This window comes from Ammospiza caudacuta, chromosome 34 (genome assembly GCF_027887145.1).
Source record: "Ammospiza caudacuta isolate bAmmCau1 chromosome 34, bAmmCau1.pri, whole genome shotgun sequence".
NCBI lineage: Eukaryota > Metazoa > Chordata > Aves > Passeriformes > Passerellidae > Ammospiza > Ammospiza caudacuta.
The window spans coordinates 4,330,290-4,399,264 of NC_080626.1; the positions used below are offsets into that span (position 1 = coordinate 4,330,290).

At 50.9% G+C, this 68,975-nt stretch overlaps 3 protein-coding genes, 1 long non-coding RNA gene and 2 other non-coding genes across 9 annotated transcripts; 5 read left to right on the forward strand and 1 right to left on the reverse strand.

The window, feature by feature from the left end:
• The first annotated feature begins 1,612 nt into the window (after nt 1-1,612).
• On the forward strand, nt 1,613-18,086 carry LOC131570378 (butyrophilin-like protein 9). Its single transcript, XM_058822729.1, has 12 exons — nt 1,613-1,682; nt 2,900-3,202; nt 4,894-4,992; nt 6,265-6,291; nt 6,789-6,815; nt 9,605-9,631; nt 10,742-10,762; nt 10,873-10,899; nt 11,839-11,926; nt 12,251-12,385; nt 12,767-13,025; nt 17,982-18,086. Exons 1-12 carry the CDS (start codon nt 1,613-1,615, stop codon nt 18,084-18,086), a joined length of 1,188 nt encoding a protein of 395 aa, XP_058678712.1.
• Nucleotides 17,826-17,898, forward strand: TRNAK-UUU (transfer RNA lysine (anticodon UUU)). The gene has a single exon. It is a non-coding gene; the product is annotated as a tRNA-Lys (tRNA).
• Nucleotides 18,072-18,143, forward strand: TRNAQ-CUG (transfer RNA glutamine (anticodon CUG)). The gene has a single exon. It is a non-coding gene; the product is annotated as a tRNA-Gln (tRNA).
• A 1,047-nt stretch (nt 18,144-19,190) lies between these two features.
• On the forward strand, nt 19,191-28,223 carry SLC27A5 (solute carrier family 27 member 5). Of its 2 annotated transcripts, XM_058822745.1 has the most exons (11): nt 19,191-19,680; nt 22,590-22,799; nt 23,221-23,379; nt 23,807-23,931; nt 24,023-24,217; nt 24,918-25,008; nt 25,134-25,332; nt 25,953-26,050; nt 26,632-26,762; nt 27,276-27,472; nt 27,988-28,223. In XM_058822745.1, exons 1-10 carry the CDS (start codon nt 19,191-19,193, stop codon nt 27,450-27,452), a joined length of 1,875 nt encoding a protein of 624 aa, XP_058678728.1. In that variant the 3' UTR covers nt 27,453-27,472; nt 27,988-28,223. The 2 variants fall into 2 exon arrangements, with proteins under 2 accessions (XP_058678728.1, XP_058678727.1); XM_058822744.1 differs by lacking the exon at nt 27,988-28,223 and having other exon boundaries at nt 27,276-27,978.
• A 420-nt stretch (nt 28,224-28,643) lies between these two features.
• Nucleotides 28,644-34,653, reverse strand: THAP7 (THAP domain containing 7). Of its 2 annotated transcripts, XM_058822773.1 has the most exons (6): nt 34,612-34,653; nt 34,231-34,310; nt 32,614-32,769; nt 32,272-32,319; nt 31,169-31,300; nt 28,644-29,191 (listed from the first exon to the last, which is right to left on the reverse strand). In XM_058822773.1, exons 2-6 carry the CDS (start codon nt 34,308-34,310, stop codon nt 28,645-28,647), a joined length of 963 nt encoding a protein of 320 aa, XP_058678756.1. In that variant the 5' UTR covers nt 34,612-34,653; the 3' UTR covers nt 28,644. The 2 variants fall into 2 exon arrangements, with proteins under 2 accessions (XP_058678756.1, XP_058678757.1); XM_058822774.1 differs by lacking the exon at nt 32,272-32,319.
• A 19,477-nt stretch (nt 34,654-54,130) lies between these two features.
• On the forward strand, nt 54,131-57,671 carry LOC131570431 (uncharacterized). 2 transcript variants are annotated; one of them, XR_009275878.1, is made up of 6 exons: nt 54,131-54,348; nt 54,967-55,030; nt 55,721-55,796; nt 55,915-56,224; nt 56,565-56,682; nt 57,455-57,671. It is a non-coding gene; the product is annotated as an uncharacterized LOC131570431 (long non-coding RNA). The 2 variants fall into 2 exon arrangements; XR_009275877.1 differs by having other exon boundaries at nt 55,915-56,174.
• Nucleotides 57,672-68,975: the final 11,304 nt, after the last annotated feature.

Here is a 68,975-nt window from a genome sequence, read left to right on the forward strand (position 1 = left end):
TTAAAATAATTTTTAAAGTGTTTTAAAGGAATTTTCTGGGAATTTTAAAATAGTTTTAAGGATCAGGAGGATCAAAATCCCAATTTTTTCTCACTGAACCAACATCCAAATCCCCTCATTCCCACTTTTTCTCATCCTGGAATCCCTTATGCTGAATTCCCACAAAATCCCAGAAAATTCCTTGGAAAAAAAAACCCCTGACTCTTCTTTTCTCCAATCCCCAGAAGTTTTTTAAGGCAAATCCACCAAAATCCCCCCAAATTCCCAAATTGAACCAAATTCTCCAAATCCCCAATCCCCCAAATGCCCAAACCCCAAATCCCCAATCCTCAATCCCATAAATCCCAAATCCCCAATCCCAAATCTCAAATCCCATCAATCCTATAAATCCCAATCCCATAAATCCCCACATCCCCCAAATCCCCACATCCCCCAAATCCCCACATTCCCCAATTCCATAAATCCCCCAATGCCAAATCACCAATCTCAAATCCCATTTTTCCCACAGTCCCCCAAACCCCAAAAATCCCCCAAACCCCATAAATCCCCCCAAATCCCCCCAAACGATTCCGGTCCCTCCCGTTTCCCGCTGCCCTTTGGATCCGCGGCCGTTCCGGGGCCGAAGTTCCGGGAGCGGCTCCGAGGGAGCGGCCGCAGGTGGGGCCGGGATCCGGGGGGGATTTTGGGATCCCAGTGGATTTTCGGGAACATTTCTGCAGATCCCGGAGGACTTTTGGGATCCTGGTGGGCTTTTGGGAATATTTCCCTGGATCCTGGTGGATTTTCAGGATCCCAGTGGATTTTTGGGAACGTTTCCCTTTTCCCTTTTCCCTTTTCCACCTTTTCCTTTTCCCCTGTTCCCTCCCCACCCCATTCCCGCTGTTCCCAACCCCAATTCCAGACCCTGACCCTGGAATTTCTCCTTCCCTGCAGGATTGGGATCGGGATCAGCACCGGCATTGGGATCAGGATCGCGATTGGGATCGGGATTGAGATTGGATCAGGATTGGGATTGGGATCGGGATTGGGATCGGGATTGGGATCAGGGATTAGATTGGGATCAGGATCGGGATCGGGATTGGATTGGGATCAGAATTGGGATTAGGATCAGGACTAGGATCAGGATTAGGACCGGGGCCAGGATCAGGATCAGGGATTGGGATCAGGAATAGAATTGGGATTGGGATTGGGATTGGGATTGGGATTGGGATCGGGATTGGGATTGGGATCAGGGATTAGATTGGGATCAGGATCAGGATTGGGATTGGATTGGGATTAGGATCAGGATCGGGACTGGGACCAGGATCAGGATCAGGGATTGGGATTTGGAATAGAATTGGGATTGGGATTGGAATCGGGATCAGGAATAGGATCAGGACCGGGATTGGGATCAGGAATAGGATTAGGATCAGGATCGGGATCAAGAATAAGATCAGGAATAGGATCAGGACCAGGACTAGGATTGGGATTGGATCAGGATCAGGATCAGGACTGGGATCAGCATTGGGATCAGGAGTAGGATCGGGTTTGGGATCAGGATCCGCATTGGGATCGGGATATTGGATTGGGATCAGAACCAGGATCAGAACCAGGATCAGGTCCAGGACCAGGAATGGGATCAGGAGTCCCGCCCCCGCTGCTGCCGCTGCTCCTGGTGCTCTCCGTGCTCCGTCCCATAACCGGTGAGTTTGTGGGATCGGGAATCGGCAATTCGGGATCCAAATCCCCACAGAGCCGTGATCCCATCCCGGGAACGGGGATCCTGAACTCTGGGAATGGGAAACCCCAAAAACCCCGGGAACCCCAAAAATCCTGGGAATGGGAAACCCCAAAAATCCCGAGATATTAAACACAGAATTCGGGAATATTGAATCCAAAGAATCCCAGAATGTGAATCTCAAAGAATTCCGGGATATTGAACCCCAAAAACCCCAGGAATGGGAAATCCTAAAATCCCAGGAATGTTAAACCCAAAAATCCCAGGAATGAGAAACCCCAAAAACCCAGGAAACAGAAACCCCCAAAACTCCAGGAACCCCCAAAATTCTGGGATACTGAACCCTAAAAATCTGGGAATGGGAAACCCCAAAAACTCTGTGAATGGGAAATCCTAAAATCCCAGGAATATTAAACCCAAAAATCCCAGGAATGAGAAACCCCAAAAACCCTGGGAAACAGAAACCCCAAAAATTCCGGGAACCCCAAAAATCCCGGGAATGGGAAACCCCAGAACTCTGGGATTTGGAACCCCAGAAATCCCGGGATATTGAACCCCAAAAATTTGGGAATATTGATCCCAATCAATTTGGGAACATTGATCAGAAAGAATTCTGGTATATTGATCCCAATCAATCCCAGAATATCGATTCCAATCAATTGTTTGGGATCAATAATCAATCTGGGAATATTGATCCCAATCAATCCCAGGATTATTGATCCAAATCAATCTGGGATTATTGATTCCAATCAATCCCAGGGGTTTTGACCCCAATCATTCAATGATTATTGACCCAAATCAGTTGGGGAATATTGACCCAAATCAATTCAGGATTATTGACCCAAATCAATTCAGGATTATTGATCCAAATGAGTTTGAGAATATTGATACCAAACAATTTGGGAATATTGATGCCAATCAATTCTGGATTACTGATCCCAATCAATCTGGGGTTACTGACCCAAATAAATTCCAGGATTATTGACCCAAATCAGTCCATGATGATTGATCCCAAACTATCTGGGAATATTAACACCAACCAATTCTGAATTATCGATCGCAATCACTCTGAGATTATTGACCCAAATCAATTGGGGAATACTGACCCAAATTGGAGATTTTTGCCCCCAAATCCTCTTTCCCCCCCGGTCACCTCGGTGATTTTCCCTCCCGTCCCTGCAGGGACGCTCCGGGCGCCGCTGCTGGTGCTGGAGGGGCCGGGCCCGGCCGGGATCCGCCTGCGGTGCCTCGCGGAGCCGCCGGAGCCGAACCTGCGCCTGCTCTGGGGCTCCGGGCCCGGCCGGGACCCCCCGGCGGCTGCGGAGGATCCCGGGGACCCCCAAAATTCCCAGAACAATTCTGGAAATTCCCAAAATGCCGAGATCTCGCTGCTGCTCCGGCCGGGCTCCGGCACCGCCGGCGCCGTGTGCCGGGCCCTGGGCCCGGAACCGGGATCGGCCGCCGAGTCCGCCGTGGTCATCGCCGGTGAGGGGCCGGGAAATCGGGAATTCTGCACCCAATGGGAAAATCCAGCGGGGTTTGGGTTTTGGGGTGTTTTTTTGAGGTAATTTTGTAGGTTTTCTGGAGTGGTTTTTTGGGTTTTCTGGGATTTTCTGGTGTTTTCTGGGATTTTCTGGGGTTTTCTTGGGGTTTCCGGTGTTGTCTGGGATTTTCTGGGTTTTTCTGGAATTTTTCAGTGTTTTCTTGGATTTTCTGGGCTTCCAGGGGTTTTGGAGATTTTCTTGAGTTTCCCGGGGTTTTCTGGGCTTTTCTGGGGTTTTCTGGACTTTTCTGGGATTTTCCAGCGTTTTCTGGGGTTTTCTTGGGTTTTCCATGTTGTTTTTTTTTTTTATTTTCTGAATATTTCTGCACTTTTCTGGTGTTTTCTGGGGTTTTCCGGGGTTTTTTGTGTGTTTTCTGAGCTTTTCTGGCATATTCTGGGGTTTCCCGAGTGTTTCCAAGGTTTTCTGGGATTTTCCAGGGTTTTCTGGGGTTTTCTGAGTTTTTCTGGGTTTTTCTGGAAATTTTTCAGGGTTTCCCGGGATTTTCTGGTGTTTTCCAGCATTTTCCGGCATTTTCTGGGATTTTCCGGGGTTTTCTGGGGTTTTCTTGGGTTTTCTGCGGTTTTCCAGATTTTTGGGGGGATTTTCCAGGGATTTCCAGGTTTTTGGGAAATTTTCTGTTGTTTTTTGGGACTTTCCAGCGTTTTCTGGGATTTTCTTGGGTTTTCTGGGGATTTTGGGCATTTTCTGGAGTTTTCAGTGTTTTCGGGGGTTTTCCAGATTTTTGGGGGATTTTCCAGTGTTTCCCAGGGTTTTCTGGGATTTTCTGGGGTTTTTCTTGGGTTTTCCAGCATTTTCCGGAGGTTTCTGGGATTTTCTGGGGTTTTCTGGGGGTTTGGGAAGGTCCCAAATTGGGCGGGATGGTTTTCTGTGGGATGGGATTCCCAGTTTGGGATGGGATTCCCAGTTTATGGCTGGAATTCCCATTTTTAATGAAATTCCCTTTTTTTTTTGGCCACAATTCCCATTTTTTGCCATAATTCCAATTTTGTAATGGAACTAACATTTTTAACAGAGTTACCGATTTTTTTGGCCATAGTTCCCAATTTTTAATGGAATTCCCATTTTTCCCCATAATTCCCATTTTTTACAGAATTCCTTTTTTTGACAGAATTCCCACTTTTTGTGCAGTTCCTCGGGTTTTTTTTCCATAACTCCCATTTTCTGATGGAATTCCTGTATTTTTGGCCATAATTCCCTTTTTTTTTTACAGAATTCCTGGGGTTTTTTTGCCATAATTACATTATTTATGGAATTACCTTTTTTTTGGCCGTAATTCCCATTTTCTGATGGAATTCCTGGGGGTTTTTGCCATAATTCCCATTTTCTATGGAATTCCAGTGGTTTTTTTGCCATAATTCCCATTTTTAATAGAATTCCCATTTTATTTGCCATAATTACCATTTTTTGATGGAATTCCCGGATTTTTTTTTGCCGTAATTCCAGTTTTTTTTACAGAATTCCTGTTTTTTGCCATAATCCCCTTTTTAAAATGGAATTTTTTTGACCACAATTCCCATTTTCTTTGGCCAGAATACCCATTTTTTTTACTGAATTCCAGGGGCTTTTCTTCCATAATTCCCATTTTTCTGCAATTCCCGGGTTCCTTTCCAGACGTTTTCTTCCCGTCTCCGTCGCCGTGGCTCCCGGCCTTCGTCCTGCTCCTCATCCTCGCGCTGTGCCTGGTGCTGGCCGCCGCCTTCCGCCTGCGCCGTGAGCGGAAAAATCCCCAAAAATCAAAATTTTCCATTTTTCCTCCCTTTCCCCCCTTTTTATTCCCTTTTTTCCCCTTTTCCCACCTTTTTTATTTCCCTTTTCCCCCTTTTTTTCCCTTTCCCCCTCTTTTTCTTCCCTTTTAATTTCCTTTTTATTTCCCTTTTCTCCCCCAATTTCCCTCTTTTTTCTCCCTTTTCCCTCTATTTCCATTTTTATTTCTGTTTTTCCCCTCTTTTCTCCCTTTTTATTTCCCTTTTTCTTCCCTTTTCCCCACTTTAAATTTCCTTTATTATTTTCCCCTTTTTATTTCCCCTTTCCCCCCCAATTTCCCCCTTTTCCCTCATTTTATTTCCCTTTCATTTCTATTTTTCCCTCTTTTCCTCCTATTTCCCTTTTTATTCCATTTTCCCTCCTTTCTATTTCCCTCTTTTCCCCGTTTTCCTCCCCTTTTATTTCCTTTTTCCCCATTTCCCCCCGTTTCCCCTTTTCAATTCCCTTTTTTCCTCTTTCCCCTTTTTTATTTCCTTTCCCCCCCATTTTCCCCTCTTTTTCTTCACTTTTTTCCCTCTTTTCCCTTTTTTCTTCCCTTTCCCCCCTTTCTATTTCCCTTTTATTTCTGTTTTTCTTCCCTTTTTCTCTCTTGTTTTATTTCTCTTTTCCCTTTTCTTCTTCCCTTTCCCCCCTTTTTGTTTCCCTTTTTCTTCCTCCTCTTTTTCTGTTTTTCCCCATTTTTCCATTTTTCCCATTTCTGGCCTTTTCCCCCTCATTTTTCCCCTTTTCCTCCTTTTCCCCTTCAATTTTTCCGTTTTTCGTTTTCTTCCCCATTTCCATTTTTCTTTCCCCTTTTCCCTTTTACTCCCTTTATTTCATTAATTAAAAATTCATTATTTCCTGTTCATTAGCCATTCAGTACCCATTAATTGCTCATTAATTACCCAGTAATTTATCCATTATTTACTCATTAATTACCCAATAATAACCCATTATTGACCCATTAATTACCAATTAACCACTCCTAATTTATTCAATAATTACCAAATAATTATCCATTAATAACCAATTAACTGCCAATTAATTACCCATCATTAATTACCCATTCATCACCCATAATGTCCCCATTTATTACCCATTAATTTCTCATTGATTACCCAACATTTACCAATTAATTACCCATGATGTATCATTCAATTATCCATTAATTATCCATTAATTTCCCATTATCTGCCCATTAATTTCCCATTAATTATCTCCTAATTACCTGTTCTCCAGGAGACCGCCAGATTCTGGCTCAGGAGCGTGAGTGCATTAATGAATTGCATTTATTAATTATTAATTAATTATTCATGATTTATATTATTTTTCAATATTTAAATTAAATTTAAATTTAAATAATTTTAAATTTAGATTAATTTTAATCAAAAAGAAAGCAAAATTAAATACTATATAAAATGAAATGAAATAAATTAAACTAAATTAAATTGAGATGAAATAAAATTGAAAATTAAATTAAGTAAAATCGATGAAATTAAATGAAATTAAATGATATGAAATAAATTAAATTTTTAAAAATATAATAAAATAAATGAAATTAAATGAAATTAAATTATATTTTAAAAATAGAATGAAATATGAAATGTAATGAAATTATAAATAAAAAATAAAAATGAAATGAAATAAAATATGAAACGAAAATAAATAAAAAGAAAATAAATGAAATAAAATAAAACTTCAAAAATTAAAGACTACATAAACAAAAATTCCATTTAAAATCCCATTTGCTCTCCCGTTCCCAGGGAAATCCCAGCAGGAAATCAGCGAGGGTGAGCTCAGCTCTGGAATTCCCCAAATCCCCAAAATTCCCAAAGTTCCAGTCCCTAAATCCCCAAATCCCAGGAATTCCCGAAATTTCCTGCTCTTAAATCCCAAATATTCCCCAAATTTCCTCAAAATTTCCATTCATAAATCCTAAAAATTACCCAAATCCCCCAAAACCCTGTGCCTAAATCCCAAATTCCCCGAAATTCCCGTCTCTAAATTCCCAGATCCTCCTGGAATTCCTGAATTCGAGTCCCTAAATCCCCAAAAACCCCCCAAAATTCTCATTCCTAAATCCCAAAATTCCCCAAAATTCCCATCCCTAAATCCCAAAACTTCCTGGAATCCTCCAAAATTCCTGCTCGTAAATCCCCAAATTCCCCAAAATTCCCATTCCCAAATCCCAAAAATTCCCCAAATTCCCCAAATTCCCCTAAAATTTCTGGAATTCCCAAAAATTCCCGTCCCCAAATCCCCAAATCCCCAAATCCCCAAATTCCCGAATTTCCGAATCCCCAAATTCCCGAATTCCCGAATTCCCAAATTCCCGAATTCCCAAATTCCCGAATCCCCCGAATTCCCAAATTCCCCGAATCCCCAAATTCCCAAATTCCCAAATCCCCAAATTCCCAAATTCCCGAATCCCCGCAGAGACCGAGGAGCTCAGGATGGAGCTGGGTAAGAGCTGCACTCATTCATTAATAGCCACTGATTAATTCATTATTACAGTTAATAAACAATTAGCCGCTAATTATTAATTTATTAGCATTTTATTAATTTGTTATCAGCCCCTAATGAATGATATATTAGCTGCTAATTAGCTAATTATTAATCCTAGATTAATTATTTATTAGACTTAGGTTAATTATCTAAATAGTGAATGATTAGACATAGACTAATTGACTATTACAAATAGGCTAATTAATTATTTATTAGACGTAGATGAATTAATTATTGATTAGACATAGACTAATTATAATAACACGTAGACTAATTAATTATTACAAATAGACTAATTAATTATTTATTAGACACAGATAAATTAATTATTGATTAGACATAGACTTATTATTATTACATGTAGAATAATTATTTATTAGACGCGGATCAATTAATTATTGATCATATATAGACTAATTAATGATTTATTAAACAATGACTAATTAATAGGGACGTTAATTATTAGACTCGAATTCTTTATTAGCTTTATTCTGATTATTATTTCAATTAATATTTGTAATTATATTCTTAGATTTAATTATTATATTAATTGTAATTTTAATTATTTAGCTAAAAAGTTTGTAATAATTAATGAATAAATAATTAAATTTATATTGAATACAATAGTTAATTAGCAATAAAAAGTGAATTAATTATAATTAGATAATTGTATATTAAATACAATATAATAATTTAAAACATTCAGTAATTAATAATAATAAAGTATATAAAATATAATAAAATAAAGTAATAATAATTAATAGTTAATAATTAATAATTAATTATCTTAAGATTAGCAATAAAAATATGAAAGAATGATAATGAATTAATAATTACTAACTCATAAATGAAAATAATAAATAAAAATAAAAATTAAAAAAATAATAAATCCATTAATTATTTATGTATAGCAGCCACTATTCATTATTAGTCTGGCACTAATTAATGATTAATTGCCAATTAATAATTTCCATTTTTCTCTTATTTCCAGAGGAGGTGACGGGGAAACTCCAGAGGGGTAAAAATGCCAAAGCTGCGATTTTGGGAATTGAGATTTCTGCTAATTAGTTCCGTAATTAATTAGTTAATTAATCAATTCATTCAGCAATTAATTATTTATCAGGGGGAAAATTTGAGATTATTTTGGGAAAAAGACGCAAAAAAAAGTGAAATTTCAAATTAATTTAAAATTTGCTTAAGCCTGAATTAATTATGGATTAATTAATTAAATAATATTTTAATATTTGATAATTATCATTAATGTATAATAATTATTTCAGATTTCTAATATCAAATTATTAATAAATTATATATTAATAATTGTTATTTTCTCTTAATTAAAAATAAAAATATTCATTAATAGTTATTCATTTCTATCAATAAAATTAATTTCTAGGAATTAGTTAACAATAACAAATTATTAACTCTTAATATTAATTTATAACTATTATTTTTATTTTCTAATAATAAATTCATAATAATAAAGTATTAATTATTATCAATGTCTAATAAAGACAATTTTCTAGGAAGAAAATAATACTATTGCAATATTAATTAATAATCAACAATTTCTAATAGAATTTAAGTTTCTCATAATAAATTAATAATAATATAATATCAATTAATAGTAATTTTAAATAAAATTTATTTTCAGATATTAAAATAATGATAAAACATTCATTAGTAATTATGAATTTCTAGTAAATAATTGAATTCTCTTAAGTAAATAATAAAGAAATATTCATTATTAATTATTGATTGCTAATAATAAATTCAATTATCTAATAGTAAATTAATAATAAGAAATTATTCATTATAATCATAAATGTATAAAAATAAATTTTCTAGTAATTAATTACAATTAGTCATTAATAATGATTAGTTTTAACAATAATTTTATAATAATTCATTATTTTAAAGATTGATATTTATTAATTATTCATTTATAATAATATATTAATTTTAAGTAATTAATACTTATGAGTTATTCATTAACAAATATTAATTTCTAATAATTAATTATTTAATTAATTGATATCCCAGAATTCCCCAATTTCCTTTTCTGCCCCCGCAGAGAAACTGGAGATGGACGCAAGACTGGGTGAGGCTCTAATTAATGATTGATTAGCCAGGGACTAATTAACGATTGATTAGACATTGACTAATTAATGACTGATTAGACAGAGGCTACTTAGTGATTGATCAGGCATTGACTAATTAATAGCTGATTGGAGAGGGACTCATTAAAGATTGATTAGACAGAGTGTAATAAATGATTGATTAGATATTGGCTAATTAACGATTGATTAAACACAGACCAATTAATGATTGATTAGGCATTGTCTCATTAATGATTGTTTAGTCAGGGACTCATTAATGATTGATTAGAGGCTAAATAGTAATTGATTAGGCATTTATTAATTTATTATTAGACAGAGACTAATTAATGATTGATTATACAGAGACTAATTAATGATTGATTGGGCATTGACCAATGATCGATTAGACAGGGACTAATAATGATTATTTAGAAATAGGCCATTTAATGATTGATTAGACAGAGAATAATTAATGACTGATTAGACATTGACACAGGTGTCATACAGGTGTCACACACAGGTGTCCCTCAGGTGTCACACTCAGGTGTCACACAGGTGTCACACACAGGTGTCCCTCAGGTGTCACACTCAGGTGTCACACTCAGGTGTCACACTCAGGTGTCACACACAGGTGTTACACACAGGTGTCACTCAGGTGTCCCTCAGCTGTCACACTCAGGTGTCCCTCAGGTGTCACACACAGGTGTCACACACAGGTGTCCCTCAGGTGTCACACAGGTGTCCCTCAGGTGTCACACACAGGTGTCCCCCAGGTGTCCCTCAGGTGTCACACACAGGTGTCACACACAGGTGTCACACAGGTGTCACACACAGGTGTCACACACAGGTGTCCCTCAGGTGTCACACACAGGTGTCACACACAGGTGTCACACAGGTGTCACACAGGTGTCACACACAGGTGTCACACACAGGTGTCCCTCAGGTGTCCCTCAGGTGTCACTCAGGTGTCCCTCAGGTGTCACACAGGTGTCACACAGGTGTCACACAGGTGTCACACACAGGTGTCCCTCAGGTGTCCCTCAGGTGTCACTCAGGTGCCCCTCAGGTGTCACACAGGTGTCCCCCCTGACCTCTCGGCGCTCTCGTTCCAGAGCAGCTCCAGGCCCAGCTCGGTGAGTGGTTCCCGCCCCCCGGCCATATGCAAATGAGCTGCCCTTAATGAGCGTTAATGGCCGTCAATCAGTGATAATTACCGGTAATTAGCGCTGCTGCTCTCCCGCAGATTTCCGAAGGGCCCAGAGCCATGCAGGTGAGTGCGGCCCGAGCCTTCCTCTTCTTCATCCTCCTCTTCCTCATCGTCCCCTTCCTCATCCTCATCCTCATCCACATCTTCTTCCTCTTCCTCTTCCCCTTCCTCATCCTCATCCTCATTTTCTTCCTCTTCCTCATCCTCATCCTCATCTTCTTCCTCTTCCCCTTCCCCTTCCCCTTCCCCTTCCTCATCCTCATCCTCTCCCTCTTCCCCTTCTCCATTTCTCTTCCTCTTCCTCCATTTCCTCCTCCGCTTTCTGTTCCCGTTTCTCTTCCTCTTCCTTTTCTCCTTCCTCTTCCTCTTCCTTGTCCTCTTCCTGTCCCTGTTTCTCTTCCTCATCCTCTTCTCCTTCCTCATCCTCATTTCCATCCTCTTCCTTTTCCTCTTCTTTTGCCTTTTCTCATTTTCCCTTTCCTCTCCCAAACAACACCACACAATATTGAGTGATATCACCTGATATCAAACTAAATCAAACGGTATCAAATGATATCACATCATCAACGATATCGCATGGTATCAAACAATATAAAATTGTATCAGATTATATCCCACGATAGCCTACGATATCAAACGCTATCAAGCGCTATCAAACCCCTATCAACCCCCTATCAAACCCCATCAAACACTACTGAACCCTATCAAATGCTATCAAACCCTATCAAACACTATTGAATTCTATCAAATTCTATCAAACCCTATCAAACGCTATCAAACACTATCAAAACACTATCAAACCCTATAAAAAACCTATCAAACCCTATCAAATCCCTATCAAATGCTATCAAACCCTATCAAACCCCTTTTAAACCCTAACAAATCCTATCAAAACCCTACCAAACCTTATCAACCTCTATCAAACTCTATCAAACACTATCATAAACCTATCAAAACCCTATCAAACCTTTATCAAACGTTCCCCGCCCCCCTCTTTCCCAGTCTCGCTGACGCTGGACGAGAGCTGCACCCACCCGGCCCTGCTGATCTGGGGCCGATCCTGGATCTGCCCCAATCCTGGATCCCAAATCCCCGGCCCCGATCCCGGATCCCAAATCCCCGGCCCCGATCCCGGATCCCAAATCCTCAGCCCCAATCCCCGATCCCAAATTCCCGGCCCCAATCCCGGATCCCAAATCCCCGGCCCTGATCCCGGATCCCAAATCCCCGGTCCCGATCCCGGATCCCAAATCCCCAGCCCCGATCCCAGATCCCAAATCCTCAGCCCCGATCCCGGATCCCAAATCCCCAGCCCCGATCCCAGATCCCAAATCCCCGGCCCCGATCCCGGATCCCAAATCCCCGGCCCCAATCCCGGATCCCAAATTCCTGGCCCCGATCCCCGATCCCAGCCCCACCTGGGGGCCCTGGCTGTGGCTCGGGAGGGATTTTCCCATGGGAAGCACTACTGGGAAGTGGAGCTGGGACATAGCAGCGACTGGGAGCTGGGCGTGCTCCCAGAGGAGATCCGGGATTCCATCCGGGATTCCCTGAGGGATTCCATTCGGGATCCCATCCGGGATTCCACCCTGGATTCCATCCCAGATTCCCTGCAGGATGAGTCCCTGAGGGATGATTCCCTGCGAGATTCCGTTCGGGATCCCATCCTGGATTCTCTGCAGGATCCCCTGGGGAATTCCACCCCAAATCCCATCCCAGATCCCATCCCAAATTCCATCCCCAATTCCCTGCAGGATCCCATCCCAGATCCCATTCGGGATTCCATCCCAAATCCCACCCTGGATCCCACCCCGGATTGCCACCGGTACCACCCCGTCCCGTCCATCCCGGGGGCTGCGGCCCCATCCCTGGCCCCATCCCTGGCCCCATCCCCGGCCCCATCCCTGGCCCCATCCCCGGCCCCATCCCTGGCCCCATCCCTGGCCCCATCCCTGGCCCCATCGCTGGCGTTTTCCCGGGGCGCGTTCCGGCTGCGGGGCGGGCGGCTGCAGCGGAGCCCGGGGCGCTGCCGCGTGCTCGGGGTGCTGCTGGACCTCGAGCGGCGCCGGCTCCGGTTCTTCGACGCCGAGGAGCAGCAGCTCCTGGGATCTGTGCCGCTGGAAATCCCCGGGAATCTGTTCCCGTTCTTCAGGCCGGGATCGGGCGGGAGTGGGCTGGGGATCCGCCCCGTCAGGGCTTGAAACAGACCTGGGGAATATTTGGGTGTAAAAATTAAATTTTCAGGTGTATTTTCAAATTATTCTCATTTTAAAATTCCAATTATCCCCTAGAAAAAAAAACCCACTTTGAAATGTTTGCATTTAAAAATTAAATTCCCTGTTAAATAAGCAAAAAATTCTCATTTTATTTCAAATATTCACTGACACTAACCCTAACCATAACACTAACTCTAACCCTAATCCTTACCCAAACCCAAATTAGAATTTAAAGATCATAATAATTCCTATTTTAATATTACACTTATCCCCTAACCATGACAGTGACGATGACCCAAAACCAAAACGTGACCCTAACCCTAACATTTTTATATTCAAATTATTATAATTTTAAAATTCCAATTATCCCCTAACACCAACCCTAACCTCAAACCTAAGCAGAACACATTGGAATATTCACTTTTAAAAATGAAATCCCAATTAGATATTCAAACTATTTTCATTTTAATATTCCAAATACTTACAAACTGTTATTATGACCTTTACACTAACCCTAACCCAAATTCCAATAGGAATATTCAAATTATTCACATTTAACATTCCAATTATCCCCTAATCCTGACCTTAATCCCATGCAAAATTCTGACCCTAAACCTAAACCTAACACTAACCATTAATCTAACCTTAACCCAAATTCCCATTTAAATATTCCAATTAATTCCATTTTAATATTCCAAATATTTCCTGATCCCAACCCTGACCCTGACCCTAACCCTATGGAATATTCACATCTAAAAATTAAATTCCCAGTTAAATATTGAAATTATTCTCATTTTAAAATTCCAATTATCCCCAAACCCTAACCCTAACACAAACCCTTTGAAATGTTTGTGTTTAAAAATTAAATTTCCTGTTAAATATTCAAGATATTCTCATTTTAACATTCCAAAAATTTACTAACAGTAACCATGACCTTAATCCTAACCCTAATCCTAAATCTAATGCTAACTCAAATTCTCATTTAAATATTCAAATTATTTACAGTTTAATATTCCCAATATTCCGTGACCCTAACCCTGACCCTAACCTTATGTAATATTAGCATTAAAAAGTTAAATTCCCTGTTAAATACTCATATTATTATCATTTTAATATTCCAATTATCCCCTAACTCTGGCCCCAACCCCAACCAAAACCCTAAACCTAAACCTAAACCTAACCCAAATTCATATTTAAATATTAAAATTATTTGCATTTTAATATTCCAAATATTCCCTGACCCTAAACCTCACCCTATATGCTTTAAAAAATTATTTTTAAATTATTATATAAAACATATTATATTAAATATTATAAAAAGTCAAAATTTAAATTATTCTCATTTAAATATACCAATTATCACTCACCCTAGGCGACAGCAAAGGGGATGGACATGGGGACACCCAGCAGGAAAGGATGAATTGAGAAGAAAATCCAAATTTGTGGGCAGCAAACATGAGGGGAGAAAAGGGCAGAAAAAGTGAGGTAAAAAATAGGAAAGATAAGAGAAAAAAGGGTGGAAAATGTGAGAGAAAAAATTGTGGGAAACGTGAGGGAAGAAAATGGAGGAAAATGTGAGGTAAAAAATGGGAAATGTGAGGGGAAAATGGTGGAAAGCTCAGGGGAGAAACTGTTGGGAAATGGGAGGGGGAAAGAGGGCAGAAAATATGAGGCAAAAAATGGAAAATGTGAGGGGGAAAATGGGTGGGAAATGTGAGTGGGAAAAAGAGGGGGAAACGTGAGGGGAGAAAAGGGCGGGAAAACGTGAGGGGAGAAATGGAGGTAAACATGAGGGGGAAAAGAGCAGAAAAGGTGAGGCAAAAAATAGGAAAGATAAGGGGGAAAAGGGTGAGAAACATGAGGGGAGAAGAGGGAAACATGAAGGGAGAAAATGGAGGGAAACATGAGGGGAGAAAATGGTGGGAAATGTGAGGGGAGAAAATGGAGGGAAACATGAGGGAAAAGGGACAGCAAAGGTGAGGTAAAAAATTAGAAACGTGAGGGGAAAATGGGTGGGAAATGTGAGAGGAAAAATGGTGGGAAACATGAGGGGGGAAAATGGGGGGAAACATGAGGGGGGAAAATGGGGGAAACGTGAGGGGGGGAAATGGGGGGAAACGTGAGGTAAAAAATGGGAAATGTGAGAGAAAAAAGGGTAGGAAACATCAGAGGAGAAACTGTTGGGAAATGTGAGGGAGGAAGCGGGCAGAAAATATGAGGTAAAAAATGGGAAATGTGAGGGGGAAAATGGGTGGGAAATGTGGGAGGAACAAGAGCAGGAAACGTGAGGGGAGAAAAGAGCAGGAAATGTGAGGGGATAAGGGCATGATACATGAAGGAAAGAGGGCGGAAAACATAAGGTAAGGAAATGGGAAACATGAGGGGGAAAGAGGGTGGAAAATATAAGGTAAAAAATGAGAAATAAGAGGGTGAAAATTGTGGAAGGCGTGAGGGGAGAAACTTGGGAAATGGGAGGGAGAGAGGGACAGAAAAGGTGAAGTAAAAAAACGAGAAATGTGAGGGGAAAATGGGTGGGAAATGTGAGGGGAAAAAAAAGAGTTGGAAACGTGAGGGGAGAAAAGGATGGAAAATGTGAGAGGAAAAATGGTGGGAATGGTGAGGGGAAAAAAGGTGGGGGGAGAAATTGTTGGGAAATGTGAGGGGGAAAGAGGGCAGAAAATATGAAGTAAAAAGTAAAATATAAAATAGGAAGTAAAAATGGGAAATATGAGAGGGAAATGGGTAGGAAATGTGAGAGGAAAAAGAGCAGGAAACGTGGGGGGAGAAAAGGGCGGGAAATGTGAGGGGAGAAAAGGGCAGGAAACATAAGGTAAGAAAATGGGAAACATGAGGCGGAAAGAGGGTGAAAAACATGAGGTAAAAAATGAGAAATAAGAGGATGAAAATGGTGGGAAGTGTGAGGGGAGAGAATGTTGGGGAACATGAGGGGGAAAAGGAGCAGGAAAATGTGAGATAAAAAATGGAAAATGTGAGGGGGGGAAAAGGGCGGGAAATATGAGGGGAGAAAATGCTGGGAAATGGGAGGAGGGAAAGAAGGTGGAAAACCTGAGGTACAAAATGGGAAATAAGAGGTGGGGGAAAGGCCAGAAAATGTGAGGTAAAAATGAGAAATAAGAGAGTGAAAATGGCGGGAAGTATGAGGGGAGAAAATGTTGAGAAATGTGAGGGGGAAAGAGGGTGGAAATTATGAGGTAACAAATGGGAAACCTGAGGGGGGAAATGGCAGGAAACGTGAGGGGGAAAAGGCCGGAAAATGTGAGGTAAAAAATTGGAAATAAGAGGGTGAAAATGGTGGGAAATGTGAGGGGGGGAAAGGAAGGGTGGGAAGTGTGAGGCAAAAACCAGGAAATGTCAGGAGACAAAATGGTGGGAAGTGTGAGGAGGGAAAAGTGTTGCAAACCTGAGGTAAAAAAATGGGAAATAAGAGAGGGAAATGGCAGGAAACATGAGGCGGGGAAAGAGCAGAAAATTTGAGGTAGAAAGTGGGAAATAAGAGAGGGAAATGGCAGGAAACATGAAAGGAAGAAACTGTTTGGAAATGTGAGGGGGAAAGGGGGTGGAAAATGTGAGGTAAAAAATTGGAAACAGGAGGGGAAAAAATGGGAAATAAGAAGTGAAAGAGGTGGAAAACATGTGGAAAAAATGGGAAATAAGAGGGTGAAAATGGCAGGAAATGTGAGGGAAAATGTTGGGAAATGTGGGCCTATCCACCAATGGTCCTTGTGGAGGATATAATAGTAGTAGTAGTAGTAGTAGTAGTAGTAGTAGTAGTAGTAGTAGTAGTAGTAGTAATAATAATAACAATAATAATATCGTAAGACTATAATGACTACTTTTATTTTTTCTAGTAGATTTATATATTATATTGCTATATAATTTTTTATTTTATTTTCTTTTACTTTATAAATGTATTATTATCATAATTATTTGCGTTGTTATTAATAATGGTTGTAGTTGTAGTAGTAATAGTAAAAATGTTATTTTGAAGTAAACCCCGAAAATCCCTCACTCGGGGAGGAAGAAGCCAACAAACAGCCCTCCGGTTTTTTTGGGAAAAACCCAAATCTAGTTATTTCTCTATTCCCCTGCACGGAAATGCGTTTGTGGAGAAAGCTGAGGGTTTCTGGGGTTAAATTCCACCAAAAATCTCCAATTCCGTATTCGGTTCTCTGTCTGGGGCAGCTCTGCCGCGTTCTGCCCCTCCCTGCCCCAACCCCGGCGAGTTAAAATCCCCCAAACCCGCGGGTTTCTCCCCAAAACCTCAGGTTTTTCCCCAGAACCTCGGGTTTCTCCCCAAAACCTCTGGTTTCTCCCCAAAACCTCATGGTTTTCCCTAAAACCTTGGGGTTTTCTCCCTAACATCACGTGTTTCTCCCAAAACCCGCGAGATTTTCCCCCAAAACCTCCAGGTTTTCCTTAAAACCTCGATTTTCTCCCTAAAATATCGGGTTTCCTCCCTGAAACATCGGGTTTTTCCCTAAAACCTCTTTTTTCTTTTTCCCAGAATCCCTTTTTTGCCCTCAAAACCTCGTTTAGTTTTCTCCCCAAACCCTTTTTTTTTCCCCCTACAACCGCTCGATTTTATCCTACAACCGCTCTATTTTTCCCCAAATCCTCGAGGTTTTCCCGAAAATCACGAGGTTTCTCCCGAAATCCTCGGGTTTCTCCCCCAAATCCCCCGATTATTTCCCCAAACCCGCGAGTTTTTCTCCAAATCGCCTTGAGTCCTGTCCTGTAGGCGCGTGTTGCAGAGCCCGGATAGCTCAGTCGGTAGAGCATCAGACTTTTAATCTGAGGGTCCAGGGTTCAAGTCCCTGTTCGGGCGACTCTTCTTTTTCTCTCTTTTTTCACTTTTCCCCATTTTTTCATTTTTTTCCACTTTTTTTCGCTTTTTTCCTCTTTTCCCAGCCCTTCCCGGGGGTTTCCCGCCCCCTCCCGCAGGGGCGGCCCCGCGGTCTCTTTTTCGTGGCGGAGGGAGCGGGACGCAGCGTTGCGGGCGGTCCCATGGTGTAATGGTGAGCACTCTGGACTCTGAATCCAGCGATCCGAGTTCGAATCTCGGTGGGACCTGCGCCTCCTTTTGCGGCAGCACCGCCCAGACCCCGCCCCGGGGTGTCCCCGCAGTGTCCCTGATTTGGGGGTGTCCCCGGGGTGTTCCCGCTTCAGGAGTGTCCCCGAGGTGTTCCTGCTTTGGGGATGTCCCCGAAGTGTCCCTAGGGTGTTCCTGAGGTCTCCCGGGGTGTCCCTGCTTTGGAATTGTCCCTCAGGTGCCCCTGAGCTGTCTTTGGGGTGTCCCTGAGGTGTCCCCGGGATGTCCGGTGTCCCTGGGCTGTCGTTGATGTGTCTCCTAGGATGTCCCTGCTCCGAGGGGTGTCCCGCAGGTGTCCCTGGGGTGTCCCTGGGGTATCCTCGAGGTGTCCCCAAGGTGTCCCCAGGGTGTCCCCGGGGTGTCACCGAGGTGTCTCTGGGATGTCCCAGATGGACAGCCAGGCTGACAGAGGCTGTACAGATGGACAAAGGCTGGACAGATGGACAGCTGGGCTGGCAGAGACCAGACAGCTGGACAGAGGCCGGACAGCCAGACAGATGGACAGCCAGGCTGGCAGAGGGTGGATGGCTGGACAGAGGCCAGACAGCCGGACAGAGGCTGGACAGATGGGCTGGCAGAGGCTGGACAGTCAGACAGAGGCCGGACACCTGGACAGCCAGACTGGCAGAGGCCAGACAGCTGGACAGAGGCTGGACAGCCGGACAGATGGACAGCCAGGCTGGCAGAGGCTGGACAGCTGGACAGAGGCCAGACAGCCAGACAGAGGCTGGACAGATGGACATCTGGGCAGCTCAACAGACATCCAGCTGGACAGACAGCCAGCCGGATGGACAGACAACCAGCCAGCCAGCCGGGCAGGCAGAGCCAGCGGGCTGTGACAGCTGTGCCCACAGAGCCGCTCCCGGGGGCGGGGAAGACCAAAGGGAACAAAACAATCAGAGAGGAGGAAGGAAAACAAACAGAGAGCACGAACCAGAGAGCGGCGACCTCCGGCCCCAGCACCTCCACCAGCACGGCCCAAAGGTCACCCCGCGGACCTTGGCCACCGTCCCCACCGTGCGGTGGCCATGGCGGTGCTGCTGCCGGCCGTGGTGGCCCTGCTGGCCGTGCTGCTGGCCTTGCTTCCTCTGGCCGCTGCCCGCCTGGTGCCCTTCCTGTGGCAGGACCTGGCCTTCTTCGGCACCATGGCACGGGCATCGCTGCGCAGCCGCCGGCGCGTGGCCACCAGGCCGGCCACCACGCTGCTGGACGTGTTCCGGCAGCACGTGCGGCAGCGGCCGCGCCATCCCCTGCTGCTCTTCCAGGACCAGGTGCTCACCTTCGAGGACGTGGAGCGCCGCAGCAACCGCGCGGCCTGGGCGCTGCAGCGGCACGCGGGGCTGCGCCGGGGCCAGACCGTGGCCGTGTTCCTGCCCAACGAGCCGGCCTACCTGTGGACGTGGCTGGCCCTGGCCAAGTTGGGCTGTCCCATGGCTTGTCTCAACTGCAACGTGCGGGGACGGGCGCTGCGGCACGCGCTGGAGGCGGCCGAGGCCACCGTGATGCTGGCCAGCCCTGGTGAGAGGGGAAACATGGGGTTTGGGGGGTTTGTGGTCACCAGGGCCACCGTGTTGAGAGAGGACAGTGGGGGGTTTGGGGTCACCAAGGCCACCGTGATGTTGGCCAGCCGTGGTGAGAGGGGACAGCACAGGTTCTAGGGGGTTCGGGGGCGTTTGGAACCACCAAGGCCACCATGGTCTGTGCCAGTCCTGGTGAGAGCGATCAATGAGGTGTTTGGGGGGGTTTGTGGTCACCAAGGCCACCCTGGTTAGAGGAGACAATGTGGCATTTGAGGAGGTCTGGGGACATGAGGGGTTTGTAGCCACCGTGATGCTGGCCAGCCCTGGTGAGAGGGGTCAATGGGGTGTTTGGGGGGTTTGTGGCCACCAAGGCCACCATGACGCTGGCCAGCCCTGCTGAGAGGGGACAATGTGGCATTTGAGGAGGTCTGGGGACATGAGGGGTTTGTGGTCACCAGGGCCACCGTGATGCTGGCCAGCCCTGCTGAGAGGGGACAATGGGGTGGTCGGGGGGATTTGTTTGGGATCTTGATGGGTTTGTGGCCACCAAGGCCACCATGGTCCTTGCCAGTCCTGGTGACAGGGGACAATGGGGTGTTCAAGGGGGTTTGGGGACATGAGAGGGTTGTGGCCACCGAGGCCACCGTGATGCTGACCATGCCTGGTGAGAAGGGACAATGGGGTGGTTGGGGTAGTTGGGGACACCAAGGCCACCGTGATGCTGGCCAGCCCCAGTGGGAGGGGACAGTGCCATGTTCAGGGGGCTGTTTGTGGCCACCAAGGCCACTGTGGTGACAGGGGACAATGTGGCATTTGAGGGGGTTTGGGGACTCAGTGGCGTTGTGGCCACCAGGGCCACCCTGGTGTTGGCCAGTCCTGATTAGAGGGGACAACACAGGGTTTGGGGGGGTGTGGGGACATGAGGGGGTTGTGGTCACCAAGGCCACCTCGGTTAGAGGGGACAGCTTGTCCCCAGGTGTTTGGGGGGTTTGGGGACATGAGGGGTTGTGGCCACCGAGGCCACCTCGGTTAGAGGGGACAGCTTGTCCCCAGGTGTTTGGGGGGTTTGGGGACATGAGGGGTTGTGGCCACCGAGGCCACCCTGGTCTGTGCCAGCCCCAGTGAGTGACCATGGGGTGAGGGGATTTGCACAGGTGTCACTGTCCCCAGGTGTGTCACTGTCATTGTCCCTGTGCATGTCACTGTCCCCAGGTGTGTCACTGTCACTGACCCTGGGTGTGTCACTGTCTGTGTCATTGTCCTCAGATATGTCACTGACACTGACCCTGGGTGTGTCCCTGTGTGTGCCACCGTCCCTGTGTGTCCCTGGGTGTGTTATTGTCCCCGGGTGTGTCACCATCACTGGGTGTCACTGTCCCCGGGTGTGTCACTGTGGGTGTCACTTCCTCTATGTGCGTCCCTTCCTTTATGTCACAGACTGGACATGGCTGTCCCTGTGTGTGTCCCTGTGTGTCACTGTCACTGTGTGTGCCACTGTGTGTCACTGTGTGTGTCACTGTGTGTCACTGTGTGTGTCACTGTGTGTCACTGTCCCTGTGTGTGTCACTGTGTGTCACTGTGTGTGTGTCACTGTGTGTGTCCCTGTGTGTCACTGTCCCTGTGTGTGTCCCTGTGTGTCACTGTCACTGTGCGTGCCACTGTGTGTCACTGTGTGTGTCACTGTGTGTCACTGTGTGTGTGTCACTGTGTGCCACTGTCCCTGTGTGTGTCCCTGTGTGTCACTGTCCCTGTGTGTGTCACTGTGTGTCACTGTGTGTGTCACTGTGTGTCACTGTCCCTGTGTGTGTCACTGTGTGTCACTGTGTGTGTGTCACTGTGTGTGTGTCCCTGTGTGTCACTGTCCCTGTGTGTGTCACTGTGTGTCACTGTGTGTCACTGTCACTGTGTGTGTCACTGTGTGTCACTGTGTGTCACTGTCACTGTGACTGTGTGTGTGCCACTGTCCCTGTGTGTGTGTCACAGCCTGGACATGGCTGTCCCTGTGTGTGTCACTCTGTGTGTCACTGTCCCTGAGTATATTTTTTGGGTTTTGGGGTGTCTGGGTGGTCAGGAACCCATTTTGGGGTGCTCTGGGTGCCCCCCAGGCTCGTGCATGGACCCCGCTGGGTGCCCGGGGCCCTCGGGTGCCCACCCTGGGGTTTGGGATTTTGGGGGGTCAGGGAGCCCTTTTGGGGTGCTCTGGGTGCCCCTCGGGGTTTTGGGGTGCTCAGAGGGGTCAGGGAGCCCTTTTGGGGTGCTCTGGGTGCCCCTCGGGGTTTTGGGGTGCTCATGGTGCCCCTGCCCCTCCTGGGTGCCCGGGGCCCTTGGGTGCCCCTCCTGGGTTTTTGGGGTGCCCCCAGCCCCAGGGCTCACATTTGGGGTGGGTCTGGTGCCCACCTGGGCAGGTGCTCACCTGAAATACCTGGGGTGCCCACCTGAGAAACCTTGGCCCTCCCACCCACCCATTCTCGGGGTGCCCACCTGACCAGGTCCCCCTTTGGGATTCCAGCTGTGCCCAGGTGCCCATTTGGGATACCCAGGGTGCCCACCTGGGGCTATTGGCTCACCCACCCATTCTGGGGGTGCCCACCTGCCCAGGTGCCCATTGGGAATACCCGGGGTACCCGCCTGAGAACTTCAACCCACCTGTGATTCCAGGTGTGCCCACCTGACCAGGTGCCCATTTGAGAGGCCTGGCATGGTCACCTGAGAACCTCAGCCTCCCCACCCATTCTGGGTGTGCCCACCTGCCCAGGTGCCCATGTGGCACTCCAGCTGTGCCCAGGTGGCATTCCAGCTGTGCCCAGGTGCCCATGTGCCATTTCAGCTGTGCCCAGGTGCCCGTGTGGCACTCCTGCTATGCCCACCTGCCCAGGTGTGCTCACCCCGTGCCCGTGTGCCCCACAGAGCTGCGCGAGGCCGTGGAGGAGGTGCTGCCCGAGCTGCGCCAAGCTGGCACCGCCGTGTTCTACCTGAGCGCGGCCTCGCCCACGGCAGGTGTGGAGGCGCTGCTGCCCCACATCGAGAGCGCACCTGAGGAGCCGCCGCCCGCCGGGCACCGCGCCGGGGTCAGCGCCGACTCCAAGGCCATGTTCATCTACACCTCGGGCACCACAGGTGAGTACGGGGGGGTCTGGGCGGGCATGGGCACCTTGGGAGGGTCCTGGGGTCAGCACCAGCTCCAAGGCCATGGTCATCTACACCTCGGGCACCACAGGTGAGCTGGGTGGGCACCTTGGGGGGGTCCTGGGGTCACCACCGTGTTCATCTACACCTTGGGCACCACAGGTGAGCTGGGGGTCTGGGTGGGCTTGGGCACCTCGGGGGGCTTGCTGGACCATGGTGGGTCCACCTGGGCCAGGTGTGTCCTGTGTCCATGGGAGGGTTGGACATCACTCCCTGGATGAACCTGGACCAGGTTCCTCACGGTTCTTCCAACAAGAGCCAATGACCCCCACATGCAGAGACCCCCAGTGTCCACCCCAGACCCCCAGCACCCCCAGGACCCCGTGTCCCACCCAGTCCCTTGTCCCCGCAGGGCTGCCCAAGGCGGCGGTGATCACGGAGCTGAAGATGATGATGGTGGCCAGCCTGGCCAGGATCTGCGGGCTGCGGCCCGACGACGTCGTCTACACCACCCTGCCCCTGTACCACTCTGCTGGGCTCCTGGTGGGACTGGGAGGGTGCCTGGACGTGGGTACGGACACAGAGGGAGGGACGGACAGATGGACAGCATGGATGGATGGATGGATGGATGGATGGATGGATGGATGATGGATGGATGGATGGATGGATGGATGGATGGATGGATGGATGATGGATGATGGATGGATGGATGGATGGATGGATGATGGATGATGGATGGATGGATGGATGGATGATGGATGGATGGATGATGGATGGATGGATGGATGGATGGATGGATGATGGATGATGGATGGATGGATGGATGGATGGATGGATGATGGATGGATGGATGATGGATGGATGGATGGATGGATGGATGGATGGATGGATGATGGATGGATGATGGATGGATGATGGATGGATGGATGGATGGATGGATGGAGACAAGGACAATAGATAAAATTGTCCTGGTCACGGTCCCCATGCCATGTCCCCAGGTGCCACCTGCGTCCTGCGCTCCAAATTCTCGGCCTCACAGTTTTGGCCCGACTGCCGCCGCTACAACGTCTCCGTCATCCAGTACGTGGGCGAGCTCATGCGCTACCTGTGCAACACGCCCAAGGTGAGGCCCTGCCCACCCCAAACCCCCCATGAGGCGTCGCCACCTCTCCGGTCACACCCCCTGCGGTGGCCCTGTCCCCGTGTCCCCCCAGCGCCCCGACGACCACGAGCACGGCGTGCGCATGGCGCTGGGCAACGGCATGAGGGCCGAGGTGTGGAGGGAGTTCCTGCGGCGCTTCGGGCCCGTGGCCATCTGGGAGTTCTACGGCGCCACCGAGGGCAACGCCGGCTTCATCAACTACACCGGCAAGGTGGGCGCCGTGGGCAGGGCCAACCCGTTCATCAAGGTGAGCACGGCGTCCTCGGGGTGACACCAACGTGGCTGCTCAAGTTGGATTCCAGCCAAGGAAAGCCTTGGTTGTATCTTGGATGAATCTTGGATGAATCTTGGATGAGCCTTGGTTGAGATATTTCTGGACATTTCCACAGGAATTTCCACGAGAAGGAAATTCCAGACATTTCTGCCATAAGGAAATTCTGGAAATTTCCATGAGAAGAAAATTCTGGACATTTCCTTGGAAAGGAAATTTCCACAGAAAGAAAATTCTGGAAATTTCCACAGGAGGGAAATTCTGGAAATTTCCATGGAATAAACTCTGGAAATTTCCACAGGAGGGAAACTCTGGACATTTCCATGGGAGGGAAATTCTGAAAATTTCATCGGGAAAGACAATTCTGGAAATTTCCACTGAAGGAAATTCTGGAAATTTCCATGGAATGAATTCTGGAAATTTCCCTGGGAGCGAAACTCTGGAAATTTCCACCAGAAGGGAAATTCCACAGGAAGAAAACTCTGGAAATTTCCACGGGAAGGAAATTTCCACAGGAAGGAAATTCTGGAAATTTCCACAGAATGAATTCTGGAAATTTCCATTGAATGAATTCTGGAAATTTCTACGGGAAGGAAATTTCCATGGGAGGGAAATTCTGAAACTTTCCATGGAGGGAAATCCCCGTTTCTACCGCGGGTTCCTCCCTCCCCTGCAGCTCTTCGCTCCCTTCGAGCTCATCAGGTACAACGTGGAGCAGGACGAGCCCGAGCGCGACCACCGCGGGCTCTGCATCCCCACCAAACCCGGTAAGGGGACATGGACACCCACCCACCCAAACCACCTCCCCACCACCATGGAACCCACCAGGAACCCCTGGGAGAAACCACAGGAGGGGTTGGGCGACCTCCAACCGTCCTGTTCCTCGCTGCAGGTGAGACGGGGCTGCTGGTGATCAAGATCACCAAGAGCACGCCGTTCCACGGCTACGCCGGCGACGCGCAGAAGACGCAGAAGAAGATCCTGAGGGACGTCCTGGCCAAGGGCGACGCCTTCTTCAACAGCGGCGACCTCCTCATGATGGACGCGGAGGGGTTCGTCTACTTCCAGGACCGCGTCGGAGACACCTTCCGGTAACTGCAGAGCCTCCTCGGGTGGGGTTTGAGGGTCCCCAGGATGAGGGAGGAGATGAGAACCTGGACTCCATGGTTCAGAAGGAGGATTTATTATTTTATTTACAATTTTATTTACTTTTATAAAGAAAATTAAATATTATTATATTACATTACATTACATTATATTACATTACATTACATTAATATGTATATTATATTAAAAGAAAATTAAATATTAAAAATTTTACTAAAAGAAAAGAAGAAAGGATTTCATAGGAAAGAAAATTTCAAGGAAAGGAAAAGGAAAAGGAAAAGGAAAGGAAAGGAAAGGAAAGGAAAGGAAAGGAAAGGAAAGGAAAGGAAAGGAAAGGAAAGGAAAGGAAAGGGAAGGAAATTATAAAATCTGTGATAAAATCTGTGGCTGCTCACGGCCTCGACACAGGTGGGGCTGTCATTGATCATCAACTCAAAAACAGTTTCATATCCTGGATGAAAAATTCTCCATATCCCATCCCAAAGCAGCAAAGGTGGAGAAGCTGAAGCTTCTCATCTTCTCAGGAGGAAAGATCCTGGCAAAAGGATTTTTCATGAAACGTGTCCGTGACACCCCTGAGGGTTCCATCCCTTCTCCTCCCCAGGTGGAAAGGGGAGAACGTGGCCACGACAGAGGTGGAGGCCACGCTGGCCTTGGTGAGCTTCATCCAGGAGGTCAACGTCTACGGCGTGGCCGTGCCGGGTGAGTGCCACCAAAACGAGGACCTGAGGGGGTTTGAGGTGTCCCCAGGTGGTGTCAGCCACCAAAACGAGGACCTTGAGGGGGTTTGAGGTGTCTGCAGGTGGTCTGAGCCACCAAAACGAGGACCTGGGGGAGTTTGAGGTGTCCCCAGGTGGTCTGAGCCACCAAAACGAGGACCTTGAGGGGGTTTGAGGTGTCTGCAGGTGGTCTGAGCCACCAAAACGAGGACCTTGAGGTGGGTGAGGTGTCCCCAGGTGGTCTCAGCCACCACCAAGAAGGTTCAAAAGGGGCTTTTTAACACCCAGAGGTGCTTTGAGCACAAAACATCCCCAACAACGACCCCAGAATGGTGAAAACGGGACTTGGTCACCCAAAGCGAGTGTCAGGTGCTGGGTTGGGTCACAAAGGAGGCAAAAATTGGGAGAATTCACCCCAAATGAGCACCTGGCATGGGACATGCCTCCAGCACCATCCCAAAATGGGACAAACCCACCCAAAACACGTTTGGCCACCCAACAAGAGGACCCCAAGGACCCCAAGGAGATGAGGCGGCCCCAGGTGACGCCAGGTGACGTTGGCAGGGTGCGAGGGCCGCTGCGGCATGGCCGCCGTGCGCCTCAAGGACGGCGCCGCCTTCGACGGGGACGAGCTCTTCGCCTTCACGCAGGACACGCTGCCCGCCTACGCCGCCCCGCGCTTCATCCGCATCCAGGTCAGCAGGACCCGCCCACCCGGAGCTCCGGGGGTGGGGCTGGGCTGGGCAGGGGGAGGGGCCAGCGCTGGAACAGCCAATCAGGGACCGGTGGGGTCACGAGAGGGTTTGGGTTGGAGGGGAGTTTGGAGTTCATCCAGTTCTGGCCATGGCCAAGTGCGGTCACAGGAGGGTTTGGGTTGGAGAAGAGTTTAGGGTTCATCCAGTTCCATCATGGCCAGGTGGAGTCATGGAAGGGTTTGGGCTGGAGGGGAGTTTAGGACTCATGGAATGGTGGAACTCATGGAATCATGGAATGGTTTGGGTTGGAGAAGACTTCAGAACTCCTCCAGCTCCATCATGGCCAGGTGGAGTCATGGAAGGGTTTGGGTTGGAGGGGACTTCAGAGTTTATCTAGAGAACCACCTGGTGCCAATGATGGTCACCTGGTGCCAATGAGCATCACCTGGTCCCAAAGGTGGTCACCTGGCACCAACGTTTCTCACCCGGTGCCACCGCTGTCCCTGTCCCCAGGATGCCCTGCAGGTGACGGGCACCTTCAAGCAGTGCAAGACCCACCTGGTGCAGGAGGGCTTTGACCCCACCATCATTGGGGACCGGCTGTTCCTGCGCGACGCCGTGCGCCGCTCGTACGTCCCGCTGAGCCACGCCGCCTTCCGCGACATCCAGCAGGGCAGGCTGCTGCTCTAATTAGCCACGGCCAATTAGGGGTAATTACAGCACTGTGGGCACGTCTGGAGAACCTTAGGGTTGGTGGAAATTAAACCCTGAACTCCCATTTTTGAATCTTCTTTGGGGTTATAGAGGTTCCTCAGGGGCTCCACCGTGGCCACAGGGCGCTGATGGCCCCAGGGTAATTAGCAAAGGCTAATTAGGGGTAATTAGGCACTGTGGGCAGGGCTGGAGAACCTTGGGGTTGGTGGAAATTAAATCCCGAATTCCTGTTTTTTTGACTTTTTTTGGGGGTTGTAGAGGTTCCTCAGGGGAGTTCTGTTGTGGACCTGGAGTGCTGATGGCCCCGGGGTAATTAGCAAAGATTAATTAGGGGTTAATTAAGCACTGTGGGCACCTCTGGAGAACCTTGGAGATGGTGGAAATTAAAGCCTGAATTCCCATTTTTGACTCTTTTTTGGGGTTGTAGCAGCTCCATGGTGGCCCCAGGGCACTGATGGTCCCGGGGTAATTAGCAAAGACTAATTAGGGGTTAATTAAGCACTTGGGGCAGGTCTGCAGCACCTTGGAGTTGGTGTCAGCCCGGGCCAACACTGGAAATGAAATCCTGAATTCCCATTTTTGAGTCTTCTCTGGGGCTGCAGAGGTTCCTCAGGTGGTCCCAGGGCGCTGATGGCACCAAGGTAATTAGTAAAAGTTAATTAATTGTTAATCTCTTCACCCTGGAGCTCCACCAGCCGCACCCTCAGGGTAAAATCCTTTATTTACAAACCTCCAACTCCTCACTGCCCTCCTCCAGCATCCCCGAGCAGCTCCAAGCACTCCTTGGAGCTCCACGGGCTCCTTGGAGCTCCTCTGCTCTCCGCTCCCTCTGGAGCTCCACGGGCTCCTTGGAGCTCCTCCGCGGCTCGGAGCCGGCTCTGCGCTCCCTGTGGAGCTCCACCAGCCGCACCCATAGAGCGAAATCCTTGATTTCCAAACCTCCGTGCCACCCCTGAGCCTTGGAGCTCCTCCAACTTCTCACCGCCCTCCTCCTCCTCCATCTCCGAGCACCTCCAGGCGCTCCTTGGAGCTCCTCCGCTCTCCCCTCCCTGAGGAGCTCCACCAGCTGCAGGTCCACGGGCTCCTTGGAGCGCCTCTGTGGCTTGGAGCCCGCTCTCCTCCCCCTCTGGAGCTCCACCAGCCGCACGCTCAGAGTAAAATCCTTTATTTACAAACCTCCAACTCCTCCTCCTCCATCCCCGATCACCTCCAGGCGCTCCTTGGAGCTCCTCCGCGGCTCGGGGCCGGCCCGGCGCTCCCTCTGCAGCTCCGCCAGGCGCAGCCTCAGCCGGTGCTCGCGGCGTTTCCCAGCCTGGAGCTGCCTCTGCGCCTTGTCCAGCGCGTCCAGCGCGGCCTCGGCGCGGCGCTTCCAGAGCAGGGCGCTGCCCACCTGGTAGCTGTGCTCGCTCTGGATGTACGAGCCGGCGCGGGGCGGCAGCCGCAGCATGAACAGCGACGGGGACGGCGGCGCCGGAGGGGCCGGGGGTCCCGCGGGGGTCGGGGGCGCCCCCTCGGGCAGGGCCGGGGTGGCGGCGGCCGCGGCGTCGCCCGTGGCCGCCAGGAGCGTCTCTGGGATGGAGCCCGAGGGGCCGGGCAGCGCCGGGACCCCGCCGTGGTCGCCGGCCGGGGGCGGGCCGGGGTCTTTGGAGTCGCGCGGGAAGCACGAGACGTCCGAGGGTACCGGGGGGGGCGGCGGGGCTGGGGGGAGGTCCCGTCTGTGGGGAGAGGGGACAGGGGTCAGTCTGGAGAAACACCCAAAATAGCCCCGGAGAGACCCCAAAATGCCATCAGAGAGACCCCCAAATACCCACGAACAGACCCCAAAATATCTCCAAAGCGACACCTGAAACACCCCTGGAGAGAGCCCCAAAATAGCCCCAGAGAGACTCCCGAAATAGCATCGGAGAGAGCCCCAAATAACCCCGGAAAGACCCCAAAATAGCCCCAGAGAGACCCCAAAATTATCCCCAGAATATTCCTGGAAAGACCCCCAATATAGCATCAGAGAGACCCTCAAAATACCCCCGGAGAAACCCCCCAAATAGCCCCGGAGAGACCCCCAAGATATTCCTGCAGATCCCCCCAAAATAGCTCAGCAGGGACCCCAAAATACCCCTGGAGAGATCCCCAAAATACCCGTGGAGAGACCCCCAAAATAGCCCCAGAGAGACCCCCAAATCCCCACGGAGAGACCTTAAAATATCCCCAGACAGACCCCAAAATACCCCCAGAGAGACTCCTGAAATAGCCCCAGAGAGACCCCCAAAATACCCCTGGAGAGACCCCAAAGTGGCCCCGGAGAGACCCCAAAATAGCCCCAAAGAGATCCCCGAAATAGCGATGGAGAAACCCCCAAATAGCCCCGGAGAGACCCCCAAGATATCCCTGAAGATCCCCCCAAAATAGCCCGGGAGTGACCCCAAAATATCCCCAGAGAGACCCCAAAAATAGTCCCGGAGAAACCCCCAGAAAACCATCGGGGGGACACCAAAATATATCCGGAGAGACCCCAAAAATAGCCCCGGAGACACCCCCAAACACGCCCTGAGAGACCCCAAAATTATCCCCGGAAAGAATCTAAAATATCCCTGGAGAGCCCCCAAAACACCCCCAGAGAGACCCCCAAAATATCCCTGGAGAGACCCCAAAATACCCCTGGAGAGACCCCAAAATATCCCTCTAAAGACCCCCAAAATACCATCAGACAGACCCCAAAATATCCCCGGAGAGACCCCCAAAAAACCATCGGGGGACACCAAAATATCTCCAGAGAGACCCCCGAAATAGCCCAGAGAGACCCCAAAAATGGCCCTGGAGAGACCCCAAAATACTCCTGGGGCTTCCCGAGGGTCTCGGGGTTGGAGGGGTCAGGGGGAACTGGGGAGGGGGTCCCAGGGGGAGAGGGGTTGGGGTGAACTGGGGGGGGGGTCCCAGGGGTCAGAGAAGTCAGGGGGAATTGGGGGGGGTCCCAGGAGTGGGAGGGGTCGGGGTGAATTGGGGGTCCTGAGGAAGGGGGGTGGTCCTGGAAGGGGTCAGGGGGAATTGGGGGGGATCCCAGAGGGGTTAGGGGGAATTTGGGGGGGGGTCCCGGGGTGGGAGGGGTGAGGGGGAAATGGGGGTGGTCCTGGGGAGAGGTTGGTGAGGAATGGGGGGCTCCAGCAGGAATTTTGAGGGGGGGGGGGTCCAGCAGGGATTTAGGGGAGGGGTCAGGGGAAATGGGGGGGGGGGGGGTCCGGAGAAAATGGGGGTGAGGTCTGGGGGAAATGGGGGGATCAGGAGAAATGGGGGGTCCAGGAGTGCGGGGGGTCTGGGGGAAACGGGGGGTCTGGGGGACATGGGGGACCCAGGGAAAACGGGGGAGATCCAGGAGTGGAAGGGGGCTCTGGGGAAAATGGGGGGGGAGGGGTGTTGGGGGGAAATGGGGGGGGTCCAGAGGAAATGGGGGGGAGGTCCGGGGGTCCCACAGGGCCCAGCAGGGAAGGGGTCGGCCCCCGCTGTTCTGGGATGAACTGGGGAGCCCCAAACGCCCCCAAAACCCCTCAAAATCCCCCCCAAACCCCCCCAAAAGACCCCAAAAAAACCCCCCAAAACCCCCCCAAAGCCCCCAAAAAAACTCCAAAAAATCCCCCAAAAACCCCCCAAACACCCCCAAAATCCCCCCAAAGCCCCCCCAAATCCCCCTCCCCACTCACCTCCACCTGCGGGCGCCCCGCGGGGGTCTCGGGGGGTCGCGCTCCGGGGGGGGCTTGGGGGGCCGGGGGGGCCGCGAGGGGCCGGGGGCGAACACGGTGGGCACGGCGCCCTCCTTCAGCCGGTGATAACCACTGGAAATGGGGGGAAAAATGGGGGTCAGGGGCACCCCAAAAATGGGGGGAGACCCCAAAACCTGGGGGGATCCTAAAACACCTGGGGGGGCTCAGGAGAACCCCAAAAACATGGGGAGAGAGACCCCAAAATGGGGGTGAACACGGTGGGCACGGCACCCTCCTTCTGCTGGTGATAACCACTGCAAAATGGGGGAAAATGGGGGAAAATGGGGGTCAGGGGCACCCCAAAAACGGGGGGAGACCCCAAAATGGGGGAGTCAGGGGCGCCCCAAAAATTGGGGGGGATCCTAAAATACCTGAGGGCAGTCAGGAGTACCCCAAAAACCTGGGGAGACCCTAAAATACCTGGGGGGGACCTTAAACTACCTGGGGGGGTCAGGGGCACCCCAAAAACGAGGAGGGACCCTAAAATGGGAGGTCAGGGGCACCCCAAAAAACGGGGAGAGACACTGAAATACCTGGGGGGGTCAGCGGCAATCCAGGAAACGGGGGGAGACCCCAAAATGGGGGGACAGACCCCAAAAAAGGGGTGTCAGGTGCACCCCAAAACCAGGGGGGGACCTCAAAATGGGGAGGGGGGTCAGGAGCACCCCAAAAAGGGGGGAGACTGAAATACCTGGGCCGAGCCCAACACCTGGGTGAGTCCTGGAGTACCTGGGGGGACCCCAAAACCGAGGGGGACCCCAAAAACCTGGGGCGATCCCAATACCTGGGGGGACCCCAAAAACTTGGGGGGATCCCGAAATACCTGAGGGGACCCCAAAATCTGGGGGGACCCCAACATACCTGGTGGTTTCCTTCACCTGCAGCTCCCCCAAACTCACCTGCAGCCCCCCCAAACTGACCTGTAACACCCCCAAACTCAACTGTAGCACCTGGACACACCTGTGTCACCTGGACATATCTGTACACACCTGTACTCACACCTGTGCACACCTGTACACACCTGAGCACACCTGTACACACACCTGTACACACCTGTACCCGACCAGCTCGAAGCAGGACTGTTCGAAGTGCTGGGAACAGAAGTAGATGTATTTGGAGCTCACCTGTATACACCTGCACACACCTGTACACACCTGCGCACACCTGTACACACCTGTACACACCTGTACTCACACCTGTACACATCTGCACACACACCTGAGCACACCTGTTCACTCACCTGTAGCCCAGGAGCTCGAAGCAGGACTGTTCGAAGTGCTGGGAACAGAAGTAGATGTATTTGGAGCTCACCTGTACACACCTGCACACACCTGCACACACCTGCACACACCTGTACACACACCTGAGCACACCTGTACACACACCTGTAGCCCACGAGCTCGAAGCAGGAGCTCTCAAAGTGCTGCGAGCAGAAGTAGATGTATTTGGAGCTGGGGTCCCAGCGCCCCCCCCCGGCCGGGTCCCGCCGCCGGCTGTTCTCCAACCACTGAGCGCGACGGGGGTCGTCACGGCGAGGCAGCCTGGGGACAATGGGGACACTGGGGACATTGGGGACACTGAGGGGACAATGGGGACATGGGGACATTGTATAGGAACAGGGAAATTGGGGACAGCCCCCGCCAGCTGTGCTCCAACAACCGAGCACAACGGGCGTCCCCCCCGTCGTCACGGCGAGGCAACCTGGGGACAATGGGGACATTGGGGACATTAATGGGGACATGGGGACATTGGGGACTGTGCCCGCCAAGGGCCATCCTGCTGTGGCAGCCAGTGTACACCAATGGGGACAGCAATGGGGACACTGGGGACACTGAGGGGACACTGAGGGGACATTGGGGACTGTGCCTGCCAAGGGCCATCCTGCCGTGGCAGCCTGTGTACACCAATGGGGACAGCAATGGGGACACTGGGGACACTGAGGGGACATGGGGGACATTGCATGGGGACACTGGTGACACCAATGGGGACAATAATGGGGACACTGAGGGGACATCAATGGGAACATTGGGACAGCAACAGGGACATGGGGACATTGGGGACACTGGGGACATGGGGACATGGACAGAGACACAAACAGGGATAGGGACTGGCCATTCCTGGGGGGGTGACACCGGTGACAGGGGGACAAAGGAGTGGGAGACGACACAAGAGTGTGGGGACATGGTGGGACACAGGGAGGACAAAGGTGGCACACAGGTGATATGGGTGACATAGGTGACACGCAGGTGACAGAGACAATGGGCAACAGAGGTCACACAGATGACACACAGTGACACAGATGACAGTAGGTGACACACAGTGACACACACAGGTGACAGAGGTCACACACAGTTGACACACAGGTGGCACACAGGTGAGCCGTGAGGACTGAACCTTCCTCCCCCTGCGCACCTGGGAATGGAACAGCCCGGCCGAGCCCTTACAGGGGGACAGGGCTGAACCATCCCTCAAACGGGGGGGGGGGGGGGGGAGGAACACAGACACACCTGGGACACACTTGGGACAGCCCATTGCACAAACAGGGGTGGGACAGACACACCTGGGACACACCTGGGACAGCCCAATGCTCAAATGGGGAGGTGACACCTGGGACAGCCGTTGCCTAGGGCAAGTGACACCTGGGACAGCCCATTGCAGGGGGCAGGGGGTGACACCTGGGACAGCCCATTCCTGGAAGGGGGTGACAGCTGGGACAGTCCATTCCTCATGTGGGGGCTGACACCTGGGCCCATTCCTAGGGAGAGGGGGATGACACCTGGGACAGCTCATTCCTGAACGGGGCGGGGTGACACCTGTGCCAGCCGCTCTTAAGTGCAGGTGACACCTGGGACAGTCCATTGTTAAAGGGAGAGGGGGGATGACACCTGGGACAGTCCATTCCTGAGGGCGGGGTGACACCGGTGACAGGAGCGGGCTCACGGAGGTGACACCGGTGACAGGAGGGCTCAGGGGTGTGGGGGTGTCCCTCAGGGCTCCCTCACCGGTGGAAGGAGATGCCTCTGCCGCGGGTGTCGCGCGTGTCGCGGGTGCAGCAGCCGGCGGCGGAGCAGTGCCGGGGCATCTGCGGGTACAGGGGTGTCACGGGGCTCCCAAAACCCCGGGACACCCCCAAATCCCCTCAGTGTCACCCCCAAAACCCCTCAGTGCCACCCCCGCCCCTCCGCCCTCAGCGCGGCCCTGCCCCCCCCACCCCCTCACGCAGGGCCTGCCCCGCTCCACCCCCTCAACGGGCCTGACATCCCCCCATAACGGCCTGACCTGCCTCCCCGCACCCCCTCCCGTCCGGTTCGGCCGATTTTTCCCGCTTTTTGCCCGTTTTTCCCCGGTTTTGCCCCGTTTTTCCCCCCCTTTCCCGGCCCCACCTCGGCGCTCCCATCCCGCCGCCGCCGCGGCCTCCCCGGAAGTCTCGCGAGAACTCGCGCGGGGGGCGGGGGGGGGCGCGAGAACGGCGCCCGCTGAGGCCTCATTAGCTATGCAGGCCACGCCCCTCTTCGGGGGCGCGCCGCGCCCCCTCCAGGCAGATTTTGGGTGGATTTTGGGATTTTTTGGGGGTTTTGGGGCTTTTTGGGGGTTTCAGCTCCCAAAATGGGATTGAAAGGGTCTTTCCCACCCCCTCGAACAGATTGCGGAGGAATTGGAGAAATCGTGGGGTTTTATTGAGGGATTTCAGCCCCCACAATAAGGATAAAGACAGTTTTGGGGTGTCTCCCAAATTTTGGGGGATTTTAGGGGTTTTTGTGGGGTTTGGGGACATTTCTCCCCCCTTCTCATCAGACTAGGGGGGGGGGTTGGAGAGATCCTGGGTGGTTTTGGGGAGGTTTCAGCCCGCCTAATGAAAGTAAAGACACTTTTGTGATGTTCCAGCAGACTTTGGGGGATTTTAGGGGATTTCACCCCAAAAAATTGGCGCAGAGTCGCTTTTGGGGTCCCTCCCTCCGTTTTGGGGTCTTTCAGCCTCTCCACACTCCAGAATATTTTAATCCCCCCCAAAACTCAGCATGGACCCCAAAAAGGAACCGAGGGTGGTCCCAGACCCCAAATCCCTTTTTGGGGCCCGGTTTTAGGGTTTCCCCCGGTTTTGGAGTCCCCTTCGGGTTTTGGGTTCCCGCCCCCGTTTTTGGGGTACCCCCCGGTTTTGGGGACTCCCGCCCCAATTTCGCTCGGTTTTGGGGTTCGGGTTTGGGGTCAGGGTCGCGGTTTTGGGGCGGTTTTTGGGGTCGGGGGGTTCAGGGCGTGTCCCCAGCGCTGGGGGCGGGGTCAGGGTGGGCGTGGCCGCTGTCGCTGTCGCCGCTGTCGCTGTCGCCGCTGTCGCTGTCGCCGCTGTCGCTGTCGCCGCTGTCGCTGTCGCTGTCGCGCAGCATCCGCCGCACCGTGCGGGACAGGTTCATGGGGTCACACCTGGGGGGACCGGGTGAGACCCCACTGAGACCCCATAGACCCCCTAGGGAGCCCCAATATCCCATAGAGACCCCATAGAGACCCCAACACCCCACAGACCCCATAGGGATCCCATAAACCCCATAGGGACCCCACAGACCCCATAGGGACCCCCATATCCCATAGACACCCCACAGACCCCACAGAGACCCCATAAACGCCACAGGCCCCATAAGGATCCCATAAACCCCACAAGGACCCCAATATCCCATAAACCCCACAGACCCCACAGACACCCCAATATCCCGCAGAGACCCCACAGACCCCAGAGAGACCCCAGTACCCCATAAACCCCACTGACACCCCACAGAGCCCATAAGAGTTCTATAGGGGGGTTCTATAGGGTTCTATGTAGTCCATAGTGGTTCTATAGGCCCCATAGGGGTGCTGTAGGGTTCTGTAGGCCCCCTAGGGGCTCTATCAGGCCCATAGGGCTCTATAGGGTCTATAGGGTCCACAGGGGCTCTATAGGGTCCATATGGGCTCTGTAGGGTCCATAGGGGTTCTGTAGGGCCTATGGGTTTCTCTAGGCCCCATAGGGTCTCTATAGGGTCCATAGTGTTTCTATAGGGTTCTATAGGCTCCATGGGGGCTCTACAGGGTTCTATAGGGTTCCATGGGGTCTATAGGGGTTCTATAGGATCTATAAGGTCTGTAGGGGTTCTATGGGGTTCTATAGGTTTCTATAGGATCTCTAGGGTTCTATAGGCTCTATAGGGCCCATAGGGTTCTATAGGCTCTATAGGGTCCATGGGGGCTCGATAGGGTTCTATGTGGTCCATAGGGGTTCTATAGGCTCTATAGGGTCTATAGGCTCCACAGTGGTCTGCAGGGTCCATAGGGGTTTTATGGGGTTCTATAGGGTCCCCTAGGGTCTCTATAGGGTCTATGGGGTTCTATAGGGATATCTAGCCCCCCTAGGGTCTCTATAGGGTCTATAGGGTCTGTGGGGCTCTATAGGCTCCGTAGGGGCTCTATAGGGTTCTATGTTTTCCATAGTGGTTCTATAGGGTCCATAGGGTTCTATAGGCCCCTAGAGTCTCTATAGGGTCCATAGTGGTTCTATGGGGTTCCATAGGCTCCATAGGGGTCCTATAGGGTCTCTATAGGGGTCCATAGGGGCTCTATAGTCCCCCTAGGGTCTCTATAGGGTCTGGTGGGGTCTATAGGGGCTCTATAGGGTCTATAGGGTCCATATGGGTTCTATGGGGTCTATAGGGGCTCTATAGGGTCTGTCAGGTTCTATGGGGTTCTGTAGGGTTCCATGGGGTCCATAGGGGTTCTAGAGGGTTCTGTGGGGTCCATAGGGGTTCTATAGGGCCCATAGGGTCTCTCTATAGAGTTCCGTGGGGTTCTATAGGTTCTATAGGGTCCATAGCGTCTCTATAGGGCCCATAAGGTCTCTATAGGTTCTATAGCCCCCATAGGGTCTCTATAGGTTCTATAGGGTCCATAGGGTCTCTATAGGGTTCCATGGTGTCTATAGGGTCTCTATTGGTTTCTATAGCCCCCATAGCGTCTCTATAGGGTGCCATAGGGCCCATAGGTTCTCTAGAGAGTTCCATGGGGTTCTATAGGGTTCTATAGGGCCCATGGGGTCTCTATAGGGTCCCTGGGCCCCATAGGGCTTCTATAGGTTCTATGGGGTCCATAGGGTCTCTATAGGGTTCCATGATATCTATAGGGTCTCTATAGGTTCTATAGCCCCCCATAGGGTCTCTATAGGTTCTATAGGGCCCATAGGGTCTATAGGGCCCATAAGGTTCTACAGGGATCTCTATGTTTCTCTGGGCCCCATAGGGTCTCTATAGGTTTCTCTGGGCGCCATAGGTCTCTATAGGGTTCCATGGGGTTCTATAGGGTCTATAGGGTCTCTATAGGGTTCCATGGGGTTCTATAGGGTCTATAGGGCCCATAGGGTCTCTATAGGGTTCCATGGTGTCTATGAGGCCTATAGGGCCCATGGGGGTCTCTATAGGTTCTATAGGGCCCATAGGGTCTCTATAGGGTTCATAGGGTCTCTACAGGGTCCATGTGGCCCATAGGGTCCCCACAGGGCCCTATCGCATCTGTGCCCACCTGAGCCGTGCCCGCAGCCGTGCCCTGAGCCGGGCGGTGGCCGCAGCGCCGTCCCCGACGTCCTCGAGCTCGCGGCGCAGGAGGCGGCCCTGGGCCAGCACCCGCGCGGTGCCCGCTGCCACCAGGGCCACCTGCTGGGCCACCAGGCGGGCAGCGGCGTCTGCGGCACGGGCCTGGGGACATTGGGGACATTAACGGGGACATTGGGGACATTGGGGACATTGGGGACACCAGGGCCACCTGCCGGGCCACCAGCCGGGTGGCGGCATCTGCGGCACAGGCCTGGGGACATTAACGGGGACATTGGGGACATTGGGGACATTGGGGACATTGGGATGTGGGGACACAGGGAGGACACACGGGGACACAGAGGCTGTGGGGGACAGCAGGTGACAGCGGGTGACAGAGGTGACAGGAAGTGACAGGAAGTGACAATAGGTGACAATACGTGACATTCAGTGACAGTAAATGACAGGACGTGACAGCGGGTGGCAGCAGGTGACAGTGACAGCTTGTGACAGAATGTGACAGAGGTGACAGGAGGTGACAGGACATGATAGCAGGTGGCAGCAGGGGACTGAGGTGACAGTAAGTGACAATAGGTGACAATAGGTGACAATAAGTGACACAGAGGTGACACTCAGGTGACACACAGGTGCCATAGGTGCCAGGTCTCACCTGCTCCCGGTACCGCTCCCCCCGCAGCCGCTGCTCCTCGGCCTCGGCCGCCAAGAGCCGCAGGCGGCGCCCGGTGACACGGGCACAGCGCGACAGCGCCACCCGCGCCCTGAGGGGACATCTGTGTGTCACCTGTGTGTCGCCTGTGTCACCTGTGTCACCTACTGACAGCTACTGTCACCTGTGTGTCACCTGTGTGTCACCTGTGTCACCCACAACAGCCCGGTGACACGGGCACAGCGCGACAGCGCCACCCGCGCCCTGAGGGGACACCACTGTCACCTGTGTGTCACCTGTGCCCCCCCTGTCCCCACCTGTCCCCGCTGTGTCCCCCCATGTCCCCATGCCCCCCATATCGCCCCTATCCCCCACCATGTCTCCCCGTCCCCCCTGTCCCTCTGTAGCCCCCGTCCCTCTGTCCCCTCCCGTCCCGCCCAGTGTCCCTTGTCACCCCGTGTCGCCCCCTATCCCCTCTCCCCATGTCCCCGTGTCTCCCGTGTCCCCCCCTGTCCCCCTGTCCCTCCGGTGTCCCCCTGTCCCCACCCACCCCGTGTCTGCTGTCCCCTATGCCCCCATGGTGTCCCCAGTGTCCCCCATGTCCCCCTGTCCCCTCCTGTCCCCTCCGTCCCTCCATGTCCCCTCCTGTCCCCCTGTCCCCGTGTCCCCCCATGTCCCCATGTCCTCCTGCGTCCCCCATGTTCCCTGTCTCCTCTGTCCTCCCTGCCCCCTGATGTCCCCAGCGACCCTGATGTCCCCCGGTCCCCCCTGCCCCCCATGTCACCCATGACCCCCATATCCCCATGTCCCCCTCTGTCCCCCCTGTCCCTCTTGTCCTCTGTGTCCTCCCGGTGTCACCAGTGTCCACGGTGCCCCCCTGTCCCCGCCATGTCCCCCCTGTCCCCCCCTGTACCCCTCTGCCCCCCATATTCCCACGCCCCCCATGTCCCCTGTCCCCTCCTGTCCCCTCCTGTCCCCGGTGTCCCCGGTGTCCCCATGCTCCCTTGTCCCCCATGTCCCACTCTGTCCCCTCCATGCCCCCCCATATCCCCTGTCCCCCCCGTCCCCCTGTCCCCGTGCTGTCCCCGCGCTGTCCCCGCTGTCGCTGACCCCGCCTCTCTCCGCAGCAGCTCCTGCAGGTGCGCGCAGCGGGCGCGCAGGGCAAGCTCGGGACCCCCGTGACCACCGGGACCCCCGGGACCACCGGGGACACTGAGGGTCCCGAGGCTCCCGATGGTCCCAGGGGTCCCGGAGGTCCTGGAGGTCCCGGGCGTCCCGGGGATCCCGATGGTCCCGAGGGTCTCAACGGTCTCAAAGGTCTCGATGATCCCGAGGGTCTCAATGGTTTCAGTGGTCCGAATGGTCCTGGTGGTCCCAGGGGTCCCGATGGTCCCGGGGGTCTCGGGGGTCTCGGTGGTCTCAATGGTCTCAAAGGTCTCGGGGATCCCGGTGGTCCCGGTGGTCCTGATGGTCCCGAGGGTCTCAATGGTCCCAAAGGTCTCGGGGATCCCGGTGGTCCTGGGGGTCTCGGGGGTCCCGATGATCCCGGAGGTCCTGATGGTTCCGATGGTCCCGGTGGTCTCGGGGGTCCCGGGGAGGTCCTGCAGCCGCTCCCGGAGCCGTCGCTGCTCCTGCGCCAGCCGGGCCCGCGCCACCTGCGCGTCCTGAGCCCGCGAGCCCGCGGCCGCCAGAGCCCAGCGCAGCTCCTCCACCTGAGACAGGGATGAATCTGTGCCCACACCTGTGCCCCTGGCACCCATGGCACCCACACCTGTGCCCATGGCACCCACACCTGTGTCCATAACCAGCAGAGCCCAGCGCAGCTCTCCACCTGGCACAGGTCAGACAGGTGAGTATGGCACCCATGGCACCCACACCTGTGCCCATGGCACCCACAGATGGATCTACATTTGTGCCCAAGTCCCCCCAGGTATCCCAGGTGTGTCCCCACCTGTCCCAGCCTCTCCTGCAGCCGCTCCTGCAGGTCCCAGTTGTGCTCCCTCCATATCCCCCAGGTGTCCCCCAGGTGTCCCCACCTGTCCCAGGCGCTGCCGCAGCCGCTTCCGCAGGTCCTGGTTGTGCTCCCCCTGTACCCCCATGTCCCCCAGGTGTCCCCATGTCCCCAGGTGTCCCCACCTGTCCCAGCCTCTCCTGCAGCCGCTCCTGCAGGTCCCGGTTGTCCTCCCTCCATGTCCCCCATGTCCCCATGTCCCCCATGTCCCCAGGTGTGTCCCCATGTGTGTCCCCAGGTGCGTCCCCACCTGTGCCAGGCGCTGTCGCAGCCGCTCCCGCAGGTCCCGGTTGTGCTCCCTCCATGTCCCCCATGTCCCCCAGGTGTGTCCCCACCTGTCCCAGCCTCTCCCGCAGCCGCTCCTGCAGGTCCCGGTTGTGTTCCCCCCATGTCCCCCAGGTGTGTCCCCACCTGTCCCAGCCTCTCCCGCAGCCGCTCCTGCAGGTCCCGGTTGTGCTCCCGCAGCTCCTCCAGCGCCGCCTGCAGCGCCGCGGGGTCACCGCTGGGGGCGCTGCGGGGACATTGGGGGGACATTGGGGGGACATTTTGGGGGGACATAGGGGACATATGGGGACATTGGGGGACATTTGGGGGAGACATTTGGGGACATTTGGGGACATGGGGGGCCTGTAGGGGGGACATAGGGGACATATGGGGACATTGGGGGACATTTGGGGGAGACATTTGGGGACATTTGGGGACATGGGGGGCCTGTAGGGGGGACATAGGGGACATATGGGGACATTGCAGGGGACATTGCAGGGGACATTTGGGGACATGGAGGGGCTATAGAGGAGACATAGGGGATATAGGGCACATATGGGGACATATGGGGACATATGGGGACATACAGGGGACACTGCAGGGGACATTTGGGGACTTAGGGGGGACATAGGGGATATAGGGGACATATGGGGACATACAGGGGACATTGAAGGGGACATATAGGGGATATAGGGGGGACATAGGGGACATATGGGGGGACATAAAGGGGACATAAAGGGGACATATGGAGGACATATGGGATAGATGGGGGACAGAGGGGGACATGGGGGGCTATAGGGGACACATGGGGACATGGGAGCATATGGGGGACATAGAGGGGACATATGGGGGCTATAGGGGACACAGGGGACATATGGGACACATAGGGGATATATGGGGACATGGGGGACATAGGGGACATAGAAGGGACACATGGGGGATATATGGGGACATAGGGGATATGGAGGGGACACTTGGGGACAGACACGTGGGGGCTATAGGGACACATGGGGACATGTATGGGAACATATGGGGGCCACGGGGGCCATGGGGACATACAGGGGACATATGGGGGCTATGGGGACATATAGGGGGACATAAGGACATATGGGGACTATAAGGGCCATAGGGACACGGGGACATACAGGGACATATAGCGGCTATAGGGACATAGAGGATCTATAGGGGTATAGAGGGGCTATAGGGACCTATAGGGGCTATAGGGGTCCTACAGGGGCTACAGGGACACCTGGAGGCTATGGGGACATGGAGGGACATATAGGGACATACAGGGGACACGGGGAAGTATAGGGGCTATAGGGGACATATAGGAACATACAGGGGCCTATAGGGGATATAGGGACATGTAGGGGCTATAGGGAAACATGGGGGCTATAGGGACATATGGGGTCTATAGGGGACGCATGGAGGATATAGGGACCTATAGGGGTCTTATAGGGGCTATAGGGGTCGTACAGGGGCTATAGGGACACCTGGAGGCTATGGGGACATGGAGGGACATATAGGGACATATAGGGGACATGGGGAAATAAAGGGGCTATAGGAGACATATAGGGGACATGCAGGGGCCTATAGGGGATATAGGGACATGTAGGGGCTATAGGGGTCATATAGGGGCTATAGGGGACATGGGGGCTATGGGGACATGGGGGCTATGGGGACATATAGGGGCTATAGGGGCATAGAGGGTCTATAGGAAAACATGGGGGCTCTGTAGGGACCTATAGGGGCTATAGGGGACCTATGGAAGCTATAGGGGACATATAGGGGATATAGGGATCTCTAGGGGATATAGGAGACCTATAGGGACTTTGGGACATGTGGGGCGTGTAGGGGTCATGTAGGGGCTATAGGGAAACATGGGGGCTATAGGGGACACCCCTATATATCCTATATACCCCCTGGGTATAGGGGATGTAGGGGATGTATATAGGGGTGTAGGGGACACCCCTACATCCCCTATATACCCCCTGGGACCCTTTGGCCAGGGAAAAGGGCGTGGCCGAGCTCACCTGGGTGGGGGGGCGTGGCCAACCTTGGCCGCCACCTGGTTGCGCTCCTGCTCCGCCCGGCACCTGGAACGCTGGGCTGCCTGCACCGCCTGTGGGCGGGGCCAGAATGGACACATCCCCCAGCCTGAGCCACGCCCACCACCAGACCCACACCCACCGGCTGATTTAGCCCTGCCCATAGGTCCTTAGCCCCGCCCACAGGGGCTATAGCCCCACCCACTGCTCTTACCCCGCTCCAAGTACAATAGCCCCGCCCATAGGTCCTTAGTCCCACCCACAGATTGTTATAGCTCCTCCCATTGGTCCTTAGCCCCACCCCAGCTGTAAAAGCTCCGCCCATTACCCATGGCCCCACCCCTCACCTTAGCCCCGCCCACCTGTCGCAGCCGCTCCAGCTCCGCCCCCCGGGCCCGGCACTGAAGCTCCGCCTCCTGAGCCCGGAGCTCCGCCCCCAGCTTGGCAGCGCGAGAGGCCTCAAGCTCTGCCCACAGCACTTTCCCCGCCTCCTGCAGGGGGGCAGGGTCAGACACAGGCCACTCCCACACAACTGGTCCCGCCCACTGCCCCACAACCCTCTGACCACGCCCCTTTTAGCCAAACCGCGCCTCCTTAGCCCAATCATAGCCGCACCCACCTCGACTCCACCCATTCAGGCCCCTCCCCATAGCCCCACATGGCCTTGCCTCCCCCACAGGCCACACCCCTTGGCCACACCCCCACCTCACACCTGTCATAGGCCCCGCCCCCTCAGCCCCAGGCCCCGCCCACCTGCTGCAGCCGCAGCCGCTCTTTGGCCCGGTCCAGGGCCCGGCAGGCTCCGCCCACCCGAGCCTTGGCTCCGCCCACTGCAATCTCCAGTGCCCGCAGGGCCCCGCCCTCCATCAGGCTCCGCCCACGTTCTGCCGCCAGGCTCCGCCCCAGCACCGCCACCTGATTGGGCAGGGAGTGATTGACAGCAGCAGGCCCCGCCCTTGGATGATTGACAGCTCGAAGCTCCGCCCATACAGTAAGGGACCACTCCATGACCCGTCGGCTTTGGGTGATTGACAGCCGCAGGCCCCACCCCTTCCCTGGTGGGAGGCGGGGCCAGGCTGTGACTGACATGTGCTGGCCCCGCCCCTCTCCGCACGCCCCGCCCACCTGGCTGCTAAGGTCACGAAGCTCCGCCTCCAGGTCCCGCCGATGCTGAGCCTGGGGGAGAGGGGAGGATTTGGGGGGTCCCAAAATTCCCAAAAACCCAAACATTCCCAAAAATCAGAGGGGTACGAAAATTCCCAAAAATCCCCAAATTGCCAAAGTTTTTAAAATTCCCCCAAAATCCCCAAATATCAAGGGGGTCACAAAATTAAAAAAAATCCCCAAATTCCCAAAGTTCCCAAAATTCCTCAAAATCCCAAAATTCCTAAAAAGTCCCAAAATCCTGGGGGGTCCCAAAATCCAGGGGGGGTTCCAAAACCTGGGGGGGTCCCAAAATCTTGGGAGGGTTTCCAAAATTTGGGAGTTCCCCAAATTCCCGGGGGGTCCCGGGGGTCTGGGGGACCCCAAGTGTCCCTGGGGGTCCAGGGAATTCGGGGTGTCCAGAGGGTCCCAAATGCGCGGGGAACGCCAAAGTTTGGGGGTCCAGGTATTCGGGGGGGTCCCGGATCTTTGGGGGTCCCAGGTATTGGGGGGGTCTCAGGTTTTTGGGGGTGTCCCAGGTCTTTGGGGGTCCCAGGTGTTTGGGGGTCTCAGGTATTGGGGGTCCCAGGTGTTTGGGGGGTAGCAGGTATTGGGGGTCCAGATGTTGGGGGGTCCCCGGTGTTTGGGGGTCCCAGGTTTGAGGGGATCCCTGGTCTTTGGGGGTCCCGGGTGTTTGGGGGAAGTCTCAGGTGTTTGGAGGGCCCAGAAGTCCGGGGGTCCCAAATTCTGGGGGTCCCCATTGCCCGCAGGTCCCCAAGATGTCCCGGGGGTCCCCACGAATCCGGGGCCCCCTCAGGGCCCTTGGGGGGAACAAACGGGGGGAACAATTTGGGGGGCATGGGGGGGATGGGGAGTCTCCGTGTCGCTCTGTCGCTGTCCCCTCCCCGCCGTCCCTGTCCCTGTCGCTGTGTCGCTGTGTCGCTGTCGTTGTCCCCTCTGTCCCCTCCCCGCTGTCCCTGTCCCTGTCCCCTCTCTATCGCTGTCCTCGTTGTGTCGCTGTCCCTGTCCCCTCCCCGTTTCGCTGTCCCTGTCACTGTCCCCACTGTGTCCCTCGCATTGTCGCTGTCTCTGTCCCCGCCCCGTGTCCCATTCCTTATCGCTGTCCCGGCTCATTGTCGCTGTCCCCTCCCTGTCCCCGCTCTGTCGCTGTCCCCGTTGTGTCGCTGTCCCTGTTGCTGTCCCCTCCCTATCCCTCTCATTGTCGCTGTCCCCGCCCCGTGTCCCTGTCGCTGTGTCGCTGTGTCGCTGTGTCGCTGTCGCTGTCCCCTCCCCGTGTCCTATCACTGTCCCCTCTGTGTCCCTGTCCCCTCCCCGCTGTCCCCGCATTGTCGCTGTCCCCGCCCCGTGTCCCATTCCCTGTCGCTGTCCCCTCCCTGTCCCCGCATTGTCGCTGTCGCTGTCCCCGCCCCGTGTCCCCATTCCAGCCGGGGGCCGCCCCGGGGGCTCCGGGGGTCCCGAGCCAAAGGGGGGGAGGGGCGGGACTGGGAACCCTCCCCTCCCCCACCCCACGGGACCCCCCAGGACCCCCTCGGGGCTTTGGGGGTCCCCAAAATCACCTGAGACCCCCAAACCCCCCCGGTCCTCCCCACACCTGGGGGTTCCCTCATTGATCTGGGGGTCCCCTCATTCACCCGGGGGTCCCCTGGGGGGTTTCTCCCCTCACCTGGGGGTCCCCTCATTGGTCTGGGGGTCCCTCCCCAATCTGGGGGTCCCCTCATTCACCTGGGAGTCCCCGGGGGTCTCTCCCCTCACATGGGGGTGCCCTCATTGGTCTGGGGGTCCCTCCCCACACCCAGGGGTCCCTCATTCACATGAGGGTCCCTGGGGGTCCCTCATTGATCTGGGGGTCCCTCCCTTCACCTGGGGGTCCCATGGGGGTCCCCCCCTCACCTGTGCCAGCCGCTGTCCCCCGCTGTCCCCCGTGTCCCTCATGGCTCTGGAGCAGCTGCAGAGACCCCTCCCCAAAATCCGCATCAGCCCCGGATGGGGATGGACCCCCGACCCCTCCCCAAAATCTCCAGGTCTCTTTTTGGGGAGGGGGAAAAGGGTCGAGGGTCCCCGGATCCCACCTTGGGGGTGTTTTGTGCCCCCTGCCCACCCTGGAAGGGATTTTGGTGCCCCCTGCCCACCTTGGATCGGATTTTTGTGCTATCCTGGGGGATTCAGGTGCCCCCTGCCCACCCTGGGTGGGATCTCTGTGCCCCTGCCCACCCTGGAAGGAATTTGGTGCCCCCTGCCCACCTTGGATGGGATTTTGGTGCCCCCTGCCCACCCTGGGGGGGCTTTGTGCCCCCTGCCCACCTTGGATGGGGTTTTTGGTGCCATCCTGGGGTTTTTGTGCCCCCTGCCCACCCTGGGGGGTTTTGGTGCCCCTGCCCATCCCGGGCTGTTTCGGACCCCCCTCCCTCCCCGTGTCCCTCACCTGTCGCTAACCTGTCGCTGCCGAGCCCCGGCCGTGGCACCGACAGCGGCACCGTGTGCGACATCCGATAGTGACACCCGAGTGGCACCGAGGGTGGCACCGCGCCCCTCCCCCCGCGCTGTCCCGCCCCTCCCCCTCCCCCCCGGGGCTCCGTTCGGCCCCGGGGCCGCCCCCGCCCGAGGGGACCCCGCGGGATTGGGGACACCGGAATGGGGGGGACACACCTGTCCTCACCTGAGGGGACACCGGAATGGGGGACACCCTCACCTGAGGTGACACCGGAATGTGGGTGACACCGGAATGTGGGTGACACCTGTGCCCCAGGGGACACCCCGGAATTCGGGTGCCACCCTCACCTGAGGGGACACAGGTGGCACAGAGCACCCCGAAATTTCAGTGCCACCTCACCTGGGGGGACACCGGAATGTGGGTGACACACCTGTCCCCACCCAAGGGGACCCTGCGGGTTTGGGGACAATGTCCCGGGCACCCCGGAATGTAGGTGACACACCTGTCCTCACCTGAGGGGACACCGGAATGTGGGTGACACCTGTGCCCCAGGGGACACCCCGGAATGTGGGTGCCACCCTCACCTGAGGGAACACAGGTGTCCCAGGGCACCCCAAAATTTGGGTGGCACCCCAACTGAGGGGACACCAGAATGTGGGGGACACCAGAATGTGGGTGACACCCTCACCTGAGGGGACACAGGTGTCAGAGGGCACCCCAAAGTTTCAGTGACACCTTCACCTGAGGGGACACGGGAATGTGGGTGACACCGGAATGTGGAGGACACACCTGTGCTCACCTGGGGGGACACTGCAATGTGAGTGTCACACCTGTCCCCGCCCCGGGGGACCCCGCGGGTTTGGGGACAATGGCATCGGAATGTGGGTGACACCTGTGCCCCAGGGACAACCCCTCCCTGGTGCACAGGGCACAGCAGCCTCCAAGGGGAGTATTCGTCTGTTTGAGAAATTGTTGATGGGAAGTTTGGAAAATTAAGATTTTCTCTTTGGTGCAGGTCAGATGGGTGACAGCCTGTGCACTGCCACTGTGCTAACCTGTGTGCCTCTCCTTCCCTCCCTGCTCCACAGGCACAGCAACACCGGAGCAGCAGGGAGAGGTGCCTCTGTCCTGGAGGATCCGGGAGCTCGCTGTGGGCATCTGAGCCTGCAGCCTCAGCACTTATTTCTTTCTCAAACTGTCACACACATAAAAGCATTTCTGCGGCCCGCTCCTGTGGGATTTTCAGCGTCATTGGATATCATTTCCTTTTCCCTCAGATATCTTTTCTTCCTAGCAGGAGTCTTCAAAATCCTTTCCTCCTCTTCAAGACTCTGTGTCTCTTCATTCTGTAGCAGGTAAGAGCACACAGCATGGTGGGACAGTGCAATCCCTTGTGCCTTGCCAGCAGCCTGGAGCCGCAGAGGCTGCTGTTGGCCACAGGCATTCTCAGCTGCGTGTCATCGGGCCCCAGTCTAATCTGCGAGGTGCAATTGCCGTGGCATGAAATCCTTGGCTGGTGGCCGATCACCCCCAGCCCGTTGGATGGCACGGCCAGGAGCTGGTGCTCACCAGGGCAGGAAGGGTTCAGGAATCCTGGCTGAAGCGCTGAGCAGAGCCGATCTCTGAGAGCTGACACGGGAGCTCTGGTGAGGACAGCTGCTCCCCTGCCTCGGTGTGGGACCTGCTGAGCTGCTGTTCCTGTGGGGGGAGTGTTTCTCCTCTCATCCAGGCAAGCCAGAGACCTCCTAGGGAAGGGGCAGGTAAGGTTTAAGTGCCGAGATCTCTCCGGTAAGAGGTGACGTGACAAAAGGAAATGGCCTCAAGTTGCAGCAGGGAAGGCTTAGATTGGCTTTGAGGACCAATTTGTTCACTGAAAGGGTAGTCAGGCGTAGGAGCAGGCTGCCCAGGGCAGTCCCCATTGCTGGAGACATTTAAAGCATGGCAAGATGTGGTGTTTAGGGACCTGATTTGGGTGGGGGCTTGGCAGTGCTGGGGCAGCAGCGGGGCTCGATGGCCTTAGAAGGCTTTTGAAACCTAAAGGATGCTATGGCTCTGGAAAGCCTCGACCCCTCTGGCTCTGACACAGCACCTGGATGCTGACGGAAGGTCACAGAGCCTGGAGGTCCCTGTCCCACGGGGAGGGAGAGGACGAGGCAGCGTCGCCTGCAGGGAGGGTCTCGTCCCCAGAGAGCAGCCGGCGACTCCGTCCCTGCCCGGGGCTCCGGGTGCACCCTCGGGGAGGACGCCTGCCCTCAGGTTTCCCCCTGGGCACCCGGGGAGGGAACCAGGTCCATCCGTGTGGCAGCTGCAGGGCCTGCGGGCTCTGGGGCTCTGCAGCCGTGTGCCTCGTCACAGGGTGGCAGGGACGTGGCACTGCCCGGCCGCGCCGCTGGCCTCGGATCCTCGCTGCTTTCCTCCTGATCCCACATGGATGTACCAGCAGTCTTCTGTCTTTTCTTTAAAAGTGTCCTTGGGAGAGTTCAAAGAGAGGGTAATCAGTGATGTCAAAGCCGACATATTTGACCCGTTGGCACTCAAGAGAAAAGACAAAAACCTGCTTTGCATTCTTGTGCCTGCAAGTCATGAAGGGGCTGGGCGAGGTCACTGAGGCTCTGAGATGGGGGTGAGTTTGCATTCCAGTTTATTGGAACGGAGGCTCATCACAAGTTTCCTCGGCTATCCAAGGCACAGAGCCCCGGAGCCGAGCGAGCCTGAGCTGCTGCGTGCTTGCTGTGAGCTTTGGGGTGAGCGTGCATCGCTGCAGGCCTGGGATGGATTGAAATGCGCTGAGGAAAGCAGAGGCAGGGAGAGAGGGAAATGCTCTGTTAACTTGTGCCAATTCTTCTGTCAGACTCATCACGGCGGGACAGCGTGAGGACTGAAAGTGTAAGAAGATGTGGAGGGAAACAGAGAACCTGACAGGAGCAGCGAACGCACGAGTGCACGAATTTTGCTTTTTTGCTTGGATGTAAACTCAGGAGTTGAAAGGAATTTGGGAGTGAGAAGGGACATTTTAGAAGGAGAAGAAGAAAAAGAAGTTGTTGTTGTTGTTACAGTCCTGGCAAAATCTTTTCTTCTAGCTAATAAAAGAAGTTAGCTTAAAAAACAAAAAGAACAAAATGTAGTGGTTTTTTTTTTTTCCTTCACTATTATATTCATTGGTGGTATATGGTGTGTTGTTTTATTTCTTGGCATTATTAACTCTGTGTAAATTGTTTTTTGAGTGAAGCTGACTTTCTGGCTGGGTTGGTTTGTATTTGAGGCAGGATTAATTTCAATAGGATTCTTTCATAGATTTCTGATGGGTATTACTGGGATTTTGGTTTTGTTTGTTGTATGTATAAACATAGAGCTTTGGTAGGGCCAGCTGGGCTGCTGGAGTGTTGGGTGTGAATTTATTAGATGGCTTTTGTTAGATGCAGTTTTTAATTTTTGAAATGTTTTTCAATGTAGTGGTTTTAAGGTGGTTTTTAAGAATTCCTTGTATTGTTTTCTGTTGTTTGTAGTTGGTGTATGATAAGGGATGTGGTGTGACTTCTTGAACGCTATGGTTTTGGTGTTCCTAAGTTGTGATTTCTTTCTGGTTCTATATTTTTTTTTTTATTTTTTGGGACAGGGGCGTTTATACGGTGTGTTTTTATAGGCAATTCGTTTTTTAATTTGGGTAGTGATATTTTTTAGTATTTTAATAGTTTAGGTTTCTTATTTTCATTGTTTTAATTATTTTTTTTTATTTTTTCAAATAACTTGTATAGATGATAGGTTATTATTTGTGCATTAACATAAAGGTAGATCTTTGGGGACTTTTTTTAGTAATGTTTAAGGTCTGTTGTGCAGTTTTGAGTCTAGTGAGTTGGTTTGATTTAATTGTTAACGGGTGTTTGTTTTTACTAGCAGTTGTGTCATTTTCGAATTGTTTTTGAGTTTTTTGGGGTTTTTGAGATACTGGTTTAGGAGGAAGTTTATGATGAGCATGTGCAGAGGTTTTGGGCTACTTTATACTGGGATTTAAAATTTTTTACAGTTAGGTTTATTTGAGCTTTTATTAGGGTTCAGTGACGTTGTGGGATGTTTGTTCCGTTAGTGATAGAAACAGGTTTGGTTTGATGTGCTGCGACGGGACGGGCGTGTGCTGCGTGCCGGCGCTGACAAAGGTACGGTATCGTTGTGGCTCTGGTGTGTCGGGTTAGTGAACTTCTATGGTTTAATATAGAGATGAAAATAGAAATAAATATACATTTAAAAATAAATATAACATTAGAGTGGTAAACATAAATATAGATAACAGATACATACATAAAACTATAATACATGGTATATAATTGTAACATATTATCACATCGGTAAATGATAGTCTATTTTATATATATATATATATATATATATATATATATACAAAGATAAATATAGATTGTAAATATAAAAATATTTAAATAGAGATAAAATGAATTGGGGGGTTTTATTAGGTTATAGGCTGGGGTTTTTAAATAAATGACAGAAATAAAATATCAATTCAGATATACAAATATATATACAAATACAAATCTCTATAAATATTTAATTTAAATAAATATGAGTAAAAGAAATATACAATACAGAAAATATATATCTATTATTCTATTAGAAGGTATTCTCTCTAATATATATAATATCTATGAATAAAATAAATAAAAATATCCATATAACTATCATTGTAATTTTGAAAAATAAATTTACTTCCTGCATTTTAAATCTGGTTCAAATAAAGGGGTGTCCTTGGTTTTTATTTGGTTAGAGGCAGGAGTTTTATTTTAAATAATATAAGTAATATAGAAATGTGGATCTTAAGATAGAAATATATAATAAATATATAAAGAGAAATTGCTAAAGTATGAATATAAATTTATTTATAAATATTTTAAGTAATATGATGAGTTGTAGAACAGAATATAAATAACATTATATGGGAATATAAATATAAAAATATGTAAATATAGTTTAAAAGAAAGGGAATGTTTTGGCTTTTATTTAAGTAGAGGCAGGGGTTTTATTTTGAATATTATAAGTGTTAGAGAAGTAAAAATCTTGACGCAGAAATATTTAATCAATGTATAAAAATATGTATAAAAATATATAAATAACTACTCGCATCAGATGAAATATAGAATGTAAATTTATTCATAACTTGACATTTGTAAAGATAAATGTATAAGTAAGCAATAGCCATTAATATACATTATTATAAATAGAAATAGGAATATAAAAATCAGACATAAGGATAAAACCTATTTAAATATTTTTTAAAAGAAAGGGTTGGGGTCTTTTTTATTATTGGGTTAGAGGCAGGGTTTTCATTTTAAATAATATGAATGTAGATATTATTATATATTTCTAAATGTTGAGATATAAAATCAAGATATAAATTTATATATATAAACACAAAATATAAGTAAATATAAATAATAGGAAGAGATGTAATGGAGAATACGAATAAGAGTATACATTAGTATACATTTTAAATGTAAAAGTGAATATGAACCTGGAAAATAGAATTTTAAAAAATATTTAAATACAGTTGAGAAGACTGAGGTTCTTTTTGGCTTTAATGTGGGTAGAGGCAGGGGTTTCATTTTAAATAATGTAAGCGTTACAGATGTAAAAATCCTAACACAGAAAGATATAATAAATATATAAAGATATGTGTAAAAGTATATAAAAATATAAGTAATAGGAACACATGTAACATAGAATATAAATTCATAAATAAATCGCTAAATATGAATGCAAAATCGATCATACATCAGTAAACATTTTAAATATAAATTTGAAAAATATTTTTTTAAAAAATTTAAATACAGTTGAAATGAAAGGGGGTTTTATTTGCCATGTATGGGGTAGAGGCAGGGGTTTTATTTTGAGTACTGTGAGTGTTACAGAAGTAAAAATCCTAACAGAAATATATACTTACTATGTAAAAATATGTATAAAAATATAAAAATAAATTTAAGTTTTAGGGATATATGCAATATGGAATAGAAATGTATTCATAAAAACTAATGTATAAATGGACAGTGTACTTTAATATACATTATTAAATAGAAATGTGAATATTAATATGAAAAAAATATTTTTAAAAATATTTAATTTTTTTTTTTTAAGAAATTGTTGGGGTTTTGTTTTGTTTTATCCTATTAGATTAGAGGCAGAAGTTTTTTTTTCCTCTTCCCGGTTGTTTTGGGGCATTTATTTCAGAGCAGTTTTCGGCGGGGATCGCCCCTGTTCTTTTTTGCCGCCTTCGCTGCCCGCAGCCCCGAGGCGCGCTGCGCCCCCGGCTGGGGCGGGCGGCAGTGCTGCCGCCTTGTGGGCAGAGCGCGGTACTGCAGCCCTGCGCCGAGAGGCCGCCACCTTGGGAGTGGCGCGTCGCGGATGTCGCGGACTTTTGGTTGACCTTCTCAACAGGGCGGCGAAAAGGGCGGGGAAGTGGAGGACCGGGGTGGGTGTCAGTGGACTGCCTGCATGGAATACCGACCCCGGCGCGGCCCCGGTGGTATTTTCTGTGGCGTTTCAAGTGTACCCGACACATGCTGTGGTCTCAGCGGCGCCGCGGGCGGGCGTATTTCGGCGGGTTTGTGACAGGCATGTGGGGAAACGCCTCGCTGTGCCGGGGTCCTCTCACGGGCGCCTTCCCGCCCTGAGGGAGCCGAGCCGGGCCGAATTGTTCCGAAGAGCCGAAGAGCCGAGTGTGGGCGAAAACAGCCGAGTTTCCCCGAAGAGCCGAGTGTGGGCGAAAACAGCCGAGTGGAGCCGAAGAGTCGAGTGTGGCCGAACACAGCCGACTTGAGACGAAGAGCCCAGTGCGGCCGAAAACAGCCGAGATGAGCCGAAGAGACGAGTGTGGCCGAGTGTAACAGATAGCCGAGTGTAGCCGGCATTGGCCGCATTTAGACAAAGAGCCGAATATGACCGACTTTAGCCCAACCGGGCCGAGTTCAGCCGAAGAGCCGGAAAAGCCGAATTTAGACGAAAAGCCGAACCGAAACGATTTTAGACCTAAGCCGAACCAAGCCTAATTTAGCCGAGTTTATTTAAACAGAACCGAACGACGCCGCATCGCTCTGCGCGCAGACGGTGCGCCGGTGCAGACGGCAGGGGCGGTGTATAAAGTGAGTATGAAATATCAACTATATATAAGAAGGAACAAAAAGCTCTGCGTCATGTGCAGCAGTAGAAAATTTCAGGCTCCCAGGGAATAAATAGTTTTCTTTCAATCATTATAGTTTTGGGGTTTTTTTTACTCCCAGGTAGCCTGAAAGTTACTACTGCTGCTTTTTTATTCTAAAGCTAGAAAGGCAAACCAAGATTAGAAATACAAGAAAAAGAAAGGGAAAGGGAAAAAAAAGGAAAAAAAAAAAAAAAAAAAAAAAAAAAAGAAAGGAAAGAAAGCAGGAGAGCAGAAGGGAAGGGAAAGGGGTGAAAAACAGAGTTAAAAAAAGAAAAAGAGTTGGAGGGAAAAAGAGAGGGCATCCGGGAGGAGCGGTGCTGCCTCAGGTCCTTCCCCGCCCTGGGGCGAAGGACCCGTTTGATGCCCGGGAGGGACTGCAGCTCCCGGTGGCGGGGGACGGAGCCGTGGCTGTCAGCACGAGACTACAATTCCCGGCAGGCCCTGCTGCCGGCGCGGCGTGTGACGCAACGGCTGACGCGGCACATGAGTGGCTGCCAGCCCGAGACTCCAACTCCCGGCAGGCCCTGCTGCCGGCGCGGCCTGTGACGTAGCGGCCGACGCTGCCCGGCATTTTTCTCTAAATCGGCAGTAAATACAGCTGAGTTAAATTAGCTTGGTTTTCTTCCTTCTTTTGTAACTGAACTGTTTTTATTAAAAATCCTATTTGAATATGTAGAAAAAGTGGGGATGTCCTGTAATATATCCTAGCTTTTCTTGTTTCCAGGGTGCTCAGAAAACATGCGTCCCTTAGAGTCCCACAGAAACGTTCTCAGTGCGCTCTCTATCAAGGTATGTATTTACAAATAAGTGATCCCTTTAGATATTTGCCTGTGTACCTTTTCCTGTAATTGAGAGCTTGCGTTCTGTGGGTTTTACGATAAACCTGTAAAACATGTAAGAATGGTTTTGCAAGTCTGAATCGTTGAAGGCAGCAGTAAGTGGATTTAGAGCCTGTTCTTGAGCAGACAAAGGGAAAAAGTGTGACTTTGATGCTGGACTTGTCATTTTTCATTTGACTTATCTTGAATGATTTAGGAATAGAGAGAACTAGAAAAAGAGAGAAATAGAATTGGTTATTGAGCCCTCCTCAAATGCTCACCATGATTCAGTGTAGAGCCAAAGGGAAGGGTGATGGAACAGAGCTCTGTGCTTTGGAAGGAAATAAATTTAAACCTGACCTCCACACAGAGTCTCACTAACTTCTGTTGTTTTAAAATACAAAATACGTTTAGGAAGTGTTGGAAGTTAGTGTTTTGGGAAAGAAACGGCAATTCCACAGAACATTCCATTGAACAGAGGCTCTGGGAACGATTCATGTTGTAACTGCTGTCACTGCAATCAGTTGGTGGCTCAGCCTTGAAATGTGCACTTGCCCTTCTATAAAGCACGGTTTTGTTTGCCTTTCAGTGCTATGAGTCTTGAGAAATTGGAGAAGAGCCCAAGAGAAATTTTTCATCCCTTGATATAAAAGGTAGGAAGTGACTTTTTTTGGTTTGGTTCTTTTTCTTTATTATTTTCTGGAAATAAAAGTAATTAAGTATAGGTACTACTGGTTTGTTTCTTCCAGTAGCAGGTGATAATAATAGTAGTAGTACTAGTAAAAATAATAATAGAAATAATAATAATAGTAATGTAATACTACTTAAACTGTCTTTATCCATTGGACTGGCCATTTCAAATCAAAACTTCTAAACAGAAATCAAACCATCATCCTCGTAGAATCTTTCACAGCAGCGGGCTAAAGATCCTGGTTTTGTTGACAGGATTTATTGGTTCTGGAAGAACAAGAGGGAAGTAGAAGCCTAACTACTTCTAGCTCACAGAGCCGTCCAGTGAACAGAGCTTTGTGTTTTGGTGGGCTTGTGATGACTTTGAAATCAATTGCTCATTCCAGTAAAAAAAATTCATGTTTTTTTGCACGTGACAGCAGAAATAACTGTAGGCACCAACTGAATAATAATAGATCACCAGTTTAAGTTGAAAATTCATGCCATACTATCAAAATTTAAAGGTAAATTATTATGTATTAGGTGATGGTATAAAGTGTATGTTCTAATGTGTAATGCAAAGATACATACGTACCTGAAAGTCCTTAGAGGAAACAAATTTTTATGTCTGCTGTTTGATTGTTTACCATACGATATTCGGTTTTATTTCCCAGGGATCAGTGAATTTTAACTTTGGAGTCCTCTGTGCTAAGGATGCTCAGCTTACAGGTGATGAAATGTTCAGTAATGGTGAGTTTTTCACCTTCTCTTTAATTGCTATGCTGATCTGAATAAGAAAAAAAACAAAAGCAAGAGGAAAAAAAAGGATGGTTTATTATTTTTTACGCTGTTTTGTTTGTTTCCTCAGTATTTGCTGCAGCTCTGCTTACCCAAGCTTTGGGTTCCTTCTGTCCCACTGGGAGTTGCCCAATTTGGTTGCATCTGGTGAAATTCCCCCTGAGACCTTACAGAACTAGCTCAAACTACGTGAGAGCCATTTGCAGTTCTCTCCAGACGCCTGGAGAATGGGCGACGTTTCTGAGGATCCGGCGAGCGTGCTTCTGTCCAAACTCAGTCTGTGAAATTCCTGGGGAAAACCCTTCTGTGTCCTGAAGGGTTCAAACTCTGGTGAGGATCCAGTTATCAGGTGCTCACCTGGACGGTTCCAGCTCCCAAAGGTAGCACTTGTACTCTTGCCCTGTAGTTTACATCTATTGTATTTTTGTTATTTTGCAAGATTTTTTGTCTTTGCAAAATATTGTGCGTTTCACTCTTTGGAACCTCTCAGATGGTTCTTTGGTGCAGCACCACCCCATGGGACACTTGGCTGCTGTCCTGAAGGGGTTGGTCGCTAGAATTGTAAATCCTGGAGAGTTTATAAGTCTTCTGTCCCCAGGGAGGTATCATGCTTTGTTTACTTTTGTTCTGTTGGTTAGGTGCTGCTTCTCGTTGCAAGTATGAATTTCAAACTGCCCTGTTCTTTTTTTAACTGTTTTCCTGGTTCTCTCCGTCCGGCAGGGAAAGACTCTCGTATCCTTGTCGTCGGGCTCGGTGCTGTCCAAGAAGATGCAGAGACTAAAAAAATCATAAGAAGCAAAATATGACTGCAGGGAAAAGAAGCTGGAGAGAACAGAAGGTGATATTGTTATCCTTACCCTGTATTAGAAACATCCGCTGTGCTTTGATGCTGGCAGCTGCCAGGGGCTTGTTAGCTCTTTGTAGGCAGGTGTAGGTGTTCACTTGTAGGTTTTTTCTCTGGACAAGGCAATTCAAACTTTGCTAAGCTTATATTTGCAGATTAGTCTCTAGCACAGTCCAGCATGACATTTTTGAATGTTGTAAAAATACCATGTTACTTGGAAATTGCTAATGAAGAGAAGCTTTAGGGGAAATTAAGATTTCAGGGTTGGAAGATGTGAGAAGAATTTTGAGGGGATGTTAGACTGAAGTAAAGCACACTTGAAGCTGGACTGGCACGCTGGCAGGTCCCCTATTAAACAGTGGTGCTGAGGTTAGCCTGGGGGTTGCCCATTGTTTCTGTAGAAATCAATGTTTCCTGGTCTTCAGAGGTAAGCTGCTTTGAAAAGCTGGAAGGTGCAGCATGCTGACAATCCCCGTGCTTTGGATTAAAAGTAGATTTCAGAAGGGTCCTAAGCTTCTGTCTTTTCCTAGAAGTCGATGTAGTCCTGTCAGGGAGTTTTTAATTCTGTGTTGCCATGTCATCGATCAGGGCCCTGTTGTACTAATCTTCATACAAGTACAAAACAAAAAATCAGACCCTGTCCCGACCACTTAGAGCCCAGAAGACGATTTCCTCGGGCTGCCAATTTTGTGCCATCAGTACTCACCACAGATGGGAGCTGGGGATTGTTGCAGCTGTTGGGAACAAACCGCTTCTCGTCACACAGAAATGGAATTGGGACGACGCCTCGGCCAGCCCCTCTCTGCCATCGTCTCCTGAATCTGCCACAGAGCAGTTCCAGTCCATTCGGGCACGTGTAATCCAGCTCCTGATGATCTGAGCGCACGGAGCAGCGCTCAGCTGCTTTGGGGGGCTCAGGGAAGGCAGAGTGTGCATTGTCATCTTCCTGAACCTACAGACGAATCCAAGTGAGAATCCACAGCATGGAAATCAGTCGCATATATGCTAAATAAAACTTGCAGATTTTTTTAAGAATTGTTGTTGTTTGTTCTTTGTTGTGCTTCACTGCTTAGAAAACCTCCCATTAAAATCAGTTCAAATCATCAATTGAACCTTTGTTTGCAGACCCTCAGTGAGCAGAATTTGTTGCAGACTCAGTGCACGCTGTGCTGGCCTCCTGGGAGTGTGAGGAGCTCATGTGTGCTACTTTTTGCTTTAGGACGCTCTAAGGTATTTATTCCTTTTGGGATACATGATGAGAATTCCCAAGAGAGGTAGTTATAAGGTATGACATCGGGAAAAAGCCTGTGTGGTTGGAATATTGTTGCTGTCAAAATTAATTTTTTCTTAGCCAGTAGTTAGCTTTTTGCTTTATTTTTGTGGTATCAGTATTTTATTGTTTAAAAAATTCCTTCAAAATAACTTCAGTGGCTGGCCATCAGTATCATGTTCAGATTTGCCTATTTGCTTGTAGCTAAAATGTTCACATCTTGTTTATCATTCTATTTAAGAAACTGCTGCCCAGCCAACTAATAACTGAATATCCATCTGTCTAGGACACGGGGAGAGGATTTAGGTAATGTCTTTGTTTCCAGAAAAAAGTTCCAGTGTAGTTTCTAAATAGAGGAGAAGGGGGTGAAGACTCGGGGCTCTGATGCCGTTGGGGCACCCCAAGGTCCCCAGGAGAAGGGGCCCCACTGCGGTGCAGGAGCAGGTGTGTTCTCATGTAATATTGAACAAATTATAAATATAAATATGAAAATTATAAACATGAAAATATTTTTAAAATACTTAAATAAAGCGGATTTTCTTTATTGGTCAATAGGCAGGGTTTTGATTGTAAAAATTATAAATACAAATAATATAAAGGTAGAAATCTAAGTTTAGAAATATATAGTAAATACATACAGATAAATATAAAAATTAAAAATATAAGAAAAAATTAGTTGTAGCAGTAGATATTATACATAATTTAAATAATAATTTAAATATATTTTAAAATTTTATATATATATCATTATTAATGTAATACATCCAAAGAAACGATAAAATATGAATGTATAATTATACAAAGTATCAATAAAAAACATTTCAATATCCTTTAAAAGAAGGGGTTTTTCATTTATTTGGTTAGAGACGGGGTTTTTATTTGGAATAATGAAAGTATTATAGAAGTATAAAACTAAATATAGAAATATACAGTCAATATAGAAAGATATTTGTAAAAACACGAACGAACGACGCCTCCTTCGGCCGAATGGAACGAGCTCAGCCGAACCAAGGCGAGACCGGCGGAACCTGACGGCCTCGAGCGAACCGAGGCCAGGCTTGCGAGGCTGCCTGAACGGAGCCGAGCTCAGCCGAACCGAGCCCGCTGCTCTCGTGCGCGCTAATTAGCGCGAGTGCGGTCACAGCCCAATGAGCTCCTGTGCCACCCCGCGCTCCCGGTCGTGTCCGTGCGATGGCCGGGCCGCCCGCGGGACGCGGCAGCAGGAGAGCCCCGAGCCGGGCGAGTGTAACGTGAGGCGGCGCCGCTTGCCCGCCCTCAGGGAGCCGAGCCGAGCTGAGGCGCGCCGAACGCGGAGAGAGCGGCTCCGAGTTCGGCCGAAGCGAGCCGAGCCGCGCCGAGGGCACAGAGCGGCTCCGAGTTCGGCCGAAGCGAGCCGAGGCGCGCCGGGCGCAGAGAGCGGCTCCGAGTTCGGCCGAAGCGAGCCGAGGCGCGCCGAGCGCACAGAGCGGCTCCGAGTTCGGCCGAAGCGAGCCGAGGCGCGCCGAGGGCACAGAGCGGCTCCGAGTTCGGCCGAAGCGAGCCGAGGCGCGCCGAGCGCAGAGAGCGGCTCCGAGTTCGGCCGAAGCGAGCCGAGGCGCGCCGAGCACACAGAGCGGCTCCGAGTTCGGCCGAAGCGAGCCGAGCCGCGCCGAACGCGCATAGAGCGGCTCCGAGTTCGGCCGAAGCGAGCCGAGCCGTGCCGAAGGGTCGAGTCCAGCCGAATGCAGATGACAATGGCCGAGTTTAGCCGATTACAGCCGAGTTTAGCCGAGCAGCTGTGAGCCTTGCACGCTTGAGGTGAGCGTGCATCGTTGCCGGCCTGGGATTGAGTGAAATGCACTAAGGAAACCAGCTCTGGGGAGGGAGGCAGGGAAATCCTCTCTTAACGTTTACCAATTCTTTCGTCAAACTCGTCACGGCAGGACAGCGTGAAGACTGAAAGTGTAAGAAGATGTGGAGAGAAACAGAGAATCTGGCAGGAGCATCGAACACACAAGTGCACGAATTTTGCTTTTTGCTTGGATGTAAACTCAGAAGTTGTAAGGAATTTGGGAAGGAGAAGGGACATTTCAGAAGGAGAAGAAGGAGAAGAAGTTGTTACAGTCTTGGGAAAAGCTTTTGTTCTAGCTAATAAAAGAAGTTAGTTTAAATTAAATAAAAAAAAAATAGTTTCTTTTTTCTTCACTATTATATTCTTTGGTAGTATATGGTGTGTTGTTTTATTTCTTGGTGTTATTAGCTCTGTGTAAATTGATTTTTGAGTCAAGCTAACTTTGCATGGGTTGTTTTGTATTTGAGGTAGGATCAATTTCAATAGGCTTCTTTCATAGACTTCTGATAGGTATTAGTGGAATTTTGGTTTTGTTTACTGTATGCATAAACATAGAGCTTTGGTAGGGCCAGCTGGGCTGCTGGAGTTTTGGGTGTGAATTTAATAGATGGCTTTTGTTAAACACAGAATAATTATGTAAGGTAACAGCAAATTACCCAATTACCCAATTGATCTAGCTATGTAACCTTACCACAAAGTTTTATATCTTACCAGTTTTCTGTTCTTCTGCTCCAAGTAGTTGTTGCAAAAAAGAAAGCACTGTTACTTTTCTGAAAAGTTTTCTTCTATAACAAGCCCTTTACTGCCCTTGAATGTGAGTCAGAGGAGCCAAACAGCTGCAGCTGCTCTGAGGGGTTGGTGGGATTTGCCCCCTCCCTTTTCCTGGGTGGCATGGGAACGAGAGGCGGGCACAATCAGGGGTATATTAACCCCAGCCGTGGCTGAGGGGCTTCATTCCCTCTCTGGGATGTGCTGGGGTAAGAGCTCTCCTCTCATTTCAGTGAAGAGGCTTTTTCAGCCCGTCTCAGCTTCTTTTCAGCAGGTGTTTCTGGGCATCTAAAGCACAGAGGCTCGGAAGATTCTGTGAAGAAAACAGCATGGAATACAGGGAGTATTTAGGTTTGTGGTTTTGGGTTTTGTGTTTAGGAGTGGTAAGGTGCTTTTGTAGTTTTTAGTTTCGCTCTGGTTTTTTTTTTTTTTGGTAGGATTTCTTTTGGTGGAATTTTTGGGTGTTTTTGTTTTCTTTTTGGGGTTTTTGGTAGATTTTTGTTGGTTTTTTGAATTTTTTGATGTTTTCTGTGGTTTATTTGTGTCTGTGGGGAGTTAGGTGTTTTGGGTTTTATTGCGTTTGTGGGCTTTTGTTTGTTTTTTTTTCCTTGTTTGTTTTTGGAATTGTTTTTGGGTTTTTTATTATTTTTTTTTAATTGAGAAGTACAACTCCCTGAAATTCCAAGCGGTGTCAAGCACAATATTTCCCTCAGCAGATTTATCATATCAAAAGAGGGATCTGCCCAGTGTCCAAGATGATGTTTGAGATTGAGGATTCAGGTGAGTTGAGGATTGTGACTGAGAGAGGGAGGGTGATCAGGTATCCAGTTAGGAGTTCTTGGGAGGGGGTTTGCAGGCAGCAGGGTGAGAAAGGGTGTTTATTTGTTTATTTGAGGGCCCCCCCACACAAGGCTGTTCAGAAGCCTAGCAGAGGCATTCCCATGTCTTAGAGCACACAAGGTGATCCACTGCACTCACAGGAGTGCCATTTAACTTTGCCTTTCTCTAACCCAGGTGCCACTCCTAATGAAGGCCACAGCCTTGGAATCAGGATGAAGCTGGAGCCTGAAGGAGCCAGGCACACTCAGGAGAGGGCAAGTAGCTGCCTTGCAGGGATTTGGCCCACATAACTCTGGACTCACACTTTGGTTTTCGTTTTCTTTATTGCAGCTGACCGAGAGGCTCACAGGCCATCACAGAGCCCTCCAAGGCAGACTCATTTCAGGTGCAATGTGGATTCCCATCATCCAAAAGATAAGTCGGGGGCCTTGGCCTGGAGATGGTGGAGTAGCAGGTTGGGAGTTGTTGGGGCAGATTTGAAAATTGGCAGTGGGGAAAGCAATCTTCTCCAAGGGCCTCTTAGGACAGCTAAAGGGAGAGGCTCTACTTTTGATGGCAGCTTTCAGGCGGGCAGTGCAGAACAGCTCTGGTCTGTGTTCTGTTGTCCAGTGTTCTGTGTTCCCTAGTGTGTCTTTGGGTCCCTTTTCCCTTCTCCCCTCGAGGCCCTCACCACAAGCATGCTGTGTCGTGTTTCATGTCCCCCTGTTTGTCACGTTCTGTGTCACGGGTGTCTGCAGGTATTTGTGCCAGAGCTGTTCTGCCCTGCCGCATGGCCTCCTGCAGTAGGACAAGCCTGGGGAGTGGGAATTTGTAATGTGGGCTGTACTTGGGCTCTAGATGCTGTTCCTAGATTGACATAAGGTGTTTGCAGCTTGTGAGTTACCCTGGTGGTGTTTGACATATGTTCTAACTTTCTTTCAGGTGCAGATGCATTCCATGTGTTGCAGGGGGTCAGGGTTAGGAGGTGCCGGGCCTTCTTAGGAGCACTGTGAGTAGCAGAGTGGTGGGGTTTTGGCCGATGCGGTGCCAAGATCAGGCACTGATGTTTGGTTCTCTTTAATCTAGCTGTCTGAGAGACACCAGCCCAGTGCCAGCAGGACCTTCCCAGCTGACGAGGTGGCCTTTCTTTGCACCTGACACAGACTGGCATCCCCAGATGTCTGAGAGATAAGTAGAGGGCTGTGACCCACAGTGGGGATGAAGGCATGGTGCTGGTTTGGGAATTACTGGGAGGGGTTTTTGAGCCCAGTTTGGAGCGGGGGGTGTTCATTAAATGGCTCATTAGGCCCCGTAAAAGCCAAGTCTCACTTTTGATCACAGTGCTGAGGTGTGCAGGGCAGAGCAGTCCCGGTGTGTCTCGTGTCACTTGTCTGTTGTCCCTTGTGTGTTGTTTGTGTATCTCCTGTCCTTTACCTTAGGCCTTTGAGGGCCGTGTCAGTACCCCTGGCATCATTGTTAGCATCTGTGATCTCTGCATTCCCTGGTCTGGCACCTGGGCCACAGAACTTTTGACTCGGGAGCTCAGACAGGCATCAGACTCTCTTCTCTCTTTGGAAGCATCCAGTCAGGTGTCTTGTCAGGTCTTCTTCTGAGCTGTATGGACAGCTGTGCCCCACCTGGATCCATTATGGTGGATTAGGACTTGCAATAATATGAGGTTAGGTGCAGCATTCTGACCGTAGGATTCCTAGGCATCCCTCTTTGCTGTCCTTGGAATAAATCATTCAGTTATCATCTTCTTCCTCCAGGGTTCTCTGTGCCTCATCAGCTCACCATCGGTCTCAGCTCGGTCATCTCCTTTTGCATTCTCTCAGTCCTTGCAGCCATTTTCCTTGCCAAGAGATTTCTGTCTGTGTCTTGTGCCCATTGTTTGTCACGTCCTGTCCTGTGTCACGGGTGTCAGCACACATTTGGGACGGGGCTGCTCTGCCCTGCCGCATAGCCTGGTGCGATAGGAGAAGTCTTGGAGCCTTGGAATGTGTAATGTGGGGTGTAGTTGGACTCTAGATGGGATTTGTAGATGGACACATCATATCTGGAGCTCTTCAGTTATCCTGCAACAGTGTGACTCTTGTCCTAACTTTTTTTTTAGATTGAGATGGATTAAATCTGTGCCAGAGGGCCCCATCCCGGGTGAGGGGATTCCCCCGAGCAGGTGAGGCCCCATTTGTCTCTGCAGCAGAAGTGTTTGTGGTGACTGTGTTACAGCTCTGTTCTTTGTCTTTCTTTTTAGGAAGTCAATCTAGATGCCAGCAGTCAAGGTATGCAGTGGAGAGAAGTGGTTGTTATTACTCAGCTCTCAAGAACAACAATTTTTCAGCAGATTCATCGTGTCACAAGAGGGATCTTCCCAGTGTCAAGGATGATGTTTGAGATTGAGGCTTCAGGTGAGTTGAGGGTTGTGACTGGGAGCGGGAGGGTTAGCAGATATCCAGTTTAGGAGTTCTTGGGAGGGGGTTTGCAGGCAGCAGGGTGAGAAAGGGTGTCTATTTGTTTATTTGGCCCCCCCACCCAAGGCTGTTCAGAAGCCTAGCAGAGGCATTGCCGTGTCTTACAGCACACAAGGTGATCCACTGCACTCACAGGAATGCCATTTAACTTTGCCTTTCTCTAACCCAGGTGCCACTCCTAATGAAGGCCACAGCCTTGGAATCAGGATGAAGCTGGAGCCTGAAGGAGCCAGGCACACTCAGGAGAGGGCAAGAAGCTGCCTTGCAGGGATTTGGCCCACATAACTCTGGACTCACACTTTGGTTTTCGTTTTCTTTATTGCAGCTGACCGAGAGGCTCACAGGCCATCACAGAGCCCTCCGAGGCAGGCTCCTTTCAGGTGCAGCGTGGATTCATATCACCCATCATCTAAAAGATAAGTCGGGGGCCTTGGCCTGGAGATGGTGGAGTAGCAGGTTGGGAGTTGTTGGGGCAGATTCAAAAATGAGCAAAGGATAAAGCAATCTTCTGCAAGGGCCTCTTAGGACAGCTAAAGGGAGAGGCTCTACTTTTGATGGCAGCTTTTAGGTGGGCAGTGCAGAACAGCTCTGGTCTGTGTCCTGTTGTCCGGTGTGGTGTGTTCCCTAGTGTGTCTTTGGGCTCCCTTTTGCCTTTTCCCCTCGAGGCCCTCACCACAAGCATGATGTGTCGTGTTTCATGTCCCCCTGTTTGTCACGTTCTGTGTCACGGGTGTCTGCAGGTATTTGTGCCGGAGCTGTTCTGCCCTGCCGCATGGCCTGCTGCAGTAGGACAAACCATGGGGAGTGGGAGTTTGTAATGAGGGCTGTACTTGGGCTCTAGATGCTATTCCTAGATTGACATAAGGTGTTTGCAGCTTGTGAGTTACCCTGGTGGTGTTTGACATATGTTCTAATTTTCTTTCAGGTGCAGATGCATTCCCTGTGTGGCAGAGGGTCAGGGTCAGGAGGTGCCGGGCCTTCTTAGGAGCGTGGTGAGTAGCAGAGTGGTGGGGTTTTGGCCGATGCGGTGCCAAGATCAGGCACTGATGTTTGGTTCTCTTTGATCTAGCTGTCTGAGAGACACCAGCCCGGTGCCAGCAGGACCTTCCCAGCTGACGAGGTGGCCTTTCTTTGCACCTGACACAGACTGGCATCCCCAGATGTCTGAGAGATAAGTAGAGGGCTGTGACCCACAGTGGGGATGAAGGCATGGTGCTGGTTTGGGAATTACTGGGAGGGGTTTTTGAGTCCAGTTTGGAGGGGGGGGTGTTCATTAAATGGCTCGTTAGGCCCCATAAAAGCCAAGTCTCACTTTTGATCACAGTGCTGAGGTGTGCAGGGCAGAGCAGTCCCGGTGTGCATCGTGTCACTTTCTGTTGTGCATTGTGTGTTGTTTGTGTATCTCCTGTCTTTTAGCTTAGGCCTTTGAGGGCCGTGTCAGTACCCCTGGCATCATTGTTAGCATCTGTAATCTCTGCATTCCCTGGTCTGGCACCCGGGCCACAGAACTTTTGACTCGGGAGCTCAGACAGGCATCAGACTCTCTTCTCTCTTGGAAGCATCAGTTCAGGTGTCTTGTCAGGTCTTCTTCTGAGCTGTATGGACAGCTGTGCCCCACCTGGATCCATTATGGTGGATTAGGACTTGCAATAATATGAGGTTAGGTGCAGCATTCTGACCGTAGGATTCCTAGGCATCCCTCTTTGCTGTCCTTGGAATAAATCATTCAGTTAGCATCTTCTTCCTCCAGGGTTCTCTGTGCCTCATCAGCTCACCATCGGTCTCAGCTCGGTCATCTCCTTTTGCATTCTCTCAGTCCTTGCAGCCATTTTCCTTGCCAAGAGATTTCTGTCTGTGTCTTGTGCCCATTGTTTGTCACGTCCTGTCCTGTGTCACGGGTGTCAGCACGCATTTGGGACGGGGCTGCTCTGCCCTGCCGCATAGCCTGGTGCGATAGGAGAAGTCTTGGAGCCTTGGAATGTGTAATGTGGGGTGTAGTTGGACTCTAGATGGGATTTGTAGATGGACACAGGACATCTGGAGCTCATCAGTTATCCTGCAACAGTGTGACTCTTGTCCTAACTTTTTTTTCACATTCAGATGGATTAAATGTGTGCCAGAGGGCCCCATCCCGGGTGAGGGTATTCCCCCGAGCAGGCGAGGCCCCATTTGTCTCTGCAGCAGAAGTGTGTATGGTGACTGTGTTACAGCACTGTTCTTTGTCTTTGTTTTTATGAAGTAACTCTGGATATCAGCAGCCAAGGTGAGCAGTGGAGAGAAGTGGTTGTTATTGCTCAGCTCTCAAGCACAACAATTTTTCAGCAGATTCATCGTGTCACAAGAGGGATCTTCCCAGTGTCAAGGATGATGTTTGAGATTGAGGCTTCAGGTGAGTTGAGGGTTGTGACTGGGAGCGGGAATATCCAGTTTAGGAGTTCTTGGGAGGGGGTTTGCAGGCAGCAGGGTGAGAAAGGGTGTCTATTTGTTTATTTGGCCCCCCCACCCAAGGCTGTTCAGAAGCCTAGCAGAGGCATTGCCGTGTCTTACAGCACACAAGGTGATCCACTGCACTCACAGGAATGCCATTTAACTTTGCCTTTCTCTAACCCAGGTGCCACTCCTAATGAAGGCCACAGCCTTGGAATCAGGATGAAGCTGGAGCCTGAAGGAGCCAGGCACACTCAGGAGAGGGCAAGTAGCTGCCTTGCAGGGATTTGGCCCACATAACTCTGGACTCACACTTTGGTTTTCGTTTTCTTTATTGCAGCTGACCGAGAGGCTCACAGGCCATCACAGAGCCCTCCGAGGCAGGCTCCTTTCAGGTGCAGCGTGGATTCATATCACCCATCATCTAAAAGATAAGTCGGGGGCCTTGGCCTGGAGATGGTGGAGTAGCAGGTTGGGAGTTGTTGGTGCAGATTCAAAAATGAGCAAAGGATAAAGCAATCTTCTGCAAGGGCCTCTTAGGACAGCTAAAGGGAGAGGCTCTACTTTTGATGGCAGCTTTTAGGTGGGCAGTGCAGAACAGCTCTGGTCTGTGTCCTGTTGTCCGGTGTGGTGTGTTCCCTAGTGTGTCTTTGGGCTCCCTTTTGCCTTTTCCCCTCGAGGCCCTCACCACAAGCATGATGTGTCGTGTTTCATGTCCCCCTGTTTGTCACGTTCTGTGTCACGGGTGTCTGCAGGTATTTGTGCCAGAGCTGTTCTTCCCTGCCGCATGGCCTGCTGCAGTAGGACAAACCATGGGGAGTGGGAGTTTGTAATGAGGGCTGTACTTGGGCTCTAGATGCTATTCCTAGATTGACATAAGGTGTTTGCAGCTTGTGAGTTACCCTGGTGGTGTTTGACATATGTTCTAATTTTCTTTCAGGTGCAGATGCATTCCCTGTGTGGCAGAGGGTCAGGGTCAGGAGGTGCCGGGCCTTCTTAGGAGCGTGGTGAGTAGCAGAGTGGTGGGGTTTTGGCCGATGCGGTGCCAAGATCAGGCACTGATGTTTGGTTCTCTTTGATCTAGCTGTCTGAGAGACACCAGCCCGGTGCCAGCAGGACCTTCCCAGCTGACGAGGTGGCCTTTCTTTGCACCTGACACAGACTGGCATCCCCAGATGTCTGAGAGATAAGTAGAGGGCTGTGACCCACAGTGGGGATGAAGGCATGGTGCTGGTTTGGGAATTACTGGGAGGGGTTTTTGAGTCCAGTTTGGAGGGGGGGGTGTTCATTAAATGGCTCGTTAGGCCCCATAAAAGCCAAGTCTCACTTTTGATCACAGTGCTGAGGTGTGCAGGGCAGAGCAGTCCCGGTGTGCATCGTGTCACTTTCTGTTGTGCATTGTGTGTTGTTTGTGTATCTCCTGTCTTTTAGCTTAGGCCTTTGAGGGCCGTGTCAGTACCCCTGGCATCATTGTTAGCATCTGTAATCTCTGCATTCCCTGGTCTGGCACCCGGGCCACAGAACTTTTGACTCGGGAGCTCAGACAGGCATCAGACTCTCTTCTCTCTTGGAAGCATCAGTTCAGGTGTCTTGTCAGGTCTTCTTCTGAGCTGTATGGACAGCTGTGCCCCACCTGGATCCATTATGGTGGATTAGGACTTGCAATAATATGAGGTTAGGTGCAGCATTCTGACCGTAGGATTCCTAGGCATCCCTCTTTGCTGTCCTTGGAATAAATCATTCAGTTAGCATCTTCTTCCTCCAGGGTTCTCTGTGCCTCATCAGCTCACCATCGGTCTCAGCTCGGTCATCTCCTTTTGCATTCTCTCAGTCCTTGCAGCCATTTTCCTTGCCAAGAGATTTCTGTCTGTGTCTTGTGCCCATTGTTTGTCACGTCCTGTCCTGTGTCACGGGTGTCAGCACGCATTTGGGACGGGGCTTCTCTGCCCTGCCGCATAGCGTGGTGCGATAGGAGAAGTCTTGGAGCCTTGGAATGTGTAATGTGGGGTGTAGTTGGACTCTAGATGGGATTTGTAGATGGACACAGGACATCTGGAGCTCATCAGTTATCCTGCAACAGTGTGACTCTTGTCCTAACTTTTTTTTCACATTCAGATGGATTAAATGTGTGCCAGAGGGCCCCATCCCGGGTGAGGGTATTCCCCCGAGCAGGTGAGGCCCCATTTGTCTCTGCAGCAGAAGTGTGTATGGTGACTGTGTTACAGCACTGTTCTTTGTCTTTGTTTTTATGAAGTAACTCTGGATGTCAGCAGCCAAGGTGAGCAGTGGAGAGAAGTGGTTGTTATTGCTCAGCTCTCAAGCACAACAATTTTTCAGCAGATTCATCGTGTCACAAGAGGGATCTTCCCAGTGTCAAGGATGATGTTTGAGATTGAGGCTTCAGGTGAGTTGAGGGTTGTGACTGGGAGCGGGAGGGTTAGCAGATATCCAGTTTAGGAGTTCTTGGGAGGGGGTTTGCAGGCAGCAGGGTGAGAAAGGGTGTCTATTTGTTTATTTGGCCCCCCCACCCAAGGCTGTTCAGAAGCCTAGCAGAGGCATTGCCGTGTCTTACAGCACACAAGGTGATCCACTGCACTCACAGGAATGCCATTTAACTTTGCCTTTCTCTAACCCAGGTGCCACTCCTAATGAAGGCCACAGCCTTGGAATCAGGATGAAGCTGGAGCCTGAAGGAGCCAGG

What these genes read in the sequence shown, in the direction of transcription:
- SLC27A5 (XM_058822745.1), top strand. Translation starts at nt 19,191, where the DNA reads ATGGCGGTGCTGCTGCCGGCCGTGGTGGCCCTGCTGGCCGTGCTGCTG. An exon ending in GGGAGGGTGCCTGGACGTGG is followed by an intron (nt 23,380 to 23,806) that starts GTACGGACACAG and finishes CCATGTCCCCAG; the next exon opens with GTGCCACCTGCGTCCTGCGC. An exon ending in CTACGGCGTGGCCGTGCCGG is followed by an intron (nt 26,051 to 26,631) that starts GTGAGTGCCACC and finishes TGACGTTGGCAG; the next exon opens with GGTGCGAGGGCCGCTGCGGC.
- THAP7 (XM_058822773.1), bottom strand. Translation starts at nt 34,310, where the DNA reads ATGCCCCGGCACTGCTCCGCCGCCGGCTGCTGCACCCGCGACACGCGC. An exon ending in TCGGGTACAGGTGTGTACAG is followed by an intron (nt 31,301 to 32,271) that starts GTGTGTGTACAG and finishes CCCCATTTCCAG; the next exon opens with TGGTTATCACCGGCTGAAGG. An exon ending in CGGGGCGCCCGCAGGTGGAG is followed by an intron (nt 29,192 to 31,168) that starts GTGAGTGGGGAG and finishes CTCTCCCCACAG; the next exon opens with ACGGGACCTCCCCCCAGCCC.
- LOC131570378 (XM_058822729.1), top strand. Translation starts at nt 1,613, where the DNA reads ATGGGATCAGGAGTCCCGCCCCCGCTGCTGCCGCTGCTCCTGGTGCTC. An exon ending in CGCCGCCTTCCGCCTGCGCC is followed by an intron (nt 4,993 to 6,264) that starts GTGAGCGGAAAA and finishes CCTGTTCTCCAG; the next exon opens with GAGACCGCCAGATTCTGGCT. An exon ending in CCAGCAGGAAATCAGCGAGG is followed by an intron (nt 6,816 to 9,604) that starts GTGAGCTCAGCT and finishes CTGCCCCCGCAG; the next exon opens with AGAAACTGGAGATGGACGCA.